Here is a 72089-nt window from a genome sequence, read left to right as displayed (position 1 = left end):
AAACCAAAAAAAAAAAAAAAAAAAAAAAAAGAGTTTGGCGTCCTCATGTTTCTCTCCAGTCTTTGTTACTCTCTCCTTGCTTCATCTTGGGCTCTGCTCTATGAATCTACAGTATGGCACACTAGACACTTGATGTGTAAATCTCCATCCTGTGTAAATCTCCTGTTGAAAACTCCCTTATCTCCTGGTCACAGAGATCCATCAACAATTATAAGGCAAAGGGGACAATGAGGGTAGAGACACGGCTGTGGTGAAAACACTAAAGGAACAGCCTGTGGGTAAGACTTCCGGAAGGAAAGCACACATGCTGGTGGTGTGTTCTACGAGGTCACCTGATTCAACGCAGCTATGTCAGATAACAGTGTCTGCCGGGAAAGCACTTGCCACTAACACTGCCAGCCGGTGGGGCCACAGCAGAGATCCTCCTGTCACCAACACCAAGACCCCAGAGAGCTGCAAGAACCACGCCTCCTCTTTCCTGGTGACTGATCCAAGTGGCCAACCCACAAAACAAAATGAGCGGTAAGTGTATTCTCCTGTTACTAGCTCGAGGACACTTTGCTTCAGCGACAAGTCTGGCTAGTTGGCATTATAAAACACTGTATTCTCACTGAATTCCCAAGGAAACCACCTGGCCCTTGCTCTATGGTTACTCCAGCTTGACTCAACTTAAAACCATCTTATACCTAACTGTAGGCCCCAACCTTTGTTTCTTTACAACATTTTCTTTAGAAAAAAAATCTACAATGATTAATTCTTTCTCAGTCACTTCAAAATACATAAAAATATGTCTGATGTCTTGGTATAGACCTGTAATCAAGCACTTGGGAGGCAGAGGCAGGAGGATTATGAGTTTGAGGCCAGTCTGGTATACTCAGCAAAACGGACTTCAATAAAGGAACAAAAGAATTACATGACAAGTAAGATTGTTGGAGCTTTCTTCCCGTTTGACAAGTCACAGTCTTTCTTTTTTTTTTTTATTGAAAAAAAAATTTTCCCGCTTCCTCCCCGCCTCCCATTTCCCTCCCCTGAAGGACCTTTTGAAATAGAGTCGTTAAGGCAACACCCCTCCCCCAGTCTCACTTTGAGAGTAGCAGCCTGCTTGGATAGGTGTCAGAATGCCTAATCATGGCGAAATCATTTGAAAATACAGACCCAATCTACACTCGGGGTAACACTCCTTGACCTCTGACCTTTCTCCTTCACTACAGTGCCTGGCAGAAAGGCTCCCTCACACAGTCAGCTTTGTTCAGTACAGTTTTGGCTTTGACAGGAGTTCGTCATTCCTCTGACATTGCACTTCGTGGAGAAAGGGGGAAGTTTCCTCTTGCTGCATCAAGGGGTGACCTCACAGTGAACACAGGATTCTTAAGCTCTGTGGCAAAGCACCCGTGTCTCTGGTGACCCCCAAGCCGTTTGGGAAATAGTCAAATGTCATTCGGTGATGTTGGACGTGAGGACGATGACAGCGTAGACCTAGACAAACCGAAGACTGCAGTGTCGCCAGCTGAGGTAGTCTTGTGAAGGGAAGCAAAAGGAGATTTCATCCATGTGGCCACGGTGGGAAGAAGAACAAATAAGGGGTCTAGTGGCCCCCAAGTTCAGCTCTGGGGTACTGACGTGAGGTTTAGGTTTAAACAGAGGGCAAGAAGCTTCATACCTCAGTGGTCTTGATCACAGTGGGGACCTGCCCATCTCTGGCCCACGTCTGTGGTCTGTCCTGCCAGATGGTTCAGGGAGTTACCAAAACAGTGTAAAAAGCAAGGTCTCTCTGGCTGGCACCAGGCCTCAGCCTGTTCCTTTTTTCTGCAGGAATTTTGAGGTGAATTCTAGTTTCTTGGGAACCAATGTTTCTTGTCTCAATAGCCTGCGCCGAGTGGACAGGTGCAAGTGTCTCTCTTTAGAACGGACTGCAGGACAGTTACGTGACTGCACGTGATTGTTTCTAGGGAGCTGTCCATCGCTATCTTCCATTCATTCACCAGACATTCACTGTGCTCTGACCAGAGCCGTTTTCCGTCCAGGGGGGCTTATGGGACCACAAAGGAAGGTGCTCAGAGAGCACTGGTGTGCTTTTCCCTTTGCCTCTCTTTGACCTCAGAGGCGTGCCAATGCTAAGAGCAAGGAAGAAGACAACGGGATGCAGAAGAGGTGGTGGAGGATATGATGGAGGAAGGTCATTGGCTAATAAGGAAACTGCCTTGGCCCATTTGATTGGCCAGCCTTTAAGTGGGTGGAGTAAACAGAATAGAATGCTGGGAGGAAAAGGAAGTGAGCTCAGATGCAGGGCAACTCCTCTCAGAGCCAGACGCCATGCTCCCCTCTCCTGGGCAGACTCAATAGCTCTCCTCTCCACAGCAGACACGATCAAGCTCTGACCGAGGATGGACGTAGGCTAGAATCTTCCCGGTAAGCACACCTTGGGGTGCTACACACATGAATAGAAATGGGCCAAGCAGTGTTTAAATGAATACAGTTTGTGTGTTGTTATTTCTGGTGTAAAGCTAGCTGTGCAGGAGCCGGGCAGGACGAAAAGCAGGCCCGCAGCTCCACACTACAAGGATACCCACCTCTCTACCCTGAGACAGATGGTTTCTGCAGTCTTGTTCTGGACTATGGCCTGGGAGAGACTGTCCTTGCTCATCCTCTCTGTAGCTCATGGAGGACATAGAGGACTAAAGTGCAATATTTAGGAGGGAAGACCACCCCTTTCTGGCCCTGAGAGATGTGTTTTAAGACAGGAACACAGAGTCATGAGGCCATGAGAAGCCAACAGGCATCCCATTTTCAAGTAAGGCTATTCAAACAGATGCTTCTGCCTAGCAGGCTTTGACAAGAGATGCCTAACAGGCTGCTGTGAAGCCCGCCCAGGCATGGATTCATGATTCTGACAGCTCACAACACATGATCATTCCCAGAGCTCAGAAATCAGCCCCTGTGTTGCTGAGATGCAGCAGACAAAGCTGTGGATTCCAGCCTGGGGCTAGGTGATGGTCACTCATTCTCCATCAGTGTGGACTCCAGCCTGGGGCTAGGTGATGGTCACTCATTCTCTATCAGTGTGGACTCCAGCCTGGGGCTAGGTGAGGGTCGCTCATTCTCTATCAGTGTGGACTCCAGCCTGGGGCTAGGTGATGGTCACTCATTCTCCATCAGTGTGGACTCCAGCCTGGGGCTAGGTGAGGGTTGTTCATTCTCCATCAGTGTGGATTCCCAGCCCTGGATTCCCAGCCTGCTAGGTGAGAGTCTCTCTGAGAGGTCTACAGGCAGCAAAATACCAACAAGGGAGAGACAACAACAGAGAGGTAATTACTAACTAAAGTTTTTATGGGGGGGTGTTGGTACTGTGGTTTCCCCTTGCCCGTGGTTTTGACTTATACAGTTAATCACAGCTCAAGAATATTCAATGAAAATTTTCAGAAATAGATAATTTGTAAGTGTTAAGCTATATACAAATTGGAGTAGATGAATAAATCTGATATAGCATTCTGTCCCACCCTGTCCTAGGACAGGAATCATTCCTTTGCCTAGTATATCCATACTGTGTACAATATGTGTTCATTAGTCTCTCAGTTCACAGCTCAGGTATCAGATCAGCTGCGGCATCCACAGCAATGCTGGTATTTAAGGAATCCATGTTTTACCTGCTAGTGGCCCCAAAGTACTGGAGGATGCTGGCAATGGGTGTGCCACAGAGGGATGGTACTGGCGATGGGTGTGCCACAGAGGGATGGTGCTGGCCATGGGTGTACCACAGAGGGATGCTGCTGGCCGTGGGTGTGCCACAGAGTGATGGTGCTGGCCGTGGGTGTGCCACAGAGGGATGGTGCTGGCCGTGGGTGTGCCACAGAGGGATGGTGCTGGCCGTGGGTGTGCCACAGAGGGATGGTGCTGGCCGTGGGTGTGCCACAGAGGGATGGTGCTGGCCATGGGTGTGCCACAGAGAGACCGTCAAATTCTACCTTTTGACGGAAAGGCAAGGGCAGGGAAGATGATAGAGGACTCCGTCATGCCAGCATGGGGACCTGAGTCTGGATCTCCAAAATTCACCTACAAGTGGCTGCAGGGCCCTGCAATCCCAGGGCTGAGGAGGAGGGGACAGGGGGATCCCTGGGGGCTACCAGCCAGTGTAGATGAACTGGTGAGCTCCTGATTCAGTGAGAGATTCTGTCGCAAATCTAGCATAAAGTAGCAGTTGACGAAGACTCCAACACCAACTTCTAGCTTCCACACACAGTCTCATACACCTGTACACACATGCGCACACAAACACACATGTGAACATATATACACACAAAAAACCTCTATGATATACTATTTTTTTTATTTTGAGAGAAACCACATTAATATAACTTCTATTACAGTGTGTGTGATAATGTTAGTCGCTGCTGTTAATTCTTCCTTGCTTAATTTGCAAATTAAATTATAACATAGGTATGGATATAAGAGAACAGGCAGAATATATGCAGTTGGGAAGCAGGTAAAATTCCAGGCATGTTCTGAGGGTGGTGGGGCATAGCCACAGTGGGGAAGGAGGAGCAGCTGGAGGCAGGGACGCCAGCATGGGAGGGGAGATGTGTGGATAGCACCTCCTCCTCACCTCCAGAAGCCATTGGGAAAGAGACACTGGAAGGCCTTTTCAGCCCATTTCTCCTCAGACTGTTGCCTATGGCATCATTCTAATTCAGCTGGGGCTTTTAGTACACACTGGATGAGACCAGACTTTCAACTGAATGTGACAGGAGTCGCATGTCTGCCAGTAACCCGGGGGATGGGCACAGAGGAACAAAATCAAGGAATTCCATCATCTCTGTGGTGTAGGTTCATCTGATGTCTCCACACCACGACTGACCCAGGTCCTGCCACTCCTACTGCAGGGCTCCGGCATCAGTGCTCTGAGGGTCCCTGTTTACACATGAGGTTACGGGACAGAGACTCGTGACAGAACTAGTATCCAGGGTGCCCAGAGTCAAACCCAGAGGCCCCATCAGGGTTCTAATTGTTACCTCACTAGTCCTGAGCAGAACACAGCTAAGGCTTAAATGTTCAAGCCTCTGAGTGTCCAGTTCAACAAAGGAAGACACCCTACGGAGTCTTAGGAGGATACCCTATGGAGTCTTAGGAGCACACCCTATGGAGTCTTAGGAGGATACCCGGCAGAGTCTTAGGAGCACACCCGGCAGAGTCTTAGGAGCACACCCTGCAGAGTCTTAGGAGCACACCCTACAGAGTGTTAGGAGCACACCCCATGGAGTCTTAGGAGGATACCCTAAGGAGTCTTAGAAGGACACCCTATGGAGGGTTAGGAAGACATCCCAAGGAGCATTTGGAGGACACCCTATGGAGTGTTTCAACACCAAGAAGCAGCCTCCCACTGGTAAATGAAATACACAATTTCTAAGTATCTTAGGCCCATTGGCACAATCTGCCCTCACAACAAAACAAACCATGTACGGCTGTAACTAAAGATGGGATGGGAGAGGAAGGAAGGTCAGAAGAGGTCCGCTGTGAGAGGGTACGCGAGAGAAAGAAAGACGAGATTTGTTTTTCTCTGATGACTCTGCATCCAACTTTGAAGTTTGATTCAAGGAATGACCTTGAACTACAGCAGGGAGTAATCAAAGATGTCATCTGGTAAGTACATCCTCCTGGTGAGTGGTTTACATTTGATTTTTAAACTGAATTCAGGAGAGGCCTACATGCATTACGTTAAGATGATTAACATTTGAAGTTTGACCTTGAAATCATCTTTACATTGTAAATTCTTAATGATCAAAACCGTGTTCTCAGTGATTAAAACATATTAGTAATTAATTATTAAAGAAGAGTAATTGCAAATACATATTCTTAAAGTCTTGAGGCTTTTAAGCCATTTGTAGAAGTGACTGGACTCTTTTTTCAAATTTGCAGAAAACTTCCATCTGATTCTCATGTTCGTTGTCAATGCATCAACAAGCGTGGTATTTCTCTACCTTGTATTCCTCATTGCCTCATAAGCTGGAAATTAGCAGCAGCTTGATCCCATCAAAGCCAAAGAAAGAAAGTGGTTCTCCAGAAGCCCAGGGCATGAAGAAGTAATCCTGGGTTGAGGAAAACGAAGCACGATGGCATATATGTGTGAAAATGCCACAGCGGGGCCCGCTGCTTTGTTCGCTGACCTAATAAACATAAACAAATTCACACAGGGACTGGGAGGCAGTTCCATCAGTAATGTGCTACACGTGCAAGTGGAAGGGTCTTGGTTCAATTCCCAGCATCAACAGACAAAAGAAGGGTGCAGCAACATGCTCCTGTAACCTCTGAGCTGGGGAGGCAGAGACAGGAGGATTACTGAGATTTACTAGCCAGATAGGTGAGCTCCAGGTTCAGTGAGAGAGCCCATCACAAAAAGATAAGGTGGAGAGGAATTAAGGAAGATATTTGATTCCATCCTCTGGCCTCCATATGTCTCTGCACGCATGTATATTCACACCACACATACATATGCACATATATTTAGGTACACACATGAACTCAAACACATAAAAATGAAAAAATTAACCATTAGAGAAATGCAAATCAAAACAACTCTGAGATTCCATCTTATACCTGTCAGAATGGCCAAGATCAAAAACATTGATTACAGCTTATGCTGGAGAGGTTTGGGGGTAAAGAGAACACTCCTGCATTGCTGGTGGGAATGCAAGCTGGTACAACCCCTTTGGACGTCAGTGTGGAGATTTCTCAGAAAAATTAGGAAACAACCTTCCTCAAGACCCAGGAATACCACCTTTGGGAATATATCCAAAGGATAATCATACAACAAGAACATGTGCTCAGTTATGTTCATAGCAGCATTATTTGTCATAGCCAGAACCTGGAAACAACCTAGATGCTCCTCGACCAAAGAATGGATGAAGAAAATGTGGTACAGTAACACAATGGAGCACTACACAGAGGTTAAAAAACATGACATCTTGAAATTTGCAAGCAAATGGATGGATCTAAAAAAAAAACCATATTGAGTGAGATAAGCCAGACCCAGAAAGACAAATATAATATGTGCTCATTCATAAGTGGTTTTTAGACATAAAGCAAAGAAAAACCAGCCTACAGGCCACAACCTCAGAGAACCTAGACAACAAAGAGGACCTTAAAGAGAGACATACATGGATCTACTTAGGAAAGAGAAAAAGACAAGATCTCCTGAGTAAATTGGGAACGTGTGAGTCACAGGGGAGGGTAGAAGGGGTGAGGGAAGGAAGGGAGGGGAGCAGAGAAAAATGTATAGCTCAATAAAAGCCATAAAAAAACTAGAAAACAAGAAATTAAGCAATACAAAAAAGTCTCCCCCAATTTATGAAGTACAGTAACTAAAATGCCAACATTCTTGGCCATATTCTATAAAAATAAATATCGACAGACGTTTACTAATCTATGGCTAGAAAGTGGTCTTGGTACTTAAGCCTCAGACAACATGAACATGGCTGCACCAGTGAGCATCCCACTAACGGTATCGATCATCTTGTCAACCCTTGGTACCTCCAGATGCTGACAGCGGCTATCCTAGCAGTGTAACTTGATCCCTCATTGTGATTGTGCCATGCATTTCCCTGGTGCCACCGAGCATTTTTAAATATGTCTGTTGATCATTTGTAAGAAATATCCCCTCAGTCCTTTACCCATTTTTACCCAGATTATTTCTTGTTTTTTTTTTTTTTTTCCTGTTCTAGTCTCATGTCTATCGCTGTAAACCACTAATCTGAGAAAAAGCGACTTGGGGAATAAAGGGTTCTTCCCAGCTAGCCATCCAGGTTAGGGTGTGACCTTGCAAAGAGGTCAAGCAGGAATTTCAAACAGCTCGCCACATCACATCACCGTCCAGAGCAGAGAGAAATGGATGCAGACCTGCTCACTTATTTGCTGGTGCTCAGCTAGCTTCTCATCTTCACACAGTATTAGACCCCCTGCCTAGGGAATGGAGCTGCCCACAGTAGCCTTGGTCTCCCCACATTAGTATCATTTAAAGTCCTCAAGACAGCCCCCCCACACACACAGACATGCCCACAGGCCAGCCTGATCTGCGTAATTCCTCACTGAGACTCTCTTCCCAGGGAACCCCAGGTAATGTAAGTTTGACGATTAGAACCATCACAAGTTCCTGTGATTTTTGGGTAGTAACTCCTTCCAGATGTATGCATGCTTGGAAATGCTTTCTCTCACTCCACAGCCCGCCCCATACACACACTTCTGGTGTGTGGTCATGTATGTGGTGTCGCAGGTCAAACTCAGGGCTTTGTCTACACTGCACATGCACTGACCCTAAGACTTACCTTCTCAGCCTTTAGCCCCCCTCAGACCGTCCCTTCCGTCTGATGTTTCCTGGGCTACAAAGCAGAATCTTTCTGATTTGATGGCAATCCCATCCAGCCACTTTTGTTCTTGTGGTTGTTACTAAGTTACTGGGATCAAATGGAAAAATAGTTGGACTCTGGTTCCATGCTATATCCAAACAGATGAAGGTCCTAAATGTAGGGGATAAACCTGTGAAATTCCTAGAAGAAAACAGGTTTAACTTTGGTGGCCTTTAGTTAGGTTTCTTGAATATGTCACTAAGAGTACAAGCAACTGAAGACAAGAGATGAACTGAACTTGATCACAATTAAAACCTCTCGTGCGTCAAAGGGCACTGCCAACAAAATGCCAAGGAAGCTCACAGGATGGGGAAAGATCTTTGCAAATCTAGTCTATATGTGCTAAATGACCAGCACCCGGAAAACGCATCTGACTCTTACAGCTCAAAATAAAATGCAAAGCATCCACCTTATCACGTGTGCACACCTGAAAATATTCCTAATATCATGACTCATCGAGGAAATGCAAATCAAGCCCACGGTGAGGTGCTGTTTGCACCCACCGAGATGACTGCAGTCACAGCGGCAGGCATCAAACAGGTGCTGGGGAGTATGCGAGTAACCAGAACACCTGGACAGAACACCTGGGCAGCACTAAGGAGCAGGTGTCAAGATGCCAGATGCAGCCACTTTTCCAAACGCCCCGTGGGACCTCAGCGCACCACCCCTGGCTATGCTCCCCAGAGAACCGAGGACACACGGCCAAAGCTTCAGCGTTGTTCATAAAGGCTGAGAAGCAGCAACAACACAAAGGACGGTTGGGTCATGAGCTGAACAAAGTATGGTGTGTGTGTGTAAGGGATATCGTGCCATACAAAAATTAACAAAGTGCTGAAATAGACTAAAACATAACTGAACTTGGAAAGTCACACCAAGTGCAAGAGTCAGCCATGAAAGACACCGAGGGCATGCTTCCCTTCATATGACCTATCCAGGGCAGAAAAGGCCATGGGGACAAACTGGCCATCCCAGGGGCCTGAGGGGATGGCACAGTGGGTCACGATTCCTAACGGGAAGGCTGTTTCTTTGGGTGCACGTGTTCTAGCTTCACTTCCGCTTCTATGACAATGACCCTGACAAGAAGCAATATAAGAAAGCCAGACACAGGCTCAGCTGCTAAGAGCACCGACGAGAGAACCTGAGTCTGGTTCCTGGCACCCACGTGGTGGCTCGCAACCATCTGTAACTCCAGCTGAAAGGAATCTGATGCCTCTTGCAGTCTGTGAAGGTGCCAGGCCCACACGGTACACAAAAATAAATGGCTATGTTTAAAGCGGCAGAAAAGGCTTACTTAGTTTACAGTTCCAGGTTACAGTCCATCACCAGGGCAAGTCAAAGCAGCCAGGCATACACAGCCACAGTCAAGGGTGGAGAGATGGGGCTGGAGAGATGGTTCAGTGGTTAAGAGCACTGACCGCTCTTCCAGAGGACCCTGGTTCAATTCTCAGCTGCCAAGGGCCTCCTTGGTTTACAATTCCGGGTTACAGTCCATCGCTTGAGCAAGTCAAGGCATCATCCCACAGCCACAGTCAAGAGCGGAGAGAAGCATGTACAACCATGCTACCTGTGTGCGCACCCTCGGCTGGCTTTCTTCACTGTGTTCAGGGCCCAGTCTGCGTAATAGTACCTCCCACATTCAGGGTGAGTCTCCCCACCCTCAATTAGCAATCAGTCTCGCTAAGGTGCACACAGGCCAAACTAATCTAGATAATTCCTTGGCAAGACTCTAGCCGTGGGATTCTAGGTATGTCAGGTAGACAACGGGACCTCACCAATGCAGTGTGTAATAATAAAAATGTTTGGGGAAGAGACAGTTGTACAGTCTCATAAATAGACTGAAAATGGAATTATCTGTCTTTAAATGGTCATTCTTATGAGATGTGGATTGTATCTCAACATTTGAAAATCCTTTGAGAATCTGGAGTTCCCAAGAATTCTCAAGCATACGGTGAGGAGAAACAAGCAGGAGGGAGCTGTATGAAGCACTGACCTTGGGTCTCTGCTGTCCATGAGAGTCAAGGTCACGAGGGTCAGGAGGACGTGAAGCCTGAGCTATATAAGGGACATCTTCAAGGTACATGTAGAAGACTGATTCGCTAAGCCAGAGGACAGCAGTGAGCCTTTAGCCCTCAAGTCTCAGGAGAAGAAAGACAGGTCTCTTAGAGTCGTGCATGTCCGCACTAAGATATTAAATGTCTATTAATGTTATTGGCAGTGTAAAAAAAATCTTCCTATTGTGTATTCATGTGGTAATGTTTGTGTATATGTCCATGAGCGTCTCCATTTTCAATCACCCTACCTTATTTTTTGTAACAAGATGTCTCACTGAACCTGGAGCTCACTGGCGTTGCTAGATAGGTATCCAATGAGCCCCAGAACTCCTGTCTCTGCCTCCACAACATGGGATTACAGACATTTACATGAATGCTGATATCCAGCACTCGGGTCCTCGCGCCTGTGCAGCAAGCCCTTTACTGAACCATCTCCCCAGACCAGCAATGTAAAGGAAAAAAACCATAGTGCCGTGGGCTCATCTGAGCTCTGCCTCTGCCTCGTCACTGCCCACACACATCTGAACTTCCTTCCAACCTGTAATTTTTATGAAGTAAAGACTGAGAGCAGGGAGGTGGAGTGGGCAGAACTCGAGAGAAAGATGGGGCCAAAAATAAGTAGGGAAGGGGACCCTCCAGGAACATAGGAAGGAGGTGGAGTTAAACAGAAATAAGAAACTTGTAGTGAGGAAGAAGGAAGAGCACATGACTCCTCGGAGAAAGAGGAAGTGGGAAGAGATCCTGCAGGCCCCAAGACTCAAGTGAGAGAGACAGGCACCTTTTAGGAGAGAGTTCTTTCAGGGAAAAGGATGGGGAAACAGACTTGTATCTGTTGTATCTCTCTCTCACACACACTCACACACACACACACACACGAGAGGGTATAGGGCTGTGGCTCAGGCATGAAGCACTTGCCTAGCATGCAAAAGACCCTGGGTTCCAACCACAATACCTTGAGACTGGGGGTGGGGAGCAGGGCCAGGGGCACAGGTGAAAGGAATTCCTGGCGAGCCCGAATGAAAATGAATCTGCTACGTCTTAAATGTAATTTGTTTAGATCTACTGTTTCTTTAATTCTGCTCCATAAACGAAATGTAGAGAGGGTTGGGTGGTTAAGAGCATCCACTGCTGTCTCGGAGAACTGGAATTCAGTTCCCAGCACCCACATCAACCTGGCACCCTCTTCTGTCTGTATGGGGGCCTGAACACACCGTACACAGACATACAGAGAGAAGGACAGAGAGAGACAGGGGGAGGGAGAAATAAACCAATAAGTCTAGTTTGTAGTTACTGAGTAAAGTATTGGCTAGGACTCCTGGACATTCTAAAAAACTCAAAGCCCTTCCTGTTCAACGGCGATTTAAAGATCTTACAAAATCTTGAACTTTTTGTCTGTGGTCAAAATATGAGCTCTCCATTATTCAAATGTGAGTATGGGGAAGGCAGTGGCATTATTTTATAATCATGGAATCTGCGGTGAGAATTCACAAGATTTGTGTGCAGGGGCCTTTCATAATTGATGAATGACTTCATTATTATGTGTCGCTGATTGCTTTTCAAAACCATTGCAACTGTGGGAAACATCCATTAGTTGGTATTTATCAACATTTTAGGGACAGATTAGTGTATCAGTGTTTGGGGAGCAAGGAGAAATACGGGATATGACCTCAAACATCAGGACATCAATAGATTCCTGGGGAAGAGTGCAGTAAGCAAAAACTGGGCCACTAGTTAGGACCAGTTGCTTCGGGCAGGTATACCAGATAGCTCTCATTGTCACCTAGAAGTAGCTCACAAATGTTTTTAAGTGCTGTAGTGGTGCTGGGTGTCGCGGCCCCCCTCGTCCATCAAGGATGACGCGACCACCGGAGCTCTTCTCACTGCAGTTTTATTCAGGACCTTTTCACAATTGTAAAATCTCTCTCTCCCTTTCTCCTCTCTCTCTCTCTCTCTCTCTCTCTCTCTCTCTCTCCTCTCTCCTTTTCCTCTCCCAGCCCTTAAGTAGGCATGGGCTACCAATCCTGGATTGCCAGGTGGGCACTGCTCATGGGTCCACGCATATCAAGCAGCTGACAATCATTGCATGATAATAGCATAAGTCAGGCCTAGTTGATATTAGAAGTTGATTATCACAGAGAGCACTCGCTTTCGGGATTGTGGAGGGCGGGAGCCAGCACCATTAGGTGTGACTCCACGCAGCTCTCTACACATAGCCATCAGGTGTGACTCCACACGGCTCTCTACAGTTCCCCCTTTTTGTTTTGCAAAGCAACAGGCAAGAGTAGAGGTCTGTTCTCTGTTAAAAATGGAACATGTGCTAGTGTCTGTCCAGGTGTCATTCACCCAGAGAACACTAGACCTGTCCGGTGTCTTTTTACAGAGGTGGGAGCTAGACACCAACCCACATGCAATCAGACTTGCTCTTCTTGAGGTTGATGTATGCTTACCTCAAGTGCAGTGGGCAAGCCTCGCATCCTGTGCTCGCTTCTATCTCTTTTAAGATAGATAGCCAAACTTGGGGAGACTGTCCTGCTTCAATGACCGTGAAGGCCTGAATGATCATAACTGCATTGCCATGCTGTGAAACCCTTATGTGACAAATGCACCACAGGCATACTAGGGAGGCAAGCTCCATTAAGCCTGTTAGGGCTCCTACTCCCGCCCACTCCTTCAGATGATCCATGGAGTGATCCAGGAGGATAGTCCTTCTGCCAGGCTGGTATCCATGCGTGTGGAATCTGCAGTCGCCACTCGCAGCTTTTCCAGTTGTTTTTGAATTCACCAGACCAATTACCTAAAAGATATCTAGACAATTCTTTAGACAGATTAGCTGCATGAGTCATATTGAATGCTGGTCACACACAGCCCCGGATGGATAGAAATGTCTGACAGACTAGGGTATGGATTTGCCTCTCTTAACATACCCCAGCTGCCATACCCCCGTGGCACATTCATTCTTGTCAGCTGAGTGCATGGAAGACACCTTCTCCCTCGTGCACCTCTTTGGCTTCCCTAGCAGCTCAGCTGATCCTGCTTCTGCTAAGTGACCATATGCTGCATTCTTGGCACTGCTGTGGCATCCGCCAGGCTAGGTACCAACTGCTGAGGCAATGTGCCTTCCACCACAGCCACCTACCTAGCAAAGCTCTGCTCCAGCTCTGCTCCAGCTACCTTTCTGCCCCAGCTGCATTCGTTCTGGGTCCAGACTGGTGCATGGAGTGGAGCAGAACTCAGGAAAGCAGGCTTGCTGCTCTGCAACCATTGAAAGGGCCCCACTTACACCATGTTTTAGGGATTTGGACGTTGTCAATCTGTCTGGCTACTTCCTGCTGAGCGGGGACGTTGCATTCTTACTGCCATTTTCAGCCTTGCTTGGACGCAGGTCACGGCAGCGACTGGGGAGAGGCAGAGACTCTACCTCCCCACCGAGCTGGAAGGTGGAGGCCTGGCAGTGCAGAACAGCCCTGGTTGTGCTGGCTTCTATGCCCTGAGGCACACGCTGGGAGTGGCTTAGCGTTCTGGCCTTGTTGGTCCTCAAGGCAGGTCCTGGGTGTTTGCAGGTTTGCAGACCCTCAGTGCCGCTTGGCCTTGGAGCCGCCTGGAGCTCCTTGGCCTTGGAGCCGCAGCTGCTCACACTCCACTGCAAACTCAGGAGGTCTTGGTAATTCAAACCACATGAATTTAACTCCCTTCCTTAGCGTACCTTGTTCTGCAGCAAAATTCAGATCTCTACCAAGCTTGTCCCAAGATGACACATTAAGATTGCCAGAGACGGCAAACCAAGGAGCAATTGTGTCACATTCAGTCAAAAATCTTTCCAATGTGCTCCTTAACAGCTCGTTAAGAGCCAGAAAAATCAGGTGTGATGTTGAAGCGCCCATTCTAAAATCCCATTCTTTTATTTTCATTTTAAACCGTCCACTTTGGTCGTGGCCCTCACTTTAATCCGTCCGCTATAGTCGCGGCCCTATTACCCCCACTCTCCCTTCTATCGGCGAGAGCGGAAAACCCGCTTTTTTCGCGGATCCCCAGCCTTTACCTGAGGATTATCCGGTGCACTCCCTGACTGCAGCAAGTTCTGGACTCCACGGAGAGAGGTTTGGAGGATCTCCGTACGCGGCACCACTTGTCTTGTCCCCGTACGGGCCACCAACTGTCGCGCCCACCCTCGTCCAGCAAGGAGGACGCAACACCACACTGGAGCTCTTCTTGCTAAGCAGTTTATTCAGGACCTTGTTAACAATTGTAAAATCTCTCTCTCCCCCTCTCCCTCTCCCCCCGGGCAAACCTCTCCCAGCCCTTAAAAAGGCACAGGCCGCCAACCTCAGATTGCCAGGTGGGCACTGCTCATGGGTCCACACATATGCAAGCAGCTGACAATCATTGCATGATAATAGCATAAGTCAGGCCTAGTTGATATTAGAAGTTGATTATCACAGAGAGCACTCGCTTTCGGGATTGTGGAGGGCGGGAGCCAGCACCATTAGGTGCGACTCCACGCAGCTCTCTACACATAGCCATCAGGTGTGACTCCACACGGCTCTCTACAGCTGGGGAACCCAAATACAATCTAATGTTACACAAGATCATGTTTACACTTGTCGTGAGAGATTTTCCTCTTTTTGCTTCTTGAGGGGCCCACCACCCAGTTCCCAAATACATCATACACGGAGGCTCATTCTTAGTTATGAATTCCTGGCCTTAGCTTGGCTTGTTTCTTTCCAGTTTAAGTTAAATTATTCCTTCTACATTTTGCTTCTGGGCTTTTGCCTTTTCTTACTTCTGTGTATCTTACTTTCAGTCCTCTCCTCGCTCTCTTGCTCCTCTTTCTCCTCTCAGATTTCTCCTGCTATTTAACTCTCTGGCCACCAGCCCCACCTAACCTTGCTCCTGCCTCACTATTGACCGTTCATCTCTTTATTAGGACCATCAGGTGCTTTAGACAGGCACAGTAACACAGCTTCAGAGTTAAACAAATGCAGGGTAAACAAAAGTCACACACCAGAAAATAGTATACCCCAACATACACTGTGTCAATGATATCATTTAGATTGTATGTATAGTTCACAGTTAACCTAATGACATCATTTAGATGGTAGCCATAGTTCACAGCTTATATTTAGTCTTTATCTCTCTTCATCTCAGGCACTGAGACCTGAACCTAGGGTCATGACCATGATAGGCAAGTGCTCTATCATAGTTATATCCCAGCACTCTTTGTACTTTTTATATTTGAAGCAGGGTCTCATTAAGCTGCCCAGGCAGGCCTTGACCTGTGATCCTTCTGCCTCAGTGTTCCAAATAGCTGAGATTACAAGCTTGTAACACCAAACCAGCCTTCATTTTAATATTTTAATTAGAACTGTCCAGTTTTTTCTGGGTTTCTTTTAAGGGTGGTTAATTCTTTTTTATTTCTTTCCACCAAAATGTGTTTTGTAAAAATATCCAGTCCTTAGCAGGATGTGTGGCCAGCCCTCTGTGAAAACAAGCAACAGTTGCACAAACAAGCAAGTGTAACTATGTTTCCATTAAGCTTTATTGGCGAGGAAAGGCACCAGGCTAGACCCAGCCCCCTAGCATAGCCCATCTTGTCTGTACAACTCCCGGGGCAACACAGCATGACTTGCATTTTACACCTGTGTGCCTTTTGTTACATAGGGGTTTTCTATTTGTCTGACATAGATTGAGACAAACCATCTCTTTTCTCTTTGTACACTGGCAAATTATACAGTGCAGGTGCGATAAATTTGGCACATTTTAATGAGACACAAATATGCATCCATCCCCAAGTATCTCTGGGGTTGAGCTCCAAGAAAATGAAACGATTGAAAGTCAACAGAGAAAGAACTTTGAGGAGGAAGTATAAAATAATTTTTTTTTAAAAAAATCTCTGCTTGCTGTGGGAAAATGCTCTTGTACACTGTAAAGATTTGTCACTCCTATTGGTTTAAAAAAAAAACACTGATTGGCCAGTCGCGAGGTAGGAAGTATAGGTGGGGCGACCAGACTAGGAGAATTCTGGGAAGACAAAAGGCAGCGAATGAGTCTCCAGCCAGATGCAGAGGAAGCAAAATGAGAATGCCTCACTGAGAAAAGGTACCAAGTCACGTGGCTAAATATAAACAAGAACTGTGGGCTAATTTAAGTTGTAAGAGCTAGTTAATAATAAGCCTGAACAATAGGACAAACAGCTTATAATTAACATAAGCCTCTGTGTGTTTCTTTGGGACTGAATAGAATTGGACAGGACAGAAACCTCAGTCTCCACCTGCTCCTCACACATGCTCCTTCACGTCCCTCCTTCCCATCTGGATTGGGAACTTTGTAAGATAATGTTTGAGGAAACATATTTTGAAATTGGATGTGCTTGAGATAGGGGCTTTCTAGTGGTGGTGACAATCACCTGACAGGAGGCAACTGAAGGGACCGAGTGTTCATCCTGGCTCACTGTTTAACAGGATGCAGCCCTTCATCCGCTATCTGAAACCAGCCACATCACCCCAGGCAGCTAGACGGTATACACAATAAACTGGGAAATCCAGTGTGTTGGCTGGGAAAAAAAATGTTTGCTCTAGGTTTTAAGAGAGCTGATGGATGTCATCTCCATCTAAGGCCAAGAGTTTTCTCCAGTGGGATCTTCTGGTAGGTACTGAATGCCAGATAACTAAAGACAAGACCTGGCTCAAACCCAGGGAGCAAAAGAAGAAATCTCCAATGAAGCCATGCAATGGGTCCATAGTGTAGTAACTCTAGCAGAGACCAGCAAGCATTCCCTGGAAAGGGCCAGAGGAAAATCTTCATAGCTTTGTGAACCACCACATCTCTGTCACAACTGTTCAGCTATTGCAAGATGAAGGCACCACCTGGCAAACAAACAGGCAGGTAACTGCCTTTCAGAGTCCTGGGTACCCACAAGGAGCAGTTTACAGGGACTTGGATAGGAGCATGCGTGTTTGTGACCAGTGTTGTTATAATAGCCAAGAGAAGAAGCTACCCCAGTGTCTGTCAGTTGATGAACTGTAGCACGAATAATAAAAACCCAGAGAGAGATATTGGGGTTCAACCTGAAGATCAGAAAAGCAAAGCAGCCAAGCCACTAGAGAGCTCTTACCTCTATGAAATCTTCAGACTAAAAGAGAGCGAGTTCCCTTCTCATCCTACCTTATAGTCCTCTCTAGGGCTGGGATTAAAGGTGTGTGCCACCACTGCCTGGCCTCTATGGTTATCTAGTGTGGCTGCTGGGATTAAAGGTGTGTGTCACCACTGCCTGGCCATGTATGGCTGACTAGTGTGGCTGTTTCGCATTCTGATCTTCAAGCAAGCTTTATTTATTAAAATATAAATGAAATATCACTACCATGAACAAATATTGTGTGTGCCCGTACACTAGGATATTACTTAGCTTTAGTGAAATTCAGTCATCTAGGCGAGCCTTGCGGTCATCGGCTAAGGTCATAGCATTCACAAAGGGCAAGGGACAAGTCATGTAACAGGCATAGAAATGAACGTATTCCACAGATGCATTTGTATCCCTCAAACTGATGGCCAGGTTATTGAAACAATGGACCCCCAAGGAAATGTAATTCCTCACCAGAACTTGGAAGGCAAAGGCTGAAGCCAGCGGTGTTGCGGGAGGTCCTTCCGCTCCTCCAGCCAATAGCGGCTGAGATACCAGCCCATTGGGGCGTGGTCTCTCTCCCTTTAAAAAAGCGGCTACTTCCCTCCTCGCTCTTTTTACCTCCTGCTCCGGTTCGGCGACTAGACTTCTTCCTAATTGCGCAGAGGGCTGTTGTCTGGGACGGTGATCTGTAAGTTTATTCCCCTTTAAATAAATACCACCCTATTAATCACAATTCCAAACTGGTGTGGGATTGTTTATGACTTGCGCCTTCATCTGGCACCCAACGTTTGGTTTTAGGACCCCTCCTTCCCCCGCTGGGCTGCCTGCCGGCAGTTCGGCCACAGCCTGTGCCTTGTGGCCTGTGCCTTGCGGCCTGTGCCTTGTGCGTGGAGCCAGCAGTTTAACATAAATCATCACGCAGTGGCTTTTCTTGCTGCAGTTCTTTATATTTTCCCTTTAGACACCTCAGATTGACTTCAAGTCCCCACGCAGCCTATCGTTTGCCTCCCTACGTGGATTTAAACTCCACAGGCCCGCGTAGTCTCTGCCCACGTGGTTTGCTCTTTTCTGAGTCGTTTTCAAATCTCCCTTGCAAGCGCAGCTCTTAAGCAGCGCAAACCAGAGCACGCGGTTACCGGTTGCCGAAAGCTGCAACCCCTTGGGACGACTCTGTCACGTGGAGGCATACACGGCTTCCAGGTTACTCTTCTCTACCCCTGGATTCTGGGTTTATGGTTCCGTGTACTGAATTGATTTAATTACAGTTACTTTGTTGAGCAACTTGCATTTCCCAGTTTTTAACAAATACCAGGCAGACACTGAAACAACATTCTGGCCAGACCTGCACAAAATACTCAGAGACTATTTGCAATTTTAAAAGACATTGATCTTGAAATTTAACCATCATTTTACTTTCACAGGATCCCCCAGAAAGAACCTCGCCCCCATGACAGCTGGAAGTAACTCTAGAGGACGACGTCCCCTCTCCCAGTAAAGTTTGCCCTTGGGTTTAGGGACATCATTTAGGGGTTGATTATAACTGGTATACGGTTGAGGGTTGGGGAAGGAATTTTATAAGCTCAGGGATCATTTGGAAAAAAAAAAGAGGGATAATAGATTGGTACTTGTTGGTACTTGTGAGTTATTGTTTTGAGACAAATGTATTGGTATCGATTCTTATATATTGATACAAAGTGAAATTATATTGACTATTGTATGCATGCATGTTTCTACCTCTGTTTAAAAACATTTTTATGTATTGACATGTATTGATATATATATATATTGTATATATTTACCATATTGCAGTGTACATTTCTACCTCTGATTAAGATACTTACATATTGCTTGTGTATTGATATATATTTACCATACTGCAATGTATATTTGTACATTGCTTATATTTGGAGGTCATTGTCCTCATTTGTTTCACAGTAGTTTATTGTCTTAGTCTTTAAGTTAGATAGGTATTGAGAATTATATAGATCAATAGTATTCTAAGTTTGTCATTTATAATTAGACTAATCAGGTTCTTTAGATACATAGAGATTATACTCAGTATAGATAGATAATCTTCAACCTCTTCAAAGAGCTGTAGAAAATGGCCTTTAATCTAACTCAGAGTTTTGTGGTAGTGAGACACAATTGCTCCTGGCAACACCACTCTATTCCCGAGAGAATGTTGAGCACCAAAGACACTCCACCTGGAGCCTTTCTTCTTGGCTGAACTGGCCTTTGGGTAAAGAAATGCCCATACCTCAACCACTGACAGAAATACAGAGTATCTGTGAATGGAAAAAACAGGACTGTCATATCCTGCCAAGACAGGGTAAGATAGTTTTGACAAGTTGCTTGCCTTTGAAAATGGTATGTTAGTTATGTTAGGCCATAGCCAAAGTTGGTTGCTTCAATGCTGCAAACGTGACCTTGGGTGATTGCCCAGGTAGCTAGTTGTCTCTGTGATTTACTGCATGTTTTGGAAGTTGTTTGCACTTCCTAATTACTCAGGTAACATTTCTCTTCTCAGATCTTCGATGGGGTTGAAGACTATATAAATGTAGTTACTTTCGACTCATGACTTAGCCAAGCTATTTATTATATAAGACCTAAGCTAGTTAGAATAGGATATTTGTACTTATTGTATATAATTTCATAGTAGGTTTAGAACTCTCTTACTTAAACAAAAGGGGGAGGTGTTGCCGGAGGTCCTTCCACTCCTCCAGCCAATAGCTGCTGAGATACCAGTCCATTGGGGCGTGGTCTCTCTCCCTTTAAAAAAGCGGCTACTTCCCTCCTTACTCTTTTTACTTCCTGCTCCGCTTCCGGCGACTAGACTTCTTCCTAATTGTGCAGAGGGCTGTTGTCTGGGACGGTGATCTGTAAGTTTTCTCCCCTTTAAATAAATACCACCCTATTAATCACAATTCCAAACTGGTGTGGGATTGTTTATGACTTGCGCCTTCATCGCCCAGCTTGGGGACGACTCACACATGATAGGGATTTGCCCAACCATTTTGTTGGAGACATTGTGGTCCAGACAGTGACAGGCCCAACAGTGGGAGGAGCTACTCCTTGACCAGAAACCCCTCGGAGTGCACATCCCTGGCCTCCTATTCAAACTTTAGTCCCACCTCAGGACCCCCAAAGATGGACTGGAGGAGGTCATGGGATCTCTTTGTCCCGTCTCCAAAAGTGGCCGCATTGAATGAACTTACTTTTTTGGCTTCTTACTATTAGTTTGGCTGCTTTGACAGGCTTCTCAAGCAAGAGTGTTTGAACCTGGCTTCTTGGGGTACAGACTATGACCCAAACTTCAGCAACAACTATGTTTATGTGATATCACAAAGATGGACAGTATAATGGAGGGTGCCAGCAGCCATGGGGAAAAGGCACTGCGGTTGCTGGTGAGCAGTACAGAGCATCTGCATGGGGAGTTCATGCATTTTGGAAGCAGACAGAACAGTGGCCCAACACTGTGGAAGCACTCACCGCACTAACTGCACAGTTTAGATGGCTCAGAGGTAAATCTGATACTGTGGGTACTCCAATATAGTAAAATATTCCTTTAGGAGAGTGACTTTATTGACCAAAACAAGGAGTAACCAAAGTTTGCCAACCACTATTCTAGAATTTTCCAAAATATTAAATAGGAGATACAAGGCAGCAAGTGCTGGCTTCTAACATACTTACTCACTGGACTGTGCTTCAACTTCAGGCAAACACACATGCACACATACACTTGCACACATGCACACATATACCCACACACATGCACACATACACACGCACACACACATGCACACACACGCACACATGCACACATACACCCATACACATGTACACCCACACGCACGTATACACTCACACACATACACCCACACACATGCACATGTACACCCACACACATATATCAACACAATGCACATATACATTCACACACAACACATGTACACACACATATACACATACACCCACACACATGCACACGTACACCCACACAATGCACACGTACACCCCCTCGCACACATTTGCACCCACACAATGCACATATATACCCATACACATGCACATATACATCCACATACATACACATGTACCCACACATATATACCCACATATTTACACCCACACATATGCACACATATACCCACACAACACACATGTACACCCATACAATGCACACACACACCCCACACACATGCACATTAACACCCACACACATGCACACATATACCCACACAATGCACATGTACACCCACACACACGCACATTTATACTCATACAATGCACACATACAGCCACACACATGCACACATATATCCACACACATGCACATATACACCCATAGAAATGCACATATATACCCACACAGTGCACACATACACCCTCACAATGCACACATACACCCACACAATGCACATATACACCCACACACAATGCACATACACCCACACAATGTACACATACACCCACACACCACTCACACATACACCCACACGATGCACACATACACCCACACACACTCACACATACACCCACACACTCACATATACACCCACACAATGCACACGTACACCCACACAATGCACACGTACACCCACACAATGCACACGTACACCTACACAATGCACACGTACACCCACACACATGCACACGTACACCCACACAATGCACACATATACCCACACACGTTCACACGTACACCCACACAATGCACACATACACCCACACAATGCACACATACACCCACACAATGCACACATACACCCTCACAATGCACACATACACCCACACACATGCACAAATACACCCTCACAATGCACACATACACCCACACACATGCACATACACCCACACAATGCACAAATACACCCTCACAATGCACAAATACACCCTCACAATGCACACATACACCCACACAATGCACACATACACCCACACAATGCACATGTACACACACACACACATTTACCCACACACATGGCTAGAATGTGGAGGATGGCACATTTACACTGGCTTGTGTGAACTCCCACCTCCAGATCTGTGACATGACCCACACTGGTCCTGAGCAGAGGAAATCACTACCCAGTGGCTCATGGTGACCGCGGGTGTCAGAGGCCCAGTCCCCACTCATGCTACAGCCTCAGGCGCTGTCTTAGTTCCTTTCTATCCCTGTGAAACAGTGACCACAGGCCGCTTGTGGCCAGCTTCATCTTACAGCTCACAATCCGTCCTGAAGGGAAGTCAGGCATGGGCTATCAGGAACTGAAGCAGAAGCCATGGCTTGATCTGCTGTCTTTCTTAAGCAACCAAAGACCACCTGTGCAGGGGTGGCCTGCCCACAGTGGGCGGAGCTCTCCCACATCAATCCTTTATTAAGGAAGTGCTCCACAAACTTGCCCCCAGGCCAATATGAGGGAGCCAATTCTTCCATTGAGGTTCCCTCTTCCAAGATGACTCTGCCTTGTTTCAAATTGACAAAAACAAAAAACCCAGCCCTGGCCCACACCGCCCAGTGTTACTCAGTGGTGTCCAGCCCTGCCCCACACCGCCCAGTGTTACTCAGTGGTGTCCAGCCCTGCCCCACACCGTCCTGTGTTACTCAGTGGCGTGGGATGAGTCTGCCTGGCTTGTCGTATCATGCCTGCACCAGACACGTACACGGGAGACCATAGGCAGGCGTATGCCATCTCATGACTAGCTGCCACCATCCTTAGCACAACCTTGTCCAGGAGAATAAATACCCTTGTGGAAACGTGAGGTGTGAGCTCATCGCTCAACATCTAACACCCTGCACACCTGCTCGGGGTCATTAGCAAGCTAGTAAAAATAAACCTCGGTCCTGGTTCAGAGACTCCAGTGTCTACAGACACACTGTAAAGTTAACTGTGAAGTGTTGGTTCCTGCGACTCCACCCCCACCCCAGGTAGGAAGGGATTAGAAGGCTAAGGAATGCAGACACACACAGTGTCTGCAGAAGTCATTTCCAGCAAAGATCGAATGTTCTGTTTTCTTTCAACGTGGACAACTGCACAGAGATGTTCCCTCCACACAGCCTTGAGCACAGCCTCGGGGCTGGCCAATTAACCTTGACAAAGGCCATTTGGGCTTGAGCGAGGCCGTAAGTGAGGTAAAACAGTTGGAGGCTACGAAAGGGGAGAATATGATGAAAGGGTTGGAGGGTTTTTTTTTTTTTTTTTTTTTTGGTCTGCTGAGAACTTACTGCGAGTTACACATTCACAAGTAAGGCCCCACTTCCTGCCGGGGACAGGCCCCGTGTGATCTGAGCTGACTTTTGTTTGACAGTTTTCATGTTTCTCAAAAGGGAGTCTGCTCTTTCTTCTCCTTTCACAAAGCAAAAGGATGTACGTAAGCAAAGGAAGGGCCACCAAGCCCTGCTCGCTGTCATCCTGCACCATGAGCTAACCGGTAAAAACAATGCCATGAAGTTGGCCAGGCAGCGTGTCTGTGGCTGCCAGCGGCTCCTCTTGCCACTGTGTGTGAGCCAGTGGTGGGCCATGTGGCGGGAGGCAGCGGGCCCTGGGAGCAGCCAGTCCCAGGCAGAGGTGGCTGCCGGTCCCTGAGCAGTGGCTGGTCCCAGGCAGGGAGACACATGGTGGGTGGGCAGGAGACAGAGACATGGATAGAAACGACATGCAGGGTGAGGTCGAATATTTATTCAGGGGTTGTGAAGGAGGAAAGGGTGAAGGAGGACAGAGAGAGAGAGAGACAGAGAGAGAGAGGAGGAGGAGGAGGAGGAGGAGGAAGAGACAGAGAAGGGAGGAAGTGGAGAAGGGGGGAGAGAGGAAGATGGAAAAGAGAGCGAGCTCGGACCGAAGCTGAAGAGCTAAAGATCAGCCTGCCTCAGCGGATGGGGGAGAGAGTGGGCGTGGCTTGTCTCTTAAAGAGATAGAAAACCATAACACCTCACCCCACACACCAGTAGTATTTGGATCAGTCCTGCCCACAAGTAAAGAAACAAATGACAGCCACCACTGCAGAATACTGTTTGAAGAATGGGGATATAAAGCAAATGACCCCAATAAAAGACATTGCCTTCATCTTCCCAGGAATGTTTTTGTCTTTTTGTTTTTGACAACAGGGTCATCCTCTTCTAAAGAAGCCTTCCATGGTACACTGACCAAATTCAGTTGTTTCACCATCCTGAATGCTATTGCAGCCACAGCTGAATCCCAAACACAACCGGCCGGGGCTGCTCCAATCAGGTAAGTGCTAATATATATACTTCCACGGGCTGCTCCAATCAGGTAAGGGCTAATATGTACTTCTATAGTTAAAAATTTTAAAGTAAAATTCCAATGCTGTGGAAAGGGCATTGTCCAGATCAATTTGCCGAAAGAACCACACCAAAAGCCCAAGGACCAAAATCAGCAGGAGTCAGGGAAGGCAGAAGACAAAGAGGGAAAGGCCATGACAGTAGCTCTCTGGTCTGCGGAGTAAATCCAGGACAGGAGAACAGGCAACAGAAGCGTGGGGAGCTCTGCAGACCAAGGGTTTTCTTTCCAAGGCCACCGGCATGGAGCGGTGTGTTGTGGGACTAAGTCAGCCCCGCACGGTGGTCTGCAGTCTGTCAGCTGCCTGTTGCACAGGGGAGCCAAGAGCATGTTGAAGGTCGGCCCTCAAATCTAGCGGCACCCTTGACTGTGGCAGGGCCATCTGTCTGCAGAAACACATTTATTCTTTCCAGCCCTCTACAAAGCGCACCTTTCTAGAAACACCACCAGATGAGGCACGCTGAGGCCCTGAGGACTTCGTGTGGGTGGTCCATTCCACTCCTTAAAGGCGGCTCTGTCTTTGCCTGTCCATCGGGTAGCAGCTAAGTTCTCAGTTAAGACAAAGCACCTGCTGCCTGGTCCTTCTCTGCGATGCTGAAGACATCGCTCATCTGTAGGGAAACATGGCTGGCCCCTCCTCCACCCTGAACTCAGCCACCCCTGCAGCACTGGCCAGACCCCCTCCCTGTCCTCAATGATGACCTTGAATAATCATTGCTCACACCTGCTCATTGCTCACACTTCGAATAGACCTGCTTCCCAAAAGGAATGTAAATAAGACTTTAGAGCCCAAAGCAAAATACTGTTGTTTTTGCCTTACTGGGATCCTGCTAATATGGGGAGCAAGGAGGAAAGACACCCTTGGTTGCCTGATTTGAAGGAGCCCTTAGACCCAAATCCGCATCCTCAGCACCACAGTCCTCTGGCGCCACCTCGTGTGCAAGGATGGAAATGACCCAAAACTGCAACGTCCTGTGAGGCTCCAGGCATCAGCCTGTTTTAAGGGAGCCTCGTGAGGAAATATAAAGCATATTACTTGCCATGCACTTGGCGCTTATATCTGTGTGTTTTTTAACCAAACAATAAAGCATTTGACCATTGGGTGATTTTTTACTTAACACCAATCACTACCAGTTAAAAGATTATTTATATATCTATAACCTCTGTCTCTTCTCCCTTCCAAAACTATCATAACTGAAGGTCTTTGAAACCAGAATGTTCCAGCTGGGAGCAGTTACTGCAGCTTGCTCCCGCTTCCCAGAGAACATTGCTGACAGCTGAGCCTGGGGTACTTTAAGGACTCCGATGCCCTGGCACACTCCAGGATGATGAAGTCAGCCTCGCTTCAGGACTGATCAGATTTGCTTATACCAGAGTTAACACACTCTTTCCTTGCTCTCCGTCTCTGTCCTTTTCCCTCTTGACTATCTCATTCCCTCAAGTTCTCCTCCCTCGTGCCCTCTCCCCTCCCTTCTCCTCCCACCCCCAAACTACCAATTTTGTTGGGCGATCTTGTCTACTTCCCCTTTCCAGTTGGACATATATATGTTTCTCTTAGGATTCTCCTTGTTACTTAGCTTCTCTGGGGCCATGGGCTATAGGCTCGTTGTCCTTTGTTTTACAGCTAGCATCCACTTATGGGTGAGTACACACCATGTTCATCTTTCTGGGTCTGGGTTAACTCACTCAGGATTTTTTTTCTAGTTCCATCCATATGCATGCAAATTTCAAGATGTTATTATATGTAAATGTACATTTTCTTTATCCATTCTTCAGTCGAGGGGCATCTAGGTTACTTCCAGGTTCTGGCTATGACAAACAATGCTGCTATGAACATAGTTGAGCACATGTCCTTGGGGTATATGCCCGAGTGATATTGCTGGGTCTTGAGGTAGGTTGTGTAGGGAAAATTGGAGGGGATGGGAGGGGGGAGGGAGAGGGAACTGGGATTGGTATGTAAAATGAGAAAAGATTTTTTGTTTTTTATTTTTTAATAGAAATAGGGGAAAAAAGAACTAAAGGACTCACTAATACCCAGGGCTCCTTCAGAATTCTACATCAATGGCCTTAATTTTGGCATGGACAGGAACACCTGGGAGCTCCTCTAACTCTGCATTCCTGAAAGGGTCTGACGAGGACATGACAGTAGACACCAGCAGCCTTCAGGGAGCCTCCCGTTCCAGCCCTCCTTCTCTTCGCTTACACACACAGTCCCCGGACATCTGTCCTCACTCTGAGCCTGTGTCCTCTCTACAATGCAGCTGACTAGAGGCAGCAGGGGGCCATGGATGTGGGGGGAGGCTATGAGTGATTTGGGTGCTGTGTGAGAACACCACAGTGCTGGGTGTGTTAGGGGGTACGGGGGTGCTGCAGCAGGGAGCATCCAGCAGCCGTGTGTGGTGCATGCCTGTGGTGCACACACTCCAGAGGGTGGGGCAGAAGGATCAGCAGTTCGAGGCCCACCTGAACTACATAGCTAGACCTTGTCTCAAAGGAAGAGGGAGCCAGGTAAGTAGTGAAAGTGATTGCCCAGGTGTGATGCCAGAGCATGGATCGCCCTGAATCCCTATGAGTGTCAGGCGGGCATAACGACCTGCCTGTGATCCCAGTGTGCAAGCCAAGATGGGAACCCAGAGCAAAGTGACTATACACACTAGTGATACTGGAGAGCTCTGGAGTCATCTGAGGGGCCTTGCCTCAGTATAGAGGGGGGGAGTAACCAAGACTCCTGGCAGCAACCATGACTCCGCACGCACACAGCATGTATCCACACACGCACACAGCGTGTATCCACACACGCACACAAGCGTGCTCATACACATGAGGAAACACATGTACCCTCATACATACAAATACACACTCACTCGGGCACACACATACACACACGAGGAAACGAACACAGATGCTCAGTGAGCCACTTCTTCCCTCCCATGGTCCACTCTCCCTTCCTTTCACTCTTGACTTTTCTGGCTCTGTGAAACCAAGTTTACTCCCGAGTGACCCAATGTGTAGCCTTCCCGACAAAGGTCCCAGGTGCAGCTGCCCATCAACCAAGCAATGCCTTCTACTTTCCCTCTCAGGACAAAATGACCAAACGTTAACCGCGTCCTGTAGGACAAGACTGCAGCTGACCAACCAGGGGCTAAAGGAAACATTTCCACACCACAGCCTGAGGTCGGCATCTGCTTCCGGGAGGTCAGAGGTCACTTTCTGACCACAGCTCCAAAGTGCTAGCTTCTATCCGGGAGCAAAAGCACAATAAAGCCTGGTGTGAAAGGCCAACACCCCCATCCTGCTTTTAGCTTGAAGGCTGGTGGAGGAAGATATCACTTAACTACTGGGATATCCAGCTGTCCCCTGGGGCCTGGGAAGCTGTGGGAGGTTTACCACCCACAAACTCACTAACAAGATGGAGGTGGGGGAATAGAAACCACAGGTGAGCTGAAGCCACCAGCTGAGAAAAGCAAAACGAGGGGGTATGTGTGAGGTACAGAGTTTAGGGGCTTGGTGGGGGGTATTCAGAATGAAGGGGACAGCACCTAGGCTGGGACTTCCCGAGGTGGGGGGACAGGTCTGAGGCTGTGACCGTTGGCTCTTTAAGAAAACATCAAGATGGGGAGGCCCCATCCCTGTGCCCGCCAAACCTTGACCCCTCCCCGGAGGAGGGTCAAGACAGCTCGCCAAAATCTTGTCCTTGTAAATAAGGTTTTATTGAAGCACAGCTATGTGACCTGCTTACCTATTGCTATGATCTGCTGCTGGCTTCAAGGCAAGCGATCTTTCCTTCCACCTCCAGTGGGTGCTCTCTCTCTGCCCTGTAGAAAGGAACAGAGGGCTGCATTCCTACCACCCAGCTCCCGGCTGCCTGGCTAGCTTATGCCCCAAAACAACAACACACAAACTGTATTCATTTAAACACTGCCTGGCCCATTATATCTAGCCTCTTCTTGGCTAACTCTCATATCTTGATTAACCCATATTTAGTAATCTGTGTAGCACCATGAGGTGGTGTCTTACCGGGAAAGATGCAGCATGTCTGACCTGGCAGCTTGCTCCATCGCATCTGACCAGAGAGGAGCGGCATGGCGTCTGAGCTCACTTCCCTTCTTCTCAGCATTCTGTTCTGTCTATTCCACCTACCTAATTTTCTGACCTATCAGACCAAGCAGTTTTCTTTATTGATTAACCAATGAAACAACAGATTGACAAATGACCTTCCCACATCACTGCCCCATCCCTCTTCTGAAGAGGTGGCTGCTGCCTCTTCTCCCCCAATTCTCTGTTTCTCTCTCCCTCTCCCCTTTCCCTTCCATAACCCATTGAATGAACTCTATACTCAGACTCTCTCAGCATAGCCTGTCTATCTGTCTCTCACCTACCGCGGCCTCAGGTCACCTGCAGTGGCCCGGCCTGGGACCTGCCACCCATCCCGTGGCCTGCTGCTGGCCCTCAGGGAACTGCTTTACTTAAACCATAACACCCGTGGTCTTGATTCTGTCAGCAATACACTGGGACAAAGACCACAGTAAGAGTCAGAAAACATAACTGTTTGATGTTTGGCCCTCTACAGAAATTTTACCAAACTCTGGTCTAATGAAACATCACAGCTGTGAAAACCAGAGCCACAGCCTAGGGAGTCAGTCAAGCACTTGTTATGCAATCATAAGGACCTGAGTTCGATCCTCAGTGGCCATGGGGGGAGGGGCGGCTGTCAGCAAGTATTTGTAGCCCCTGAACTGCAGAGGTAGGGATACAGGGGCCCTGGGACTGTCTGGCCCAGCCTAGCTCACTTGGGGAACCTCTGATACCAGTGAGACTCTTATTTCAAAATAACAAGGTAGATGACTCCTGAGAAATAAGACCTGGGGCTGCCCTCTAGCCTGTGACACGAGTACACTCACACGGCATGCCACGCACATACCACACACACGACTGCACTCACACGGCATGCCACGCACATACCACACACACGACTGCACTCACACGGCATGCCACGCACATACCACACACACGACTGCACTCACACGGCATGCCACGCACATACCACACACACGACTGCACTCACACGGCATGCCACGCACATACCACACACACGACTGCACTCACAGCATGCCACACACATACCACACACACGAGTACACTCACACGGCATGCCACGCACATACCACACACACGAGTGCACTCACACGGCATGCCACGCACATACCACACACACAAGTACACTAACACGACATGCCACGCACATACCACACACACGAGTACACTCACAGCATGCCACACACAAGTATACTCACACAGCAGGCCACACACATAAAACACACACATTCCACATACATACCACATGCACAAGTATACTCACACAGCATTGATGTGCGATGTCCTTCTGTATATTTTATTGGTTAATGAATGAAGCTGTTTAGGCCGATGGATTAGTATAGCCGGGCAGGAAATCTGAACAGAAAAAAGAGAGTGGGTGGAGTCAAGGAGAAGCCATGTAGCTGCTAAAGGAGAACCTCCGGGTGGAACCTCTATGGTACGCTACAGCCTCATGGTGATCCACAGATAAATAAAAATGGGTTAATTTAAGATATGTTTTCCAGAAATATGCTTGAGCCATTGATCAAACAGTGTTGTCATTTGATATGGGATTTCCCTCTGTATGTGATGGCTATCACTGATTAATAAAGAAACTGTCTTGGGCCTGCACAAGGAATGGAGGTACACAGGGAAAACTAAACTGAATGCTGGGAGAAAGGAGGAGGAGTCAGGGAGAAGTCATGTAGCTCCACCAGAGACAGAAGCCGGAACTTACCTGGTAAGGCACAGCCTCAAGGTGATACACAGATTAATGGAGATGGGTTAGTTTAGGATATAAGAGTTAGCCAGAAATATGCTTAAGCTATTGGTCAAACAGTATTGCAAATAATATGGTTTCTGTTTGATTATTTCAGGGCTGAGCTGCTGAGCAGCCAGGAAACAAACAAGTGACCTTCTTACAACAAATTGGGATGACAATGTGGCCAACTAAATCCACATAAAACCTGAGAAAGCCTGGAAAGGAATTTTAGACACAGAAAAACAAAGTTTAGTAGATTTTTTTCTCAGCTGGTGGCGTGCAGCAGCTCCCTTAAGAGAGGTTTTCCTAGTTCAGCATTATCAGAAAAAAAAACAAAAAACTGTGGTTTTGAAATGCAGGTCGTGCTACCAGTGTGACCTCTGGCTCTCTCAGGAGGCTGAGCATTTAAATGGGGATTCTGGGCAGCATGCTGCAAATTACTTGGTGGCAGCATGAGCCAACTGGTTATCAAGTTGAGGTGGTGAGGACAGATCCCACCCTGCAGTCTCAGAGGCAGTGAACAGTCTTCCGCCATGTTGGACTGGGTGGAGCAAGCAGGAAGTGCTATATTTCCCCTAGCAATGGCGCAGCTATAGTTCATAAGATGGGCTTATTAGCATTTTTAGCTAATGCTCCTGGACAATAAAGAATTACAGATGCACAATAGAACAGATTCAGACTTAAAAGAACTCTAAACAAAAAACAGTATGCTTTAAAAAAAATGTACATAGGCTTGTGAGAGAGAAAAGATTATAGAGAGTTATAAAAAGAAGTAAATGGTTTTATAAAAATAAAGTCTTTAAAGAGACAGAGTACAGACAGTCATAGAGTAAATAAGTAACGATAATAAATATTAAAAAGTAAAGTAAGAAAAGCCACATAAAGATGGAATATACAAAGAGAGTCTGGATTGTGTATATTATTGTTTTCTTTGCATTTTTTGACTACAGATTCTGGGGACTGCTAAGCTAAGCCAACATATGTTTTAAAAGTTTCTTGACTTCAAAGTTTGAGTCTATGTTGCTTTGGAAAAGAGGTTCATTTTTGTTTCCAGAGGATGAAAACCTGAGAATTGCTCTAGACTAATATGGTTTGATGGGCCAAGAGCCCCTAAAAGGTCACCATGAACACCCCTCAAAAAATTACTTTGCCCAACAAAAAGCAGGAAGCACTTTGGAGAGAACTATGTCCAAATTCCCAAATATTGTTTGTAAGTGTTTCTTTACACTTAAAGGAGGATACGGTATAAGATGGGTACTTTGCATTGGTGTGGATCTTGCTTTATTGATACAAAATTAAGGTCAACTTTGTTATCCTGTGTATATGTATTTCTGATCTTGATTAAGGTATTGTGTGTGCAGCTCATTTTAAAATGTAATGTATAATTAAGAAATATAGGTTAATAGATAATCATCTATAATAGTCAAACTTGTATTCATGTTAGGTTTTCTAGATATATAGAGATATATTTCAATTAGATAGCTGTTCTTCAAACCTTTCAAAGACCTACATAATATGGCATTTAAATGTTTTAAGAAGATAGGACTTTTCATGACAGTGAGACACATCTGCTCCTGCACCAATTGAGGATCCTCATGGAGTTTGTTAGCCATTTGGGCAAGAAACTGCTCTTGCCTGGACTGCTTGATGGTATGCTGTGTGAACTGAACAAGCAGGACCTTCAGAGAAATGACTGCTGAACTTGCCTAAAGGTGAGACCATCCTTCAGGGTTCCTGCTTCATGAAGGAGTCTGCTAGACATTCTGCAGGATGCAAAAGAAAGTGACTGACAAACTGCCAATATAGGTGGAACTGTCTTTAAAATTCCCTGCTTCATGGAAAAGTCTGCTGGATACTATGGGCCTGTAGGCTGAAGATGGATGCCCCAATAGTACAGAAGAACTTTGGGTGACTGTCCAGGCAGCAAGATGTCTCTATCATTTCTAGAGTTTTGGATGTTGCTTACAATGCACTTCCTGTTTATTTAGGTAATATTATCTCCTTCTGGAGTCTTTGATGGAGTTGAAGAATTTATATAGTTTTCCTTAGTTATGATAGTTTTCCTATATTATAACTGTAATTCTCTTAATACCTGTTTTGTTATATGTAATTTTACTATGTTAAAATTAAAACCTTCCTTTTTATTTAAACAGAAAAGGGGAGGTGATGTGGGATTCCCCTTTGTATGCTGTGATTAGCATTGATTAGTACAGAAACTGTCTTGGGCCTGCACAGGGAATAGAGGTAGGTGGGAAACTGTACTACCCACACTACTACGTGTACTATGATCCTGTAGCACCTGGACTGCGTGTACCACAGTACTACGCCTGTAGCCTGCACTGCGGGACAGTCTGCGAGCCAGGCAAGGGGCTGGAGATTGAAACACTCACAGACACACACAGAGACAGGTCATCCTTGAAACAAGAATGCCGAGAATGCCAATTTGAATCAACAACGCCCCCTTTATTCTGTTCCAGGGCACCTTATATAGGGCCTCCTTGACTAATGGCCATGCCCTAACTCTCAGCTGAAAGCCTACCAGAAACCACTCTCCTGTCTCATGCTTGGAGCAGCTGCAAACATAACAAGTTGTTTACAGGAAATTCAGGGTCTAGGGGTCCACAGTCCCCAACAGAAAACTAAACTGAATGTTGGGGAAAAGAAGGGCAGAGTCAGGGAGAAACCATGTAGCCCCACCAGAGACAGACACTGGAACTTTACCTGGTAAGCCAGAGCTTTGTGGCGATACACCGATTAATGGAGATGGGTTAGTTTAGTATATAAGAGTTAGCCAGAAATATGCTTAAGCTATTGGCCAAACAGTATTGCAAATAATATGGTTTCTGTGTGATTATTTCAGGGCTGAGCAGCTGAGCAGCCAGGAAACAAACAAGTGGCCGCCCCATAACAATAATTAATATAGTTTCTGTATGATTATTCGTGTCTGGGCAGCTGGGAAACAAACAAGCAGTCTCCACCAACACAGCATGCCACACATATACCATAAGCACAAGTACACTCACACAACATGCTACACACATACCACATGTACAAGTATATTTAGACAACATGCCATGCACACACCACATGCACAAGTATACTCACACAACATGCCGTGCACACACCACACGCACAAGTATACTCACACAACATGCTACACACATACCACATGCACAAGTATATTCAGACATTGACTTGCACCTTCACAACATGCCATGCACACACCACACACACAAGTATATTCACACAACATGCCAAGCACACACCATAAGCACAGACATTTTTAAAAGGACAGAAGGAGTTGGGTTGGTATGATGGCTTAGTGGGAGAGGATGCTTGCCATGAAACTTGTCCCGAGTTCAGTCTCTAGGATCCACATGGTAGAAGGAGAGACTCAATTCCCACAAGTTGTCCTCTGACCTCTATAAGCATACCAAGGGGGTTCAGGACTCACACACACACAGAGAAAGTGGGGGGCACACAAATGCATTTTTAAAAAGCCAGCATGAACAAGTGTATGCAGACTTCTATGTATGAGCACAAGGAAAGATGTTCAGACCGTAGCTGAGAATGCTCGCTGGAACTCCCCTGCACTGTGCACTCACCATGCAGGGCTCCACAGAAAGAAGAGAACTAGAGCACTGGGGAAGAAGGGACATCACAGGGAACGAGAACTCTGGGCCACAGCAACAGCTGCCTGAGAGACCCCAGACCTGTTAGTCTTAATCCCACTTTGGAGGGTCCTCCAAGGTCACAGACTGCTCAGAATTTCTGCACCCTGGTTCTTAGGAGAGAAAAGACAGAACTCAGAGAACAGAAGGATAAAATGTCATAGCGCCTTCAGTTGTCCTGGACTGAACTGCATCTGTGACAGGGATGTCAGCAGTTGCCTGGGGGACTGCAAAGTTCACTGTGGCATGAACACAGAACTGAGCAACCAGGAAAGACAGGAGAGCAAGCTGTGGAACAAAGTAACCGTTTTATCTGGGGGAGGAGGGCTGAGGCTAGAAGCTTGATAAATGGATGCTGGCTTGGGCATTTTATAGGTCCCACATCCTCCCTCCTCCCCTATTGGTCCTGCCATTTCTCCTCCCCTGTCCTGACCCTGCTTTAGAAGCATGAAATAACAGAGCCTGTGTCCCCACAAGGAAAGGCTGCCCAGGAAAGTGCCAGAAAAAAGCAGAAAGCCCTGTGTGATTCACAGTCCTTCCCTGCCAGCAGCTTGCAAGAGGTTACCAGCACGCTGTCCTCAGGAAGACCCCAAGCCTCCCCACCCACCTCACACACACACCCTGCCTCCCATCAAGAAGACACCTTGACACTTCCTTCAGTGGGTGTACATGGAGAAGGCCTAAGTGATACAGTTGTGATCCAACACTGCTAACCCTCTGACACAACGCCACCAGAGCTGCCTGGCCCCAACTTGTCCTTAAGCCAAGACCCTACCTGGGTCTTAGAGTGTCACTTCTGGACCAGTAACTGCCAGAGTGGACTGAAATGGAAGACGCCAGGAGACAGACCACAGAGAGCCGACTTCAGGAGACAGACCACAGAGAGCCGACTTCAGGAGACAGACCACAGCGGGCTGCCTGCCTGTCCAGCCTCCCACTCCTCAGTTCATCACTTCCATGCTGTTCCTTCCCCACTGACGCAGGCAGGGAAGGGATGACAAGTGTTGACACAGATAGCCACATGTCTGTCCTCAGTTACCCAGCACCTAGAACCCTCCTCTGCTCAGGACAGACATACTTCCCAGGGCCGGGAGCAGCTGCCATTCCATCCCATGAGAGCTCCTGAAAGTTCTCTACGTATAAGAAAAGCAGAGGGAGAAACATTAAATGTTTACTAGAAACCATCCGAAGACTGCAAAGGGTGTCATATAAGTCTATTTATTCCAACCTCAGCAAAAACGAGGAAAGTACACCCTCCACAGGAGGGATCACAGGCTCCCCGTGACGTCGGGAAGGAGATCATAAACTGCTCACAATCTCAGCTGAGGCCTGGAGGATCCTCAGCTCCTCCGCCCACAGGGCTTCCACCAAAGCGAGTTGATTTACCAGCAGCACGTTTCCTTCCTTCATGTCAGAGACCTGAAAGTAATGTTTAACTTTTTAATATACTAGAAATGCATTATAAAGTTTACGGTTTTAACTGCTTTGAGGCAGACAGTCAGTGGCCTTAAGTCGCCTAGATCACTTGAGGAAGCCAGCTCCCTCCCCAGAGCCCTGGGTTCCCTGGCCTGGGAACCCTGTAAGTGGACAGGCCTTGTCCTTTTGTGCTTTTCTTCTCATTTAGCATAAAATCTTCAAAATGCACAAACTTCTGAATTTTAATACAGTCACATTTCTTATAAACTGATTTCTCATTAAAACAAAAAAATTATGAAGTTAAAAAAGGATATTTGAAACACTATCACTAAGAAATCAGGCAATGATAAAACATGAGACAAAATTTAAGACTCGACCTAAGTGCCCAATGATGAATGGATAAAGAAAATGTCGCTATACTTCACAGAGGTATAGTCTTAAATGGGAATGAGGGCAGTGACAGGGCTCGGGTTTAGACGGTGTGTCTAGTAGGTGTGAGGACCTGGGTCCCATCCCCAATATCACAAAAAAGGGGAGGGGGAGAAGAGGAGCCCTTATTTGTGACAACAAGAAAGAGCTGGAGGACACTGGGTAATGAAGTAAGTAGGCACAAGGCCAGGGTCTTCAGGTTCTTACGTCTGTAAAGAACAGTGACCACCACATAAATGGCAGTGAGACTGGTGACATCAGTCAAGAAACACAGAGTTTACCTAGACAAAAGGAACAGACCGCAGAGTTCCCTGTACAACACGTGACCTCAGTTAGGCACAAGACGCGTACTGCATGTCAAGAAACAGATTCCAAGAGCTGTAGTCTGGAAAATGCTGTTCAGCAGTTTGACTAGACAATTCCACACGGTGAGCATACACCAAAGCACCATCAGGCATCACACACTGCATGTAAACCTTCCAGACTGGCCCGTGCATATAAACCAGACCGGCCCTTGTATCACACACTGCATGTAAACCTTCCAGACTGGCCTGTGAATCACACACGGCATGTAAACCTTCCAGACTGGCCCATGCATCAAACATGGTATGTAAACCTTTCAGACTGGCCCGTACATCACACACTACACATAAACCTTCCAGACTGGCCTGTGCCCACACATGGTTTGGCCAGAGGCTGAGTGCCAGCTCCTACTGCTGTCCACCTGTAGTGTGATCCGCAGTCTCTCACTTGATCATTAGCGCTCTGGATGAGGCTGGCTGAGTTACAGGCATGCCAGCTGCCACACCCGACTTCTACATGTGTGCTGGGATCTGAACTCTGGCCCTTGCACTAGCACAGCAAGTGTCTGTTGGGCGGTCTCCCTGGCACTGTATATATAACTTTAGGTGTAACTCTGTTAACACCGTCAGATATAAAGGTGACCAAACATTTACTGTTGGGAGAGTCTCACGACTGTCGGGGCTGGAACTGGGCCCAGCAGCATCAGGGACGCACCTTGCGCAGCATAGCACGGGTCTCCTCGATGAAGTCAGAGCATATTTTCTGAGCCACACCCAAGCTTGTCTTCTCGTTTGCATCTGAGATCACTTGGCCAAGAAGTACCTTTTTCCAGGATGTACTAGAATCAGAATGTCCAACAAGATCGGTTCGGCAGGTCCCCCAGCTACGGGAGACAGCCATGCCCCTGTTCCTCTGAGCACAGGAGGCTCGCCCCTAAACCTGTGATACTGCTGCAGTTCCTGAACGGAAGCCACAGTATGGTAATTTAAATGTAATTGGCCCCCACAAGCTCACAGAGAATGGCACTATCAGGAGGTGTGGTCTTGTTGATGTAGGAATTATGTCAGTAGGGGTGGGCTTTGAAGTTTGAAAAGTCCAAGCCAGCCCTCTCTTCCTGCTGCCTGCAGGTCTAGATGTGGATCTCTCGGCTCCCTCTCTGGCACCTTATCTGCCTGCATACCACCATCCTCCCCACCATGATGAAGATAGACTAAACTTCTGATTTAGTCAGGGTTTCTCTTGCTGTGAAGAGACACCATGACCACAGCATCTCTGATAAATGAAAACATTTAAACTGGGGAAGCTTCCAGTTTCAGATGTCATCATCATCGTCATGGTGGGAAATAGGGCAGCACACAGACAGACATGGTGCTGGAGAAGGAGCTAGGAGTTCTATATCTTGATCTGCAGGCAGCAGAAGGAGACTGTGTGCTTGTGCATATGAGACCTCAAAGCCTGCCCCACAGTGCACTTCCTACAACGAGGCCACACCTCCTAATAGTGCCACTCCCTGTGGGCCAACTGTTCAAACAAATGAGTCCATGGGGCCATTCATACTCAAACCACCACAGCCTCTAACACTGCATTCCAGCCCCAGGTAAATGCTTCCTTTTACAAAGTTGCTGTGGTCGTGGTGTCTCCACAGCAGCAGAGCACTGACTGCGGCAAGTGCCACCTACAGTCCACACGGCTGAAACCAACTGTGAGATTTTTTCACGTTCTATGACACACTTGCCTACATACAGTAAAACACAATAAGAGACAATTGTGCATACATATTTTTCTATTTTTCTTTATCTACAACTAACTTTTTCTTAATTTTTTCAATATTTCTATATGCAATTATTTTTTAAAAAATTTAATTCCCATGTAAGTAAAACTGCTATGGTGCCAGTCAGCCCGGAACATGACTCAACTACAATTCTGGGATTAAGACCAGAAAGAAACTTACTTCTAAGTCCCCATAGGAAAGAGTAAGACGTGCCGGAAGAACGACAGAGCTGTGCCGGGGCTGTTCCTACTCACTGCTGGACACTTGCCTAACATACTGGGCAGCAGTAAGGCAGCTGCTGTCAAATCGGTCCTGGGCCTGGAGGAGTTCCAGTGATGACCAGAGCACAGCCATGAGGGTGGACAGGCAGCTCTGAGAAGCCACTGGTAGTTCCTTAGGGATATTAAGGAGCCTAACCAGGGTGCATGTCTACACTGGGGCTTCTCTACCTGCCTCCTCTCATGGAAAAGCCCTTCAGCAAGGCTTCTAGATCAACCCCGGGATAGAACTGGGGGTTAGGGAAACACAGGACCAGACAGGGCACAGTTAGGTACTTGCTTGCTGCAGGGAAAACCCACCTAATCAGAGACGTGCCTCTGGCATGCCCATGCTGACAGCACACAGGCACTTACTCAGACTGTCGGCACCGGGTCACCAGGGGACACCTGGGAACAGCTGACCAGAGTGTGGTGTACTCCTAAAGGCTGCTCTTCTGCCCTCCACTGCAAACTCCCCAGACAAACGCCTTTAATGTTTACCAAGAAGCAGGCACCGAGGAAAAGCAATGCAGGATCCGGGTGGTGGAGGCGCACACCTTCAGTCCCAGCACTCAGGAGACAGAGCAGGCAGATCTCTGAGTTCAAGCCCACCCTGGTCTACAGTGAGTTCTGGGCCAGCCAGGGCTACACAGAGAAACCCTGTCTCAAGAAACAAAGAAAAGCAATGCAGGTGAAACTTACAATTTCTCAGCTTCCAGACACAGCAACTTAAGAGCTGTGAGCAGCCTCCAGGACGGTCCATCCCATCCGAATGTCAAATTCCTACAAGAGAAGACCGGCATCAGCAAATCTAGCATTCAGAAATGGCACCATGGCAAACACCTAAGGACCCTGGCAGTGACTTTAACCAGGCACAGATGTTAGGTCACCTCCACGAAGGTCAAAGGAGTGTGAGATACTGAGTCTGTGGACTCTGTGAATAGAGCTGGGGTACAGGACAGTCTGTGGTTCATTCCACACAATGGAACTTGTGTTCTGACTCTTCTGGATTGTGCTGGATGGTTTTGCCAACTTGACACAAGCTAGGGTCACTGGACAAGAGGGATTAAGAAAAATCTCTCAGTAAGATCAAGCTATAGGTAGGCCTATAAGGCTCTTAGTTAGTGATTGTCAGGGAAGGACCCAGTCCATGGTGGGTGGTGCCTGCCATCTGGGCTGATGGTCCTGGGTTCTGTAAGAAAGCAGGCTGAGCAAGCTACTGAGAACAAGCCAGCAAGCAGCTCCCTCCATGACTCCTGCATCAGCCCCTGCAGGTTCCAGCCCTGTTTGAATTCCTGTCCTGACTTCCTTCAGTGACAGACTATGATGCAGAACTGTAAGCCAAATAAACCCTTTCCTCTCCAGCCTGCTTTTGATCATGGTGTTTTATCACAGCAATAGTAACCCTAAGACAGGGTGAAAAGCCATTTTCCAATCAATTTCTGTAAGACATTGAACTTGGTTTAGGAGACCACAGCAAGAGGCCTGGTAAGCACACCACACAGTTTACAGTGAAGCCTCGGGTCATCCCGGAGAGCAAACACGCAGTTACCCCAGCCAGCAGCCTCACACAGTTGCAAGCCATGGAAAACCCTGATTTATACAGAAAAGATGTCAGAGGGTGAGTTTGGAGTCTGTCTCTCACTGTCCCTGATGCCAGTGGATGGGTTCTGCTAGGGGTCAGCCTGGCTTGTGACAATAACCCAGGGTCACCCCACCTGAACACGACCCACCTCACGACATGGACAGGACTGTTTCAAGCTTGACTCTCACAGTCCACTCCGTGAGTGTCCACAACACCGAGCACAACTTTAGCACAGGGTAAGACCTAATAAATACCCAGCTGTCACCTAATACAGAGGCAGGAGGTATCCCAGCTACAGAGATCAGGACCAGAACCCTCTGTTTGCATAGAAATTCCAAAAGCACTCACTCTGTAAAGCCATGCTCCTTCAGAATGGACATCTTCCTGTGAACCTGTTTGTCGGCTGCTGGGAGGTACTTAACCAGCGTCTCTAGGTCAGAGAGAGATGATGTCAGAGAAGGACAGAACTCAGTGCATGCCCTCCAGCTGACTTCCCTCCCATGACCACCCCGCATAACCAAGAGTGCTTCCTGACCCACACCAGTGTCCTCCTCAGGGCAACTCCCAAGGTCGGGGTCCCTGAAAAGATGTAAGGTTTCCAAGGCTGAGGACAGAATGCGGAGAAGCGAGGTTCACACACACACACATGCACACACACAGACACAGACACACGCGCATACACACGTGCACACACGTACACACACATACATGCACGCACACACATGCACACACAGACACATACGCATACACACACGCACACACGTACACACACACATACATGCACGCACACACGTGCACACACACACACCGCCACCACTAAGCATATACACAGTAGAACAAGCGAAGACAGAGACGCCAGAGCCCCTGCTGGGAGACAGAGCCAGGAAGAGGCTGCACAGGAACACAGGGAGGACGGATGGCAACTCTGTCTGCAGCAGTCCACGATCAGCGGCTGAAGACCGACAAACGTTTTTGAAGGAGAGAGCAAACAAAAGATGTCTGTTTGGAGGTGATGATAGGTTCAGTTCTGCATTTTATAAAACAAAAACAAATCAAAAGCAAAACGGGGCTTTGGGTGTAATTCTGACAAAAGCGAGCCTTCCCTTTCCTTCAGTGGGGGATTTGCAGATGCCAGGCAACTGTCCTTCCTCTGAGCTGATCCTCAGGCCACTTCTAATCAGTGTAGCTGCTGTTCAGTGGTTTCCCCAGCAACTGTCTGCAGTTAGAGCCATCGTACGGCAACCGCGAGACCTCGAATGAGGCCATCTCAGAGCTGGCTCTCTGACTCACTGTACAAGGCCCTGCTCGCATTTTCCTTTTAAAAAATTATTACACGTATTTATTTTATGTGTTGAGTGTGCACCACACACGTGTGTGAAGGCCTAAGGACAATTTGCAACAATCGGTTCTCTCCTCCTTTCCTCCCTGCAGGTCCTAGAATTGAACTCACACTATCAGGCTTTGTGGCAAGCCCCTTTACCCACTGACCATCCCCCTGCCCAGTTCAGGCTCTTCTATGTCTAATCTAAGAAGCATAATGGTCGTTCTGCCTAGAGGGTGGACAGCATCTCTGAGAGGGTCTACATCCATCGGAGCCTACACATAAACACCTCCACTATATGCTGGGATGCTCCGGCCACTCGCCCACGTGGGCTTACTAAGTTTCTGCTCAGTACAGAGATCTGCATCCGCCCAGCTGTGACTGTCAATCACTTCCTAAGCAGCTCTCCTCCCACTCCACCTTCTCAGTTCATCGCAGTCTCAGAACCAATCAGTTTTGCTACCTTTACTGCAACACAGACATCCAATCAGCAGAGGCAAGGCTAGCGCTCCCTGAAGCCATAAGTGAAGGATGCCCTTCTGGCCTCCTATTACAACAGGACACGACACTACCTCAGGGAGAACGGCACTGACACCAACCTCCGGGGACAGGAACACAGGCGTGAGGATTGCAGGCGGACACAAAGCCGTACTCCAGGAGCAGCCGCTGGTTATCATGAGGGCCATAGCAGATGAACACTTCCTCATGCTTCCGACAGCGTGAGGCCGTTCTGATCTCATAGCAGCCGGTTTTCTCGTTGAATGCTGCTTTTACCTACAGGGGAAAGACATAAGATTTCTCATTTTAGCCTAAATCTCAAAGGCTCACCAAGTTACCGTATTAACTGTAGTACGATGCAGTTTGAAACGCTTGGTGACAGTCGGCCACAAACGGTAGAGCTGCACTTGGGCCTGTTTCCTCCCCTCACCTTTACCTGCTGGTGAGGGCTCTGAAAACGGCCAAACACATGGCCTCTGACTCTGTCAGGAGTGGAAGACAATGTGGTGATGCTAAGACCCATCGGTTGTCAAAAGCTGTGAGGCTGGACTTGGCCACAATTTCATTTGCTTATAGTCCGTGAGCCTACAAAGGTCTTTTGTACATCCAGCTGTGGTCATGTCCTCCCATGATCGTCTAGAAAAATCACTGAAGTGCAAACGCCCACAAACACGCCAATAAGATCAAAGCGAAGCGGCTGGGGACTGAGCCCCTATGTCCAGCATCCTATGGCCTTTCACCTAACACTGGACTCGCGTGCTGGAGACTGTGGGAAATGCCTCCTAGGGCCAAGAAGACAAGCAGGACACTGCTGTGTGAAATGACAAGGTGACACTGATCTCTTCCTAGGAAACAGCAAAGGTGCAGATCCCAAACCCTAAATAGGTTTCAGGAGAGCTGACGGAGCACTTCCTCTCGGCCCTCCAAACCTGGCCTTCCTCTGCTAGCCTTTCTCCCAGCATGCCATGCAAACACTCCAGTGTGTCCAGTGAGGAAAGGGCTGAGGGAGAGGGCATCGTGGCTATCACTAGGAGTTCTTTCATGGCCCGCAGACTCCTGTTCACACAGGTTCTCATCTGCTCCATAATCAAGCCTTGTCCAGGCCACTGAGGCTTCAAAGAGGAACAACAGAAGGCCGTCCTTCGAGGAGTCCATCGAGGAGGCACAGACAATCCCCAGTCAGAACAAAGACACACGGGCAGACAGCTACACCACCAAGTGTAAAAGGGGTAGGGCAGGAAGGAAAGCTAGACAGCACCCCGGTCCTGAAGGGCAGGAAGGAAAGCTAGACAGCACTCCGGTCCTGAAGGCTGGGAAGGAAAGACAGTCTGGGCTGAAAGGCCCAGGGGCTCAGCACAGGGCCCTGCAGGCCTGGAGAGCAGTACAGTACAAACCCAGAGATGCTTGCTAGAATTGCATCAGGGCCGGGAACAAAATGTGGCTGCAGAAAGATTGGTCCAACACGGTTACCTGAAGCAGCTTACACCTTCACTACTTCATTCTCGACTCCACATGTTGAAATTCCAAAACAACAGGACACGTGTCCATGCCAGCTTCTCACCTGGACATGCGGGCTGTGGTTGAGCAGATCCAGGTAGGGAGCGAGCGCGCACGTGTCTGGCTCCACAGAAAGGCAGTCCTGCCTCGCGGACCGCAGGTACACAGCTCTGGTGTTCACAGTGCACCAGGCCCACAGGAAGGCACTGTAGCTGAAAACGCTGTCCACAGACTCCACAAACAGAGGCTGCAGGGAGGCGAAGAAGGCTCTGGAGGAAGCAAACAAGTCCTGCACGTGGGCTCTCTGTTCCTCCGCCTTTGTCCTTAAAGGTTTGGGCAGAAGATCTACCACTTCCGGCTCCCAGCAGACCGGGCAGGTGTACGAAGCGGGTAAAATGTCCAGGTAAGACTTCCAGAGGGACTGATCACCTGCGTGCTTCTCTGAGACTAAAAATGTGCACAGGGCCAGCAGAGGAGATGGAGGAGGCTTCCACCTTGTAAAATGAAGACAAATCGAAGGAATTAAAGTGTAGCCTCAGCCAAACAGTTTGGTTTGCTTCAGAGGGAATGTGCTCAAGTTGTCGACGCTCTACCCAAGACAGAGGCATCTTTCCTGTGGCTGTGCCTGTCCAGCACACCCAACACGGTCTATGTTCCCTCCAGCACACCCAACACGGTCTATGTTCTCTCCAGCACACCCAACACGGTCTATGTTCTCTCCAGCACACCCAACACGGTCTATGTTCTCTCCAGCACCCAACACGGTCTATGTTCTCTCCAGCACACCCAACACGGTCTATGTTCTCTCCAGCACACCCAACACGGTCTATGTTCTCTCTCTAGAGCACCCAACACGGTCTATGTTCCCTCCACCACATCCAACACGGTCTATGTTCTCTCCAGCACACCCAACACGGTCTATGTTCTCTCCAGCACACCCAACACGGTCTATGTTCTCTCCAGCACACCCAACACGGTCTATGTTCTCTCCAGCACACCCAACACGGTCTATGTTCTCTCCAGCACACCCAACATGGTCTATGTTCTCTCTCTAGAGCACCCAACACGGTCTATGTTCTCTCCAGCACACCCAACACGGTCTATGTTCCCTCCACAACATCCAACACGGTCTATGTTCTCTCCAGCACACCCAACACGGTCTATGTTCCCTCCAGCACCCAACACGGTCTATGTTCTCTCCAGCACACCCAACACGGTCTATGTTCTCTCCAGCACCCCCAACATGGTCTATGTTCCCTCCAGCACATCCAACACGGTCTATGTTCTCTCCAGCACACCCAACACGGTCTATGTTCTCTCCAGCACACCCAACACGGTCTATGTTCTCTTTCCCACCAATGCCATTTCTGTGGTTAGTAGGTAAGAGTCGTTTTGCAAAAAATAAAGAAAGAAAGAAAGAGAAAGAAAGAAAGAAAGAAAGAAAGAAAGAAAGAAAGAAAGAAAGAAAGAAAGAAAGAAATCTTCTTTCCAGCCTGGTTTTCCTGGTGAGAGCTTTTTTCTTTCTTTCTCCCTATCCCTCCTTTTTTTCTGAGACAGGGTTTCTCTGTGTAGCTCTAGCTGTCCTGGAACTCACTCTATAGGCTGGACAATGATGTGGGATGCCCCTCTGTATGTTGTGAATATGTTTTATTACCATTGGTTAATAAAGAAGCTGCTTTGGCCTATGGCAGGGCAAAATATAGCAAGGTGGGAAAGTCAAACTGAATACAGGAAGAAAGAAGGTGGAGTTGAGGGATACAGCAGCTGTTAGACAAGCAAGATGTGAGGTAACAAGCCATGAGCCTGGTAGTAAAAAGTATAGAATAATAGAAAGGGGTAAATTTAAGTTGTAAGAGTTGGTTAATAATAAGCCTGAGCTAACAGACCAAACAGTATGTAATTAATATTAATTAATATTAAGTGGTTATTTTAGGAGTGGCTGCAGGACCAGGTGGGATGAAAACCTTCCAGTTACAGGCTTCAAACTCACAGAGATCCGCCTGCCTCTGCCTCCCAAGGGCTGGAATTAAAGGCATGCCCCACCACCATACAGCTGAAACTTTCTCTATAAGCTCCTGGGTTTCACCTTGTAAAGACATATACTACAGGGAGGGTGAGGGGTAGAAAGATCCAGAGATGCAGCATCCAACCCAGTGAACACTGGCTCACGGAACTATTTGATTTAAATTATTTATAGTTAAGCAGTGCTTAAGAGTCATTTAATAAAACAAGCCACATTCCAGTTACTCAGCAGGCATTTGTGATTCACATCTTGGATAATGCAAAACAAAGCATCTCCACCACCGCTGGAGTTCTACTGGGCAATGCCGACCAGACAGAAACTGTCCGCCCATTAGACACTTTGAGCTTCTGTCCTAAACTTATGGGTTCTAATACAAATTATGTAGCTGCATCTGAATAATTACTCACAAATCAGCCACTATGGCGTACACAGGCTTCACAATGCTATCATTCCCCTTTGAAGTCCAGATTCCCACGTCACCCACTTCTTTTGCAACCTCTGAGTGATTCAGAAAATAAGGATTCAGAGCACCCTTGCCTCTACACAGGCCCATAAAGAATGGGGGTGGGGACTTGGGTTATATAACAGCACAATCTTTGGTTGAACCCTCAAAATGTAGAAATCACTTCTGCTGAGGTTCTCACTCTGTGCTCAAGATGCCCCCAAACCAAAGCTCATCACCATGTGCCCAGAACAAGGATCTCAACCTACACTGCCTGATCACCTTCACCCCTAACTAAAGCCAACTCCTTCCTAACATCAAATCCTACATTGCCTCTCCTTCATCCCTAAGTCCAGTTCCTCCCTAATGCCAAATCCCACACTGCCTGCTCTCCTTCATCCCTAACTAAAGCCAACTCCTCCCCAGTGCCAAATCCCACACTGCCTGCTCTCCTTCATCCCTAACTAAAGCCAACTCTTCCCTAAGGCCAAATCCGTTCACAGCTGAAGAAGTCAAGCAGGTACAATAGGGTCAACCAAGACAGGGAAGAAGCATCTGTAAGATGCATCATGTACACCATTCCATTTCATGTTCACTTCTTAGTAAATAAGGACAGGGTTCACACCCACACCCCAGGCAGCCTACTGAAGACCTTAGAAACACAGTTCCCAGTGAACTGAGAGCAAACCTAGAAGAGAATAAATCTTTCAAATCACACCAAGTGTTTCTAGGCTGGACAAGAACTGGGTCCTCATGCCGTGTCAGTAATGGCACATCTGCCAATGGCAGAAACTCTCAAGGAACTGTTCACACTGGCACCAGGTGTGCAAGGGTCACTAACTTCTTGATATAGGGCCCTACGGAGCTTCGAATCAGACCAGCTGTGCAAGTGGTCACTTACTTCTTGATGTAGGGGCCTACGGAGCTTCGAATCACGGTGTCCGTGGTGAGCAGACAGCTCTCAGGCAATGAAATAATCATCTGTCCCTCCTTGCCAAAGAGAAAGTAGAGTTTAGGACACCTCAGCTTTGCAAACACAGAATGGCATTGTAGTGGGGAGCTGCGGGCCTCTTCCCACAGCCCGGCTCATGGTTGCCTGGCTAGCTTATGCCCCAAAATAAAGACACACAAAATCTATTCTTTTATACACTGCTTGGCCCATTTCTGTTCATGTATGTAGCACCCCAAGGTGCGCTTACCGGGAAGATTCTAGCCTACGTCCATCCTGGGTCAGAGCTTCATCGTGTCTGCTCTGGAGAAGAGAGCATGGCGTCTGTCTCTCAGAGGAGCTGCCCTGCATCTGAGCTCACTTCCTCTTCCTCCCAGCATTCTATTCTGTTTACTCCACCTATCTAAATTCTGCCCTATCAGGTGGGCCAAGGCAGTTTCTTTATTAGCCAATGACCTTCCTCCATCATTTCCCCTTTTTCTGTTTAAACAAAAAGGAAAGGCTCTAACATAGCAAAATTACATATAGCAAAACAGTTATCAAGTAAGAATTACAGTTACAATATTTACATCTATTTTATCTTTATCATAACTAAAGAAAACTATAACTATCTATTCTTCAACTCTACCAAAGACTCCAGAAGGATATAATATTACCTAAGCAAACAAGAAATAAGCAACTTCTAAACTCTAGAAATGACAGAGACATCTCGCTGCCTTGACAGTCACCCAAAGTTTCTCTGTACCGTTGGGGCATCCATCTTCGGCCTAAAGGCCCATAGTTTCCAGCACACATTTCCATGAAGCAGGAAATTTCAAAGTCAGTTCAGTCACTATCTGCTGTGTCCTGCAGAATGTCTCGCAGACTCCTTCATGAATCAGGAACCCCGAATGATCATCTCACCTTTAGGCAAGTTCAGTAGTCCTCTCTCTGTGGGTTCTCTGTGTCCAGTTTATGCAACAGTCCAGGCAAGAGCAATTTCTTGCCCAAATGGCTATCAAACTCCATAAGGTGCCTCTTCGATGCCCATCTTCTGCTTGAAGTAGATTGGTGCTGCCAGGAGCAGAGTGTCTCATTGTCATGAAAACCCTAAGTTATTAAAACATTTAAAATACCATATTCTCTAGCCTTTAAAAGATATGATGAATGCCTATCTGAAATATATGCATGCACATCTAGAAAATCTAACATGACTACAAACTTGACTATTATTGATAATTATTCATTAACAACTTATATACATAACATTTTTAAATGAGCTACACAATCACAATACCTTAATCAATATCAGAAATATATATACATATAACAAAATTGACCTTAAATTTATATCAACAAAGCAAAATTTATATCAATGTAAATTATTCGTATCTATATCATTTCCCCCTTTAAATGTAAAAGAACATTTATAAACAATATATGGGAACATGGGCGCAGTTTTTTCTCTCCAAACTGCTTCCTGCTGAATGGGGGCGCTGTTATTCAGATCTTTCATGGAGTAACCTGTGTGCCAGGGTCATCTCAGTTGGCAGTTGAGTGAAGTAATTTTCTGAAGGTGTTCACAGCAACCTTTCAGGAGGGCGTGGTCTATCATACCATATTGGAATAGAAAAAATCGACAGGGTCTCATCCTCTGTGAAAACAAAAGAAGAAACTCTTTTCCAAAGTATCATATCCTTAGATCCAAATTCTGAAGTCAAGGTATTTTGAAAATATCTATCTTGGATTAGTTCAGCAGCATTTATAAACAAATATCTTTTAGCATCTGTTGCTCCTTCCTCAGCATTAAAACAATTCAAAGAGAGCATAATAGCATACAGTATCAAGATTCTCTGTGTATTTTCCATCTTTGTGCAGCTTTATTTTAACTCTATTTTGTTTACTTTTACTTTTGTTTTATATTCTCTGTATATATTTGTCCTGGAATAACTCTGTAGACCAGACTGTCCTTGAACTCTCAGAGATCCTTCTGTCTCTGCCTTCCAGGCATTGGGATTAAAGGCGTGTGCTACCACACCTTGAAGTCACAGAGGTAAATTTCCCTCTTGCCTCCCAAGTGTTGGGATTAAAGGTGTGTACTACCACACCCAACTACTCTCTTTCTTCCTTATTTTACTTTTAAGAACTTTAATTTTCAGCCTGTATATATTTTTAAACACACTGTAAATCATTTAAAGTTTTCTTTGTCTTTGCATCTCTCTTTACTGTATCTCTTTTTCTGACCACATGAGCCTTTAAATTACTGAGCAATATGGGTAGGATTAAAGCCGTGGCTTTGCCAGCTAAATCCAGTCCATTCCTTAGCTTTCCAGCCTCATGGCAGAGGTACCGGCTGTAGCCATGTTTATCACAACTCTGTGGCGTTTCAAGGTCTTTGCCAACAAGCAAACTGCAGCATTACATCCACAGACAACAATCAAGTTAAGAATTTTCTTAACGCTAATGAGAAAGGAACGACAGCAGCAGAAAGACATTGGATAATAGAAAAGTCTGCTGAACTAAATCAACCAATTTATTTCAAAGATGTGCTGACCTCTCAATGGAAGCCAGGAGATGTGCTACGTTGGGGAAGGGGTTTTGCTCTTGTTTCCACAGGAGAAGAAAAATTGTGGATACCATCAAAATTAATAAAGGTTCGATTTGAAGAGGAGAAACCTCTTGGAAAGGAGAAATGACAACTCATCCACAATGATGATATTCCTACAGGTGGTAAGAAAAACATATAGAATGGGGGCAGGGTTCTGTTCTTATCTCCACAGGAAAACACTCATCTTTGAAAAATTCAAGGGATCCTGGATGTTTGGATACTGACAGATGGAAAAATACTTGCCCAATAGGAACTATCAATAAAACTGAATAAGTTGTGTAAGTAAAATATACTAAACCATATTTCTAAATTTATAGAGCTGGTTTTGAAGTTGGACTCTGGCTCAGTCCCTCTCCAATTCCAAGCCTGTTGGTAAGAGAAAAACCCAGAGTTTCTGGAGTTTCTGTCTCATGTCAAGAGCCATGATAGGGGACAGAAAGAAATACGAGTTTAGAAAACATCTTTGCTTTTCTTCATATCTATCATACTTTTCATTGAATATATCTATCATGCCTTTCATTGAATATATATATATATATATATATATATATATATATGTCTATATGATTAATGTTTAAGTTTTTCACAATGAACAATGAGTTTTTCCTGAAGTGACACTTGAAGTTTCCAGGAAGAAGATGGGGCCCCATAACAACGACTCCACCTGGTTGATATGACGTCATGATACTGATAGCGCTACTACAAGACCTGTTTTGGGTACCAGATGCACAAGACGATCCCAACTTGGTTAGCTGAAATGGTGCACCTCTTATACAACATTCTGGCCAGACCTGCACAAAATACTCAGAGACTATTTGCAATTTTAAAAGACATCGATCTTGAAATCTAACCATCATTTTACTTTCACAGGATCCCCCAGAAAGAACGTCGCCCCCATGACAGCTGGAAGTAACTCTAGAGGACGACGTCCCCTCTCCCAGTAAAGTTTGCCCTTGGGTTTAGGGACATCATTTAGGGGTTGATTATAAATTGGTATATGGTTGAGGGTTGGGGAAGGAATTTTATAATAAGCTCAGGGATCATTTAAAAAAAAAAAAAAAGAGGGATAATAGATTGGTACTTGTTGGTACTTGTGAGTTATTGTTTTGAGACAAATGTATTGGTATCGATTCTTATATATTGATACAAAGTGAAATTATATTGACTATTGTATGCATGCATGTTTCTACCTCTGTTTAAAAACATTTTTTATGTATTGACATATATTGTATTGATATATATTGTATATATTTACCATATTGCAGTGTACATTTCTACCTCTGATTAAGATACTTACATATTGCTTGTGTATTGATATACATTTACCATACTGCAATGTATATTTGTACATTGTTTATATTTGGAGGTCATTGTCCTCATTTGTTTCACAGTTGTTTATTGTCTTAGTCTTTAAGTTAGATAGGTATTGAGAATTATATAGATCAATAGTATTCTAAGTTTGTCATTTATAATTAGACTAATCAGGTTCTTTAGATACATAGAGATTATACTCAGTATAGATAGATAATCTTCAACCTCTTCAAAGAGCTGTAGAAAATGGCCTTTAATCTAACTCAGAGTTTTGTGGTAGTGAGACACAATTGCTCCTGGCAACACCACTCTATTCCCGAGAGAATGTTGAGCACCAAAGACACTCCACCTGGAGCCTTTCTTCTTGGCTGAACTGGCCTTTGGGTAAAGAAATGCCCATACCTCAACCACTGACAGAAATACAGAGTATCTGTGAATGGAAAAAACAGGACTGTCATATCCTGCCAAGACAGGGTAAGATAGTTTTGACAAGTTTCTTGCCTTTGAAAATGGTGTGTCAGTTATGTTAGGCCTTAGCCAAAGTTGGTTGCTTCAACGCTACAAACGTGACCTTGGGTGATTGCCCAGGTAGCTAGTTGTCTCTGTGATTTGTTGCATGTTTTAGAAGTTGTTTGATTGCACTTCCTAATTACTCAGGTAACATTATTTCCCTTCTCAGATCTTCGATGGGGTTGAAGACTATATAAATGTAGTTACTTTCGACTCATAACTTAGCCAAGCTATTTATCATATAAGACCTAAGCTAGTTAGAATAGGATATTTGTACTTATTGTATATAATTTCATAGTAGGTTTAGAACTCTCTTACTTAAATAAAAGGGGGAGGTGTTGCGGGAGGTCCTTCCGCTCCTCCAGCCAATAGCCGCCAAGATACCAGCCCATTGGGGCGTGGTATCTTTCCCTTTAAAAAAAGCGGCCACTTCCCTCCTCTCTCTCTTTACTTCCTGCTCCGGTTCCGGCGACTAGACTTCTTCCCAATTGCGTGCGCAGAGGGCTGTTGTCTGGGACGGTGATCTGTAAGTTTATTCCCCTTTAAATAAATACCACCCTATTAATCACAATTACAAACTGGTGTGGGATTGTTTATGACTTGCGCCTTCATGGCATTTTTACATATCAAGAGCCCCCCAGAGTGCAAACAGAGCAGGCCTGGCTCGCAATGAGAGAAGCCCAGACTATATTAGGGCCATTCCTATGCTAGACTCTGTGGAAGTAAAATCTTTGCTTTACCAAGACAATCAATGATAATTAGCTTGGCTTAAAAATTAGCTGTGATTAACAAGAGACCAGCATCACTGAAATAAACCTGGGGAGTACTTCCTCAGCATCAGTACATAGAGGCTGTGGTCCTGTGTGGAGAATCCTTCAGACGGCACTGGTTTGAAGGCAGGAAGGGATCACGAAGAGCTAAGGCTCAGCACTATGAGATCCATGAAAGGTCACCGATGAAGGTGCAGCCTCTGCTGCAATAGAAACATCATGACTGAAGAGGCCATGAAGAGAAGTTGAGGTCTGGCAATGTCAGAAGCCAGGAGAGGTCATTGGTAGAGATACGGCCTCAACTTCAGTGGACACTCCAGCATATTAGAGAGCCAGGAGAAGGAGATGACGACCGAGGACAGCAGCAGGTGCAGAGTGAAGCTGGCCTCAGCCTACAAAACAAGCTGCTATGGAAGGCAAAGCCCAGAAGATATGAGTGAGCCCCAGGCCAGACAATGAGCTACACAATCCCGGGATGCAATGCTGGGCTCTGATTGAGCATGGCTGTTTTTAAGCCTTGGTTCTTCCCTTTTGGACTTAGGAAGTGTTGTGCTTTGCTGTCCCTTTAAGGGACAAGCCACGCCCACTCTGACCTGCCCACGCCATCTGACCTCTGACCTGCCCGCGCCATCTTGTCTCTCTCTCTTCTGTTTCTTTGGCGGCGTACGCACGCGCGTTTTCTCTGACTCTTTCCCTCTTTTTCTCTTTCTCTTCTCCCTCTCTCCCTCTCTCCCTCTCTCCCCCTTTCTCTCTCTCTCTCTCTCTCTCTCTCTCTCTCTCTCTCTCTCTCTCTCTCCCCCTCCCTCCCTTTCTCCCCTTTTAATAAATGCTTTTAGGGCTACTTTCTGTGTCCATGGGTCTGCTCACAACCACCACGCATTGGGAATTCTGCCGCATGGCTTCCCTCTGCCGCCGCTCGGGTGCCGGACCCTGGAGCCGGCACCCGGCACCGCTGGGGACCCGCCAGAGCTTGCTGCTCCGTGAGCCCCCCCGGGGGACTCCCCCACATTGTTTTAGGAATAAGAGGAAGTATTTAATTTTTTTCCTCTAAGTTCCAAGAATTTTGTTTATTGTAACAAATATTTTCATGGCTCAGAATTTCTTTGAAACAAATAAAACTAAAACAGCCAGAATAAAGTATTTTTAAAAATAAAAGAATTCAAACCACCAAAAGATACATCTTATATAATAATAAACAAAATATAAAAATGGAAGCCAACTGAGAAAGACAACTAGGTAACAGATATAAGAACTTCTGACTTTGCCTGTGTGACTTCTCTTTTCATTGCTGTACACCTGAAACAGGTCTGATGAGAATTAGAACAGTCTTGCAGGACTTACTTAGGCATTAAAGAAAATTAATGAAATGTGTTTAAATATTTTAGAAATAATATTAACAAAAATATCTCCCTATACTTTGTCTTGTCTGCACATGGCTAGCACAGCTTCCCCTGACAGCACACTTCCACTTTACCACAGTGTGATCTACAGTAGGAGCGTTACCCACAGGAAAGAAAGAATTGAACATGGTGGATAAAGAACTGCGATTCATTAATTCGAATCACACATGATCGGCGGCCTGTACTTTGATAGTCCGCTTCTTCTCGAGCCTCACTTTCAGATCATATTCTATTCAGTGATGTTTCTTACGAACACAAGAAGGCTCCACTCCTGTAAACACTTGTATCAACAGCTATTTCCTTGAATGGATCTGCTTCATGAAGAAGGCTGCCCCAGCGAAGAGGCATGTCTCGCCTAGCATGTCCAGGCCCCAGAAGAAACCCTATTGTCTTCTGTGAAAAGACAGGAATACCAAGAAATCCAGAAGATTTGTTTATCTATTTACTTACATAGCTCTCTATGTGGCTAGCCCTGACTAGCCTGGAACTCACTCTGTAGACTAGACTGGCCTTGAATTCAGAGATTTGCCTGCCTCTGCTTCCATTAAGGTGAGGGCCGCCAAGCCTGCCCTTAAAGCTTCCTGAATTTGCCATTATAAACACTATCATCCCCCACAGAAAGCAGTATGAACTAGGAATGTCCTCAGCTCCTTGGAGCTCACGGGATGTGTGCTGTCTTTGGCAGGCTATACTCTTTACGAATGTGCAACTCTGAACAATGTTCTTGTGTGTCTCTCACACCCGCATACAAAGCAGCAGCTTCTCATGGATGAGCCAAGGATAACACTTGCTCATTTCACAGCATCTGTCCTTGGAACTCTTCAGGGTGTTAGCACTTGCACAAGGCACAATATTAGGGCTGAGGCATAAGGTTTGTGACCAATGGGAAGTTCTGAAGAACTTGCCTCTCCTAATCACAAGCTGTCGGGCTCCCTATCTCCTGGCTCTCCAGAAGAGCAGTGGAAGAAGAGTTTGTGCCTGACCAATGGGAAGATGACTGGAGAAGCCTTTGCTTCTGCTCAGCTCCTGTGTCCAGAGCTGCAAGGCATCCTGAAACAGGGAGCAGAATGGGCTAGTGACAGTGTATCCATAGCTTCTTCTCCAATATTGCTTCATATCATGTGTATCCCGGGACCTCAGCAGTGTCCGTGTTGAAACAGCAGACCAGGGAGATTGGACACCTGTAGGTGTCATGTCTAATAAATGTTAAATCTCATTAAGCTGTCAACTGGCTCGTGGGAAGCAGCTGCATCTAACAAAAGGCTCTGCATCACAGACCCCGTCATCAAGGCCTGTACCTGACCAGGAATGGTAACATTCCCTCCCGCTTCAGTCAAAATCTTCTCACATTGGCCAAAGAACCTCTCTAGTTTGTCCTTAATTCTTGGAGGGCCACACTCCCGACTGTGACATCAGACGACAGCAGCCCCAAGAAGAGGTGCTGACATGGTCCCTGCAGAAGGCAGAGCTACAGTGCAGACGTACTGAGGGGTGGGAGCCACAGCAGGCCATGAGGTCTGGGAGGAGGACTGCTAGGCCCAGTGCCAGCTGTCACCTGGTCCTGCTGTCCTTCTCCACCAGCTGTCCATCCCTCCAGTCCTCTTACCACAAGGACTACTCATCCAGCTTGGTGCCCAGCCCACTCCTGTCTCTGTAGCTGTCTCAGCTTGTGGGCTTGCTTCACTGTGGGGTACCAGAGTGCACAGTGGATGAGGGTGACCATCAACTTCGGGTCAGCCAAGATTCCAAAGGGTAAGGGCCATCACAGCATAGAAGTGACATCTCTGTAGAGGGTCTCGTTGCCCAGGGTAAAAGCTAAAGGCCTGGGTCCCTGCACCTAGGAGAAATCAGGCCATGGAGGAGGAGAGCAGCCAAGGTCCAGAGGCAGCTGGGGGAGGAGGGAAGGCAGAGTACCTGACGGTGCTATTTTAACCAGTCCTTGATTTTTCCAAGGCTGTGACTCTGCCTGTCACTCTACGGTTTATACTACGGCATTACCATGGGATTTTGGAGAGAAACAAGAACAGAGGAGCTATGATTTAATGATGGCATATTTTTGTATCAGGGTGACAAAGGGTTCGACTATACTGGTTAGCTTTTGTCAACTTGAAATGAACTAGAGTTACATGGGAGAGGAGGCCTGAACTGAGAGATCGCCTGCTGTGGGCTGGCCTGTGGGCACCTCTGTAGGGCATTCTCTTCATTAATGACTGATGTGAGGGCACGTCCTACTGTGGGGGATGCGGCCCCGGGCAGGTGGTCCCGTACTGTACAAGAAAGCAGGTGGAACAAGCCATGAAAAGCAAGACAGGAAGTGGTTCCCCTGGTCTCTGTTTCAGTCCCTGCCTTCAGGTTCCAGCCAGAGGCCCTACCCTGACCTCCCTCGAGGATGTACTATTAACTCATTCCTCAAGCTGCTTCAGTGTTTATCACAAAAAAAAAAAAAAAAAAACTTGAGCAGACTCATTATAAAATATGTATAATATATAATGCACCAAATATACATTCAGGATCTGTACCTTCCACTGCATATAACATACATCTCTACTTTCAAAAAGTTTCATAAAAACACATATCTTAAAGTGCCTGTGCCCAAGTACCGCAGCATACACCGGGAACCCCAGCACTGCAGAGGTGGGAGCAGAAAGATGGAGCATTTGCAACCGGCCAGAGTTACATGCTCAACTCCAGCCAAGTTGGGCTACGTACAAAAACCTACCTCAAAAACTGGAAGGAGAACAGCCAGTGTGGCTGTGACTTCACAGTCTAGGGGAGGTCCCCCCCAGCACGGCTGCACATGCCAGCTACGGCTCTCGGTCCTAGTGACAGCCTCGGAAATAGAATACTCGAGGAGAGCACTTGCCACACAAGCCTGGTGTGAACTCAGCCCCAGAGCCCGTGTAAAAGAGGACGGAGAGAACCAGCTCCAGAGCTGTCCTGTTCCACACATACACAGTGCCGTGTGATCACACACACGCACGTCAAGAAAACACACGCAAATAATCTTTATTTTAAAGTGGTTTAAGTAATAAAAAGTAGAAATACTGCGCCCTAGTGTGGCTCTACTCATGAGTACTGGACTACACATTTAAAAACAATAAAAGAAAACAAAACAGCATTATAAAATTACAGCACAGAAATGTACATTCTTTTGGCTGAACACACATACAGGACTAAGCTGAGATAAATTAAGGAATTTAAAAATAAACTTAGGGACTTGGCTGTAGCTTGGTGGCAGAATGTGTGTTTAGCCTGTGTAAGACCCAAGGTACAAACACCAGCACAAAAACATTTTGATAAACAAATTTATGTGATTTAAAAATAAATAAATTGATCTGTAACTATTGAGAAAAATGTATAGTGGATAGTACTTTTAAATAGCACAAAAAAAGAAAGAAAGAAAAGAAAAAGGGGACCACAGAGATAAGTTACATCATCAAAGTCATTTTCCAGGCAAGGAAACATAAGCTGGAGGCCTGAGCCATGCTGTGGGACTCCCAGCATGTTCCTGCTCCACGTGTTCCTGCTCTCCGGCACAGCACACATGCCAGACAAGAGCAGCCCACACCACCATCACAGACCCCATCAAAGCTCTAACATGCTGCGGTACACTCAGTGCCCTACCCGGGCTGTCTCTTCCTCCTAAGCGTTCACTCAGAGAGCACAGGGCCAGGGAAAAGACAGCAGGCCTTCATACCTTGGCAGCCCCTGGGGCTGGACCATCCTCAAAGGGAAGGGCAGGAAACCCACACTCCTACCTATCCCCTCCTGCAGTTCAAACTCAGAGCGACAAGACTGAAGGTCGTGGTCCTGAGGACAGATCATCTGTCCCCTCTATACCTGTTTAAATGACAACAAACCACTCTCAATGCTGTGTCAGCAGAAGGACTTGGATGTCTGTCTTTACACAGCAAACCAGGCTTCCTTGGCATAATCCTAACCAACATATCTATTGGTTAAGTAAGCGATATGGCTGCACAGGAGAAGCACATTTGATTCCCTTCACGTGAGCAACATGCATGCACATACATACACACACATACATGCGCACACATACACACACACACACAAACACACACACACGCTCAAAGCAGAGTCAATCTTGAACCTCCGGGGTAAAGAAGCCATTCTCACCTGCAGTGATGTTCTGCTCATCAGCCCTCTTCCTGTTCCTAGAAGAATCAAAACATGGAGGGGTAAATCCTACTGTATCTTAAGAGATCTTGGGGGCCCCCTTCAGGACTGAAAAAAGGTCCTAACAGTGCCATGCTGCAGGTGGGTCTCTTGGCTTTCCCTCCCAGGAAAGATGGGATCAGGAACTGTTCTAGAACATAACCTGGCCTCTCTGTGGGTTTGTGTTCCTGGAACAGCAAAACTGGGTTCTAAGTCAAGATCTAAGGACCTTGACACAGGGACAATGCTGACACTTTCCAGGAAGAGCTACAACCTAAGAAAGTGACTCAGTGACCAGGCTTTGACATACAAACACAAGAGTTAAACGTCCCGTCCTTGGCTGAAAATGTAGTTCACACCAGCGGAGACATTGACCAAAGACGGTCCTGCGAATGTTGTCAAGAACAAAATGGAGGCGTTTGTGTCAAACCCTGACAGGGAAGTCAGAGAGAGTCAAAAAGGGAGACGCTTCATACTTAATTGTCTTACAATAGGAACTAGCACAAAATATTCTGCTCAACTCTAACTTTACATAGTCGTCATGAGAAGACACCTGCCCAGCAGTCAGTGTCTGACCCTAGACTCGCACTGCCCTTGGGATTCTGTGGCTGTGGACAACTGTTTCAGAATAACTACGTAACCCTTCCAGTTTACCTTAAGCCCTCCCCGCTTTTGCCTCCCTGAATGCATCCACAGTTCACTATGGCAAACATCCAGCTCTATAACCTGCAAGTGACAATTATCCTCTGTGTTGCTATTCAGACTGGCAGCTCGAATCTTCCAGAGCCACCATGTGTAAATGACCCACAGGGAGTACCATCATGCGTACCTCTCAGCTGGGGCCACATGGGAAATCATTCACCCTGGGAGGTAGAAGAAGCTAACGAGCGGCCAGAGGGAAAGTCCGGTAGCATGTGCTTTTAGCGCTATGGTCGAGCGTGTGAAGAACAATGGGTCTCAACTGCAGGACTGTCTCTGCTACCCCAGACCCGAGTCCTCCCAAAGGGCACACTGTCTGCTCTGCAGATGCCGCCCACCCATGTCCATAGGGCATCGCCCAACTTCCAAGAAACAGATCCAAACTAATGCCAACTTAGCCTCCACAAGAAGCTATCAAATTCCAGAGAACGGTAACCTGCTTCGGTTCAGATGACCGTGGGAGCAGACAGAGTGCTCCTCCAACATGAGAGAAGAGACCCAAACTGCCTGAGGGACAGTATTTGCTGAGGGTCACACCAAGGGTCCCTCCCCTGGAGCCACACCACGGCACAGAACAAGCACCTCAAGTGTGGTTGGAGCACGCCTCACCCTCAGATAACTGCACCCTTCCTGGGCCTGGGACAATCCCACCCCCCTACACGGTTCCCCAAACACTACCAAACCTCAAGGAATACGGCTAGGCAGTCCTACGCTCAGAACACAAATGTCGTGCCTTTGAGGACTCAGCCCAGGTCTTTCCTTCAGGCTGAGGTTCCAGGAACACCCAAACTTCTAACTTGACAGTCTCAAGTTTTCTCATTTCAAGGCTGACGGCTTTGTGTTGGCTCATCAATAAGGAAGCTTGTGCCTGGGTGAGGCAAATTCTCCTCCCAGCAGTCATCAGCTCTCCGTCTAGGGGTGGGACCCACAAAGTGTCCCTCTCCCACATTATCATGCCCATTGCTACTGCCATCCTTCCGGTCTTGTGTGTGCAGTCATTTCCACGAGAGACTGTTTCACAGCACAGCAGACGTCCTGGCTTCTAGCTCTTACACACGTTCTTCCTCAGAGATGTTCCCCGAGCTCCAGACACAGACACTGTGATGTAGATGTGTCTGCTGGGGCTGGGTTCCCATGATCTCTGCAGTGCGTCCAGTTGTGGTCTCTGTGGCGGTCTGCCCTAAAGAGAGGCTTCATCCATGACAGGTGGTAGCCACACTTATATCTGAGGCTTTGAAGATAGGAACCATTGTTTACCTTTCTGGGCCTGGGTTACCTCACACAGTGTGATCTTTTCTAGGTCCATCCATTTCCCTACAATCTCACGCTTTCCTTCTTCTGTACAGTTGAACAGAACTCCACTGAGCACACCGCCATTCTGACTACTCGTTCATCCGCTGAAGACACTCAGGCCACTTCCATTTCCTGGCTATTGTGGACAGAGCAGCAATGAACATGGCTGAACAAGAATCTGTTGAGCCCTTGGGACATATGCCAAGGAGTGGATATAGCTCCGTCATATGGTAGATTCACCTTTCAGTTTTCTTAAGGATTCTCCATACTGGTATCTGGAGTAGAAGATCCATCTGCCTTCCTGCCGGCAGTGAATGGGGCATCTTTCTCCACAGCCAGCAGCGTGTGCTGCCAGGTGTTTTGTTGACATCAGCCATTCTGACCAGGGTGAGACGAAATCTCAAGGTTGTTTAATTAGGGTTCCCCAAGTGCCAAGGAAAGTGAGCACTGTGAGGTGTTCAGGTCACCGGTCCTGTCAGTCAGGTGGGCTCTTTAAAGACATATCTAACGCTGCCCTCCCACAAGTGCCAAGACTTTATGTCTTCACATGTCCCTATTCATGGCTACATCTACTTTTCCTTTTCTTTTTTCTTAAATTTGAGAGAAGATCTCATTGTATAGCCCAGGCTGGCCTCAAACTCACAGAGATCTGCCTGCCTCTGCCTCCTGAGTGCTGGGATTAAAGGCGTGTACCACAGCTGGCCTCATGGCTTCATCTTTCTTACTTTTATTATTCTCCATCTTCAAATGTAAGTTTTCTTCCTCATCTATCATTCCCTTCCACAGAAAAGCAGGGTAAAGCACAAACAAAAGGCAAAGCCCAAATACAGCAATAGATATGCTTCCGGAAATGACAGAGCCACTGCAGGAACCAGTCCTGCCTCCCCACCCCGTCCCCGCCTTCCACACGACTCTCACCTGGAAAGCAGGCAGGTACTAAGCCTGTGTCTTCAAACTTCCTATCTTTCAGCCATCTTTTCAGCTGTATAAACTCAGGTCTGTGGCTCTCGTTCACTGTCAGGAGAGGCAGGGACACACCACCATTAACAGCGTTGTATCAGACAGGCACATCACAAAGGGAATGAATCTCGCAAAAGATGAAAATGATACACACTAAACAGAAAAGTCACTTGCTATACGATTATTTCAATGCATGCACAAAAATATTTGATAAAAATCTAACATCAGTCTGGTAAAAATCACCAGCTAATGAAGACAGAAGGAAATTCCCAAGCCCAGATAAATAACATACAACAAAAACACTGGTAGGGATGAGATAACAGGGCAGGGGCTATGGCCCCGGGTAGAACTTCTGCTCTGCACTTAAAGTCCTGGCTCCATTCCCAGCACCACCATGCAGCTGCCACACTAACAGGGAAATGTAAGGAGTCTGTCTCTGCCCGGCGAGCCAGCTCCCAAACAATAACACTAAAAGTTACCGCAGAAGCCCGGCCTATAGCTCAGGCTTGTTCCTAACTTGCTCTCAAGCTGAAATTAACCTGTTTCTATTCATCTACATTTCACCATGTGGCTTTTTACATCTCTTTCACTCTGTATGTCCAACTCCTTCCATGTCTCATTGGCATCTCCTCTGCATCTCAATGATCTCCCCCTACTTCCTCTCTCTGTGCCTGGAAGTCCCACCTACACCTCCTGCCTAGCTATGGCCCCTTCAGCTCTTTATTAAACCAATCACAGCAATGTATCTCCACACAGTGTACAAATAGCCTACAATAGTGAGAAGTGACCTCCTGTAAGATAAGGAACAAGAAAAAGATAGGCATCTCTCATTTTCCCTCAAAAAGATAAAAGCTATTTAACCAGTGTAATAAGGCAAAATAAATAAAAGAACCAAATTGGGGGGAAAAAACAAAATTTTCAGAATGCATAAGCATAATCATGGAATATCTAAGAATATCAAAACAACATGAGTTTAGCAAAGTTGTAAGATAAAAATTAATACATAAAAAATTAATTATATTTACATATATTAGTAATAACTAAAAAAATCAAATTCCAAAAATGCTACTAAAATATAAATTTTGGATTGGAGGGGGTTTGCTTTTTGTTTTTTGGTTTTTTTTGAGACAGGGTTTCTCTGTGTAGCCCAAACTGTCCTGGATCTCAGTCTGTAGACCAGGCTAGCATCAAACTCTAGAGAACCTGCCTCTGCCTCCCAAGTGCTGGGATTAAAGGTATGCACCACCACTGCCTGACAAAATATGAATTTCTTAATAGATCCAAATATATGTTTGTATAGATAACATCAAAAGCTATAAAATTCTGCTGAAAACAAGTAAAAGGTACATAATAAACATGACTTTTAGATTTTATGTTTCTTTTAGTTATATACTGAAGATCTCGTGAAAGCTGGAAATGCACTCTAAAGCGAACAACCAGGGTTAGAAGACACAGCGTGCGCTGGAGAGATGGCTCAGTGGTTAAGAAGTCACAGAGAGGATCTTCATAATGGTGGCTTTATGAGAGGGGACTGAGGATGTATCTCAGTGGTACAGCATGCACTTATACCTGAAGACATATATCTGATGGCCAGCACCCCTTTCCAAAAAAAGTAGGAAGAAGGAAGAACACAGATGTCCTCAGCACACGAGGACACAGTGAGAAACAAGCTAGCTACTTTCCAGGAACCAAGTTATCCAGAACCTTGATGCCACATTTCCCAGCCTCTACTACAAGCTATTCTGCTTAATTTACTCAGTCTCAGAGAGAGAGAGAAATATATGCTGTGGTAGCTTGTATGTAATTTGCCCCCATAAGGAGAGGCACTATTAGGAGGTGTGCTTTTATTGAGGTGGGTATGGCCTTGTTGAAGGAAGTGTGTCATTGTGGGGGCAGGCTTTGAGGTTTCCTATGACCAAGATGCCGCCCAGTACCTGAGTCTACTTCCTGCTGCCTTCTGATCAAGAGATAGTCAGCACCATGTCTGCCTGTACACTGCATGCCATGGCGATGAAGACTTGCATCTCTGAACTGTAAGTCGCCACCTCAATTAAATGTTTTCTTTCTAAGAGTTGAGGTGGTCATAGTGTCTCTTCACAGCAATAGAAACCCTAACTAAAACAGAAATTGGTACCAGTATTGCTGCGATAGGCCTGACCATGCTTTTGCTTGCAGGACTTTTGACTTTGGTACTTTGGGTTAGGAAAGCAGTGGAATGCTTTAATCACTGCTTAATAATTCATATGAGTAAGAACAGGGAAGACAGTGGTGCTAAGCGTTACTTGAACTGCTGGGGGCTGGCTCAAGAGATTTCAGAGGAGAAGAATTTTAGTATGTTTAGAGATCGTTGTTGTGATATTTTGGTGAAGAATGTGCCTGAGGTTAAAGTGAAAAGTTTTGGATTAATTCTGTGTGAGCAGACCCTCGTCCACACAGGGCTCTCCCACGAGAACACTGTGAGCACACAGGACCCCTCCCCAGTCACCTCCTCTGGAGTCACAGCACCGTCTTCGCCTTCTGACTCTCCCCGTTCTTCCTCTTCGCTTCTGCATATTAGAACGAGAGCCCCTGTGTCGCTCAACCTAAAATAGGGAGAGTCTCAGCCTTACTCACTAGGTGGATGAGCGAATATACAAATACACATTTTGGTGAATGTTTTCATTTTTTAAAAAATCCTTTTCTTAAAAGCTTTGTACACCAAAACTTTTACCAAGTGATAAATCAGGATCCCTGCAGTAACCAATACCTATAATGGGTCCTCTAAACCTGTGGGTCACATGGGTCTCAACTATGGAGGTCACAGAGGTCCCACATCATAGAACCTGCACATCAGATATTTATAGTACGATTCATAACAGTAGTAAAATTACAGTTATGATGTAGTATGGCACAAATTCTAAGATGTATTAATATAAAAACTCGGAGTCAGACCGAGGGGTTAATGCTGGAAGATCAGAGAAGTACAGCAATCAGCCACTAGAGTTCTTACCTCTACCACTGCTCAGACCAAAGGAGCGATCCTATCCTCAGACGTTCCTTAGACTGACTACTTCAGACTGTAGCCTCAGACTGCATCTCTGAGCTCCAGTCTCTTCCTGCCTTATATTCCTCTCTTCACCCAGCCACATCACTCCTATCTCTATCCCCCTAGTGCTGGGATTAAAAGTGTGGGATCCCAAGTGCTGAGATCAAAGGTGTGAGCTCTGTTTCTCTTTGAGACTGGATTCAATCTAGTGTATCCCAAGATGGCCTTGAACTCACAGAGATCCCTCAGCCTCTCTCTCCTGAGTACTGGGATTAAAGGTGTGAGCCACCACCGCCTGGCCTCTAGGGGCTTAGCTCTGCATTCTGATCTTCAGGCAAGCTTTTTTTTTTTTTTTTTTTTTGTTAAAACACAAAATATCACTACAACATAGCAGTGAGATAATTTTATGGCAGAGGTCACCACAACATTAGGAACAAGGGCAGCAGCATTAGGAAGGTTAAGACCTCTGCTCTAAAAAGAGGAAACAAAACCATCTGGAGGTCCTGTGACTAGATTCTCACAGTTGACTTCCTAGACGTAGCCTTTGGTGCCTTTCACAGTTCAGTGCCAGCTAACGTTGATGCCAGCAGCACTCAAGGTCACACAGGAACTAGAGACAGGGCTCAGTGCATACGTGCATAGCACACTGTGAAGGCAGAACATCCACACATATAAAATAACAATAAATAAATACCAAAAATACACAGCCCTTGAGGCACCCATCAGCTCAAACGTCTTAGAAAAAAGAAATAAACCCCCATCAGTGTCAACTGAATTTTTAGACAGTAGGGTCTAGGAATAAATATTAGATAAACATTAGAGAGAAAACGAAAACCAAGGTAGGAACACAACCAAAGATGAGCAGGAGACAAAAGAATGACTACTGCTTTCTACATTAGTCTCCCGAAAGCTTTCCGAAAAGGGAAAATCCGGGGAACACAGACAATAGAGTGGGGATCAACTGTAGGAATTAACAGAAACTAATGTAAGCATTTTTGGAAGATATACGCTAAGACGTAAAACTAAGCAAGAAATAGTGAGGAAAAATAAAGTTGAAGTCGGGCATTGGTGGCACATGCCTTTAATCCCAGCACTTGGGGGAGCAGAGGCAGGCAGATCTCTGTGAGTTCAAAGCCAGCCTGGAGTTAGTTCCCGAACAAACTCCAAAGCTACACAGAGAAACCCTGTCTCGAAAAAACAAAATAATAATAATAAAAAAATTCAAGAAAATTCTAAATTAAAAGATGGGGGCAGCTAGAGAGATGGCTCAGTGGTTGAGAGCTCCTGCTGCTCCTACAGAAGAGCCGGGTTCAGTCCCTAGTGCCCAAGAGTAATCCCAGTCCTAGGGGAGCTGGTGTCCTCTTCTGGCCTCCACACGCACTGCACGAACGTGGTACACAGACACATGTAGGTAAAACACCTTTATACACAAGATAAACACCTTTATACACAAGATGAGATAGATCCGCTTGGGGGCCTGCCTCTGAGGAGACACACAGAGAGAGAGAGACAGAGACAGGGACACACGGGGGGGGGGGGGAGGAAGAGTGTAACTCTATAGCCAAACGACCTAAAGAACACTATCTGAAAATCTGAAAGCTTTTTCTATTTCACGCCCGTACAGGTGCATACTAAAGCGGCATAAGTCATTTACACATATTTGACATGTTATACCCATGCAAAATGACTTCAAAATCTGCTTCTTAAAAAAGAAAGAAAAAATGCCAGGGCAGAAATGAACCTCCAGGTCAGCCGCGCAGGAAGCGTTAATAATCTACCTCGGCAGGAACACTGGACGTGCAGGCCTGGTTGCCGCCGGTGCCCAGATGTGAGTGCACAGGGAGGTGCAGTTCCACCGTAAGCCCTGCACCCTGCTTCCCACCAGCACCCCAGTGATGGTCACGCGCCAAAGCACAGTCCCAGCGGACCCCCATCAATCACTGCACGTCGTCCACACAGGCAAACAGACTGGGGACAGACGACCTTTCATTCTGCGCTTGCACAGGGCTCGATCCTGTCCTGACTTCCGGTCGGGGAGAGGTTGCAGGCCGGACCAGGAAGTTGAGGTCAGGATCCGCACAGAACTCGGGAAGTCCAACCGAACCCCGCTGCCGTTCCCCAGGCAACGCCGGGCCAACCCGGAAGTCCTCCGCTCACCTGGTGAATCGCGCGTGGCGCGTGGAGACGCAGACGACGCGCTCAGCTGTGGAGGAAGCGGCTGCGTGTCGCGAGCCTGCGCCTCTGCTGCGCACGCGCAGTTCCCCAGCCGCCGCTCCCCCCCCCCCCCCCCCCCCGCAGCCCTGCACCAGGCTGGCTTACCTGGCTACCACCTTGCCCTGCCCTCCCTCTGCCAGGACCCGGGCACACCATTTTCCCAGGCAGCTATCCCCTCATCCACCTCTGGGTACGCATTAGTCTTTTCCCGAGGCTGTTACGGGAATTGTTAGGGTCAAAGTATAAGGAAAAAGTAAGAAGCTCGTAGGGAGAAATAAAAGATGAGAACGCAGATGTCCTCAAAAAGCAAGGAGCAAGCTTTAGTCAATGCCAGGGAAGGGGTGTTTCTAGCTCTGGCCATTTGTGCATGATCGGGGCACAGAACTCGGTCAAAGACCAGAGGTCCCATGCTTTAGGCTGGGAATTTTGTAGTTAAGGATGTGGAAGGGAGAAAGGGAGTTTCCTAAGGGCAGAATGAGAACTACAGGGGCAGTTGCCTTTGCAACCTCTGGGTGACTGGAGTAGGTATCAGCTGATTTGGGTTATTTTTTGTTTTTGTTTTTTGTTTTTTGGGGTTTTTTTGTTTTGTTTTGTTTGGACAATCACTGAAGAACTGTTTGAGTTCAATTTCAGGAATTTCGCTGTTGGGGACGGGGGGCGTTACAGACCCATTTTTTTATACAAAGGATTGGGGAGACTTCTCTGGCTATCTCCTCTTGACAAGGGGTATCATTTTAGAAGTTTTTCAGTCTGGGGTGACTCTAAAAGACACACTGTTTTTAATTTGATTTGCATGATGGACTAATTTCTGTCCAAAGACCCAAGAGAAATTTCTGTTTTTTAAGAAAAGTTTAAAAGACAAGGCAAAAACATAAGGACAGGGAGGATTAAGAGGAAGTCAAAAGGTTACAGGAGGAGCAGGATGGCAGGGACCAGGAGCCCATTCAGAGAAGAGACTGTGGTTGGGTTGCTAAGACCTGATCGTGGAGCTACTGGGCCCCGTACTGAGCCATCTTTGACTTGGCGTAAAAAGAGGAGTGTTTCTTTTTTTTTTTTTTTTTTTTTTTTTTTTTTGGTTTTTCGAGACAGGGTTTCTCTGTGGTTTTGGAGCCTGTCCTGGAACTAGCTCTTGTAGACCAGGCTGGTCTCGAACTCACAGAGATCCGCCTGCCTCTGCCTCCCAAGTGCTGGGATTAAAGGCGTGCGCCACCACGCCCGGCAGAGAGGAGTGTTTCTAGAGGAGAATGCAGACCCTTCTGTGGGACTCCGTAAGGAATTCTACTCCATCACCGAGGCCAGAGTCAAGTTTATCTTGAATGGCGTTGATCTGACCTGAAATGTATTCAATAAATGGGGCAGTTTCTAATGCAAGGCCCAAGAAGTAAGCCTAGGATGATCAGAAAGATCCTAGCATGGTTCCCAGAAGTGCATAGTAGGAAGGAGGGCTGAGTGAGCCTTCAGGTGGTCCTAAATCATCCATGATACTTTTGTGCAGCAGGACCCTTGCCGCCTTTGAGGTTCCTTATAGGCCCCGAACGATCACTGAGTGGCTCTGGTACTGAACTAATTCAGTGCACATCCTTCTAACTCAGGCTAAGTCCAACAGCAGAAGACAGTATCCAGTGGTGTGGAACTTGCAGCAAATACTCTCTGTGATAAAGGAGAAAAGCACAAACTGATAATTTATCCAGAGTGAGAAACATTTAGCAGGACCAAGCACAGTGTGCTTCACCTGCCTAAGAGTGCTCAGCACTGAGGAGCAATGCAGGGGTGTTTCCTCAAGAAACAGCAACAAGAGGGATCCAGGCAATGAAATGATGGGGTGTTTCATGTATTGACTGTGATGTAAGGCCCACAAATGTGAGCCTATTTCCATCCTGTCTGAAGGTCGGAGAGATAAAACTTCTTTTCCTTCAAGGCTATTGTCTGCTTCTACCTCAAACAAAGGCCTCACCTAGATTCAGGTCAAAGGGCTCTGCTCTCTCAAGGTTATTGTCAACAGGTGTGGCTAATATCCAGACCTTCTATTTCAAGTAGAGAGAAGTAGATCAGTTTCTACCTCAAACAGAGCTCTAAGGATCCTACTAAGATTTTACTACCTTAGGGAGATGCCTATGGATTCCATCCAGGGAGTGGTTTGCATACAAAATGCTTTTGGTCTAGGGTGTAAGCAATACTTGTCTTGTTCTAGTAATAGAATGTTTAAGAATGGAGCCTACAACCTTCAACTGGTATATTCATTTCCTTGTATCATGTTAATATAGCTGGTTATCTTACTCCTATCTTTTGGGGTCAGGGGTATGAAAAGCTAATGGAAATTAAGTATTGGCAAATTCAGTGCATGAACTCCCTCATGATACTATCCTATGTTTCTGTCTATTATTTTCAATCACATCTTCGTTCAATTGATTTATTTTTCTAATCCCCAGGCCCCTACTCTGGTAAACAGAATTTTTGTCGAAGCCGATCTCTGACACTGTGATAGATACAAATCTATAATTCCAATGAAATTATATAACATAAAGGACTTAACTATGAACACAAAAGAGAAGTCTGAATAGGAAGGAAGATTGTCTCGTTATGTATATTTTACAATATTTTTGAAAACATGTATAATTTCTCTATTATTTCTTACAAAACCTTGAGACTTTTCAAGTATTTCCACAAAAACTTCAAGGGACAGGTGCAGCAGAAATGGCTCAGCAGTTCTCAGCACTGCGAATTCTGATGCCCAGCACCGACAACATGGCTAACTACCTCCAGTCCATGGAAACCTGTTACCCGCTTCTGGGCTCCAATGACACCAGGTAAGCACAAGCCACACAGACATGGAGGCACAACACACACACACACACACACACAAATCCTTACAAATTATTTAGTTGGAGAAAAGCTGGGATCATTCTTAATTTTTTTTAAAGTTATTATGCACATACACAATAGTGAGTGTGTGCATGTCTGTGTGCACCTTCGTGTGTGCCGGACCAAACCCAACTGCAAACCTGCAGAGGTGTCAGAACCACTTCTGAGAATCAGGACATTCATCCCGCCTTTGCCTGGGCTCCAGGGATTGAACCCAGATTGCTGGGTTTTCCAGCCACCTGCCCTCACTGCTGAGTATTTCACCCCTGCCAGCCCTTTTTCTCACTATTAATGCTCGATAAACAGCTGACTAGAGGGCTTGCCTGAAATGGGAATTTACAACATGCAGTCTATAGGAAACAACAGAATCCTCCGTCGTGGAAAGGTCTCATCTGTTTCCTGGATTTCACTTTATTCCCAATCCCACCGCCCTCGTGCAGACTGAGGTCGGTGCAACTCAAATGTCTTACTTTATTTAAAGGGCCACTGTGGCAGTAGCAACCAACTGAAGAATAAGGAAATGGAACTTGACCTTGGATCCCTAGTTCCTGGGTGTCAGGAACAGTGAGGATTCGTTCCCCTCTGCTGAACAAACTGTAGACTTTCTGAGCACACAGCATCCTGTCATCTTCAAAGGGGAATAAGGGGTGCATCGTGTGCTGTTTTGAGAGAAGAAGAGCGGCCTTCCCTGATGGCCCTTGCCTCTGTACACGTCAGTCCTCACCTCCAGGTGAGGCAGGCATTACAAGTGTGTAAAGAGAAGCCTGTGTGGTTAGGGAGGAACGCTTCTGTCCAAGGATTATCCAGCAGCTTTGCTTTATACACAGAGGGAAATTCAACACGACTCTGATTCCTCACCTTCTCTAAGAGTTCATCCTACAACTCTAGTTCCTCTGACTTAAGGGGCAGCGCGTCATTTTACTAGACACCAGAAAGACTAGGTACAGGGGTCTGGTGTGCAAGTTGGGGAATACAGTGCAAATTCAGACGAGCAGAGACGAAGAGTCAGTAGCATGGGCAAGGCGAATGCCTGTCTGCCAGGTGGACAGCTGCAGCACCCTCTCTCCGACCTTCCCCTGCAGTCTTCCCTGGCTGCTGGCTTTCAAGTCGGCTTAAGGAGAAAGCCTGAAATACTCATGAGCTAGCTGGCCCAGCCGGTTTTTTGTGGCTGGTTTCTAAAACCCAGTAACACCCTGCATGCTCTGAGCTAGCGAAATGTACCATGTTTCTTTCATTGGAAATTTTTATAAACTTAAGCCCAATCCTGCGAAGGTGAGGCACCACTCCATAAATATACACCACCATGACAATCGCCCATTTTCAGAAGTCTAAAGAAAGCAAGACCCAGAGAAGCCGCCTGCTACGCCACGCCCTCTTGGGGGCGGCATCAAGAGGTGCGCCTGCGCATTGCGCCCATGCTGGCCTCTCCAACCTACAACCGCTAGAAAAACACTGTGTGGACTGGCTGTCCAGCTACCTCCTGCTGCAGAGTTAACCGCAGGTTCTCTGCTCTCTGACCCCTACTCTACACCCACCCAGCCATGTCATCCTGCAGCCGCGTGGCGCTGGTGACCGGGGGTAACAAGGGCATAGGCTTCGCCATCACGCGTGATCTCTGTCGGAAGTTCTTGGGAGACGTGGTGCTCACAGCCCGGGACGAGGCAAGGGGCAAGGCTGCGGTGCAGCAACTGCAGGCGGAGGGCCTGAGCCCGCGCTTCCACCAGCTGGACATCGACGACCTGCAGAGCATCCGCGCCCTGCGAGACTTTTTGCTCAAGGAATACGGGGGACTGGACGTGCTGGTCAACAATGCGGGCATCGCCTTCAAGAGTAAGCCCTGGGGTGTGGAAAGGGAAGGCAGCTTCCCCGGCGGTGCCAGGGTGGGCACTGCTTCTCAGGGGAGCATTGCTAGGGCGGGGAAAGTGTCGTGGGAGTCTTAAACAGGTCCCCTGGGAGATAAGGAACAGGGTGGGGACTGCAGGCAGAGCAGAGCCCTGTGTTTACCCAACTAGACCGCATTACCATGTTTTCCAGGTTTCCCTCACTCAGCTGTTGAGTAGGTGGGTATGGATATACTTGAATAGAACTCTTACGTGATAGTAAAATAAACAAGGAATTGGGCAGAGAAAAAGAGAAGAGCAATGGAGGGGGGTTACTTTGCTATCTTAATACATAAACCTTCCCCAGTCCCACCCCCACCCTTGGGTGCTGTCTTTCAAAAATGATAGAAAATATTCAGATTGGCAGTGGGGCAGTGCCCTGACTAAATACTTGGCAGTGGATTTCTAGGGCTCTCAGTCCTGTCTGTACAGTCCCACTGGAGTGACGCGATTCTCTTTCTCCCCTGGAAGATGCTGACCCAACCCCCTTCCACATTCAAGCAGAAGTGACATTGAAAACAAACTTTTTTGGTACCCAAGATGTCTGCACTGAGCTGCTCCCTCTAATGAAACCCCGAGGTGAGTCTGTGGGTGCTTTCCAGGCCGCTCCTCTCCCTCTGTGCCTCAGCCTCTCTGAAATTGGACAGAGTCTCTGCTCGTTGGGTCTCAATTCTTTGTGGCCCCTGATTCTCTCTTTGCATGTGCAACTCCTCTTTAACCATCTGCTGTGCTTCCAAGGTCTGTTGTTCCACATGCTCACACTTTAGGGACTTTTAGGATTCCATTCCTCTCTAAAACCTGGTGCACACCGCCACACCCTGCTGGTTACAAAGCCCTGCCCACAAGACCTTAGACTGTGCCCACACATGCCTCCCTCACTCAGGTCCACAGCAGGTCTGGAGTGGGAAACGGCAACCCCACCTAGGAGGCCTCCTTTCTTGAGCATGCCCAGTCCAGGGTTTCTACACCCTGTCTACCCAAGTCTTCTCCTCCCAAAGATACTTCAGGGGACAAGCCCAAGCCTTTAGCATGGTTCACACCACTTGATAATCTCACCTGTCCTTAATACAGTACAGGCTCATGTTAGCTCTCCATCAACTTGTCCATGTTCTGCAGAACTAACATCACATAACTGTTATCATGAACTGCTGATACCCCATGTTATCTGCATGGCGTGTGAACACCCCTCATTAACCATGCACCAGCAATGACAAGTGAGTCCCTGTAGGACTGTGAGGGTCTGGTTTAGAGCTGAGGAAGTATACGTCATCTGAACTCATGTCCTCTCTCCCGGCTGCTCCTCTGCATCTCCAGAACCTCTAAAGGCTGCTGTTTCCGTGGTCACCTGGCTTCTCTGCCCACTCGAACCTTGAAGGAAACAGTACAGTTTCTTATGCTACCTCAATCCTGTTCTGCACATCCTCTCTTACATGGAAGCTTCCTGGTGTAAAATCTCACTAAGATAAAGTACCATCATTGTGTACACCTCTTGACATAGCAATTTGTGGTGTGTTTTAGGCCGAGTGGTGAACGTATCAAGCATGCTGA

The 72089-nt window shown here is 46.7% G+C and overlaps 2 protein-coding genes across 4 annotated transcripts in view; one reads left to right on the top strand and one right to left on the bottom strand.

Moving 5' to 3' along the window:
* Window positions 1–35582: 35582 nt before the first annotated feature.
* Window positions 35583–65814, bottom strand: Setd4 (SET domain containing 4). 3 transcript variants are annotated; one of them, XM_057764775.1, is made up of 11 exons: window positions 65743–65814; window positions 63046–63142; window positions 60519–60614; window positions 57570–57607; window positions 46810–46898; window positions 43508–43937; window positions 42048–42222; window positions 40476–40557; window positions 39245–39325; window positions 37229–37352; window positions 35583–35785 (listed from the first exon to the last, which is right to left on the bottom strand). In XM_057764775.1, exons 2-11 carry the CDS (start codon window positions 63110–63112, stop codon window positions 35666–35668), a joined length of 1302 nt encoding a protein of 433 aa, XP_057620758.1. In that variant the 5' UTR covers window positions 63113–63142; window positions 65743–65814; the 3' UTR covers window positions 35583–35665. The 3 variants fall into 3 exon arrangements, with proteins under 3 accessions (XP_057620758.1, XP_057620757.1, XP_057620756.1); XM_057764774.1 differs by lacking the exon at window positions 65743–65814 and adding an exon at window positions 65569–65697; XM_057764773.1 differs by lacking the exon at window positions 65743–65814 and adding an exon at window positions 65364–65603.
* Window positions 65815–69597: 3783 nt separating this feature from the next.
* LOC130871446 (carbonyl reductase [NADPH] 1) overlaps window positions 69598–72089 on the top strand; it is a 3129-nt gene continuing 637 nt past the window's right edge. Inside the window, exons 1-3 of the mRNA XM_057764792.1 lie at window positions 69598–70491; window positions 71013–71120; window positions 72060–72089. The exon at window positions 72060–72089 is cut by the window's right edge and continues 637 nt beyond it. Coding sequence (XP_057620775.1) covers window positions 70203–70491; window positions 71013–71120; window positions 72060–72089 — 427 coding nt within the window. The 5' untranslated portion in view covers window positions 69598–70202. The remainder of the gene's footprint in view (window positions 70492–71012; window positions 71121–72059) is intronic.

The sequence above is a fragment of the Chionomys nivalis genome, chromosome 3 (genome assembly GCF_950005125.1).
Source record: "Chionomys nivalis chromosome 3, mChiNiv1.1, whole genome shotgun sequence".
Classification (NCBI taxonomy): Eukaryota; Metazoa; Chordata; class Mammalia; order Rodentia; family Cricetidae; genus Chionomys; species Chionomys nivalis.
Note: the sequence above shows the minus strand (reverse complement) of the source record. Positions and strands in the feature narration are given on the sequence as shown.

What these genes read in the sequence shown, in the direction of transcription:
- Setd4 (XM_057764773.1), bottom strand. Translation starts at nt 65,519, where the DNA reads ATGGGGGTCCGCTGGGACTGTGCTTTGGCGCGTGACCATCACTGGGGT. An exon ending in AAGGAGCATGGCTTTACAGA is followed by an intron (nt 39,326 to 40,475) that starts GTGAGTGCTTTT and finishes CTTCTCTTGTAG; the next exon opens with GAATTTGACATTCGGATGGG. An exon ending in CCCGTGCTATGCTGCGCAAG is followed by an intron (nt 35,786 to 37,228) that starts GTGCGTCCCTGA and finishes CATTACTTTCAG; the next exon opens with GTCTCTGACATGAAGGAAGG.